This window comes from Aquarana catesbeiana, linkage group LG05 (genome assembly GCF_042186555.1).
Source record: "Aquarana catesbeiana isolate 2022-GZ linkage group LG05, ASM4218655v1, whole genome shotgun sequence".
Lineage (NCBI taxonomy): Eukaryota > Metazoa > Chordata > Amphibia > Anura > Ranidae > Aquarana > Aquarana catesbeiana.
The window spans coordinates 449777765-449849853 of record NC_133328.1 but is presented as its reverse complement, the minus strand read 5'-3'; the positions used below and the strand labels follow the sequence as shown (position 1 = coordinate 449849853).

Below are 72089 nucleotides of genomic sequence, written 5' to 3'. Positions count from 1 at the left end.
ACTTTACTACTCCTTCTCCCTTTTCTTTCGGTCGGTCGGCTCGCACGGGCTCCTTTTCGCCTGATATGGTCCCCCCTTACACCCATCAATGGCCCCATTAAATATACTAACTTTAAATGTTAAAGGACTGAACTCACCCAATAAGCGAGTGAAAGCATTCCAAACGTTTACATCCCTAAGAGCTAGTGTAGTAGCCCTCCAGGAAACACATTTTTCCAAACGTCATACCCCGGCCTTCTTTAGCTCTAAATACCCACAGGTATTCACCGCTTCAGCGGAAACTAAACATAGAGGAGTTCTGCTTGCTTTTCACCACACCACCCCATTCACACTACAATCCGAAATAAAAGACCCGGAGGGTCGATATATAATACTGGTGGGATTACTACAGGATACAACGGCAACTTTTGTTTCCTATTATGCCCCTAATTCCAACCCTAACCCTTTCTTCTCACACCTTTTACAGAAAGTAAAAACACACAGTAAGGGAACCCTGTTCCTGTGTGGCGACTCCAATTCGGTCCTACAACCACACTTAGACAAGTCACCCTATACTACTGAGCATTATACCCCCTCAGTGCAATTTCGCAAACAAATACTAAAGGCTTCTCTTCTGGACACCTGGAGGGAATGCAACCCCAACAAGAAAAATTTTACATTTTACTCCCACCCCCATAAATCCTTCTCCAGGATTGATCATATCTTCATTTCCATAGCATCTGCACCAATTCTACTTCAATCCCACATCCAGCCAATCACATGGACGGATCACTGTGCCTTAATAACCGCAGTATCTTCCCTGATACCACAACCCACAAACAGAACATGGTGCATGAATGATGCACTCTTAACCAACTAATCATATTGTCTAGATATCCAAATTGCCCTCAAAGACTATTTACTACACAACACCACCCCAGATATCTCCCCCACGCTCCTTTGGGAGGCGCACAAACCAGTGATCAGAGGCACATGTATCTCAGTTGCATCACACCTCAAGAAAGATAGAATCCACAAACAACAACAGCTCGAGGCAGACTATCACCAGAGTTTCCTGCAATTTCAATCTTCCCTTACTGAAGCTCATAAACAAATTCTTGACAAAATCAAATTAGAACTTGACATCCTACTAGCTGAGTCGGCTGATAAGGCTATACGCAGGTCAAATCACACACTCTATACCAAAGCCAATAAACCAGATACCTTTTTAGCCTTGCGTCTTCGCAGACCAGACCGTGCTCGTGTCCCCATCAGACTCAGATTGACCAAGGATATTGTTACTAGTAACCCGATTAAGGTACTCTCAGAGTTCCGTAAGCAATTGTCGAAACTTTATGAAGCAAAAGCTACTTTTCCCTTACGTCAAGCGGAAAAGCTTTTCCATAATCTGCCAATCCCTACACTATCTAACGATGGTCGCGAGTCTATGGAGAGCACGATCACGGTCGAGGAAGTCTTAGCTGCCATTAAGACACTTAAACCCCATAAACGCCCGGGCCCAGACGGCCTCCCCAGCCTCTACTATAAAAAATTTTCAGCTGAACTCGCCCCTCTCCTTGCTAACTCATTCAACACTTTACTCAGACAACATTCCTTTGGTCGTGACACATTGACGGCACTTATCTCTATGATCCCGAAACCAAACACATACAATACAGTGTGGTCTAATTTTAGACCAATCTCTCTGTTAAACGTTGATATCAAGATCCTGGCCAAAATCTTAGCCTTACGTCTTAACCCGATTATTGGTAGTCTAATACACAAAGACCAAGTCGGTTTTATACCCAAGCGGCAAGCTAGTGATCATGTCAGACGTGTAATCCTTCTGCAACATTTAGCCCGATCACGTAAAATACCGATGCACCTCCTTTCCCTAGATATAAGAAAAGCTTTCGATACAGTTTCCTGGCCCTATCTTCTTTATATCCTCCAACGCTGGGGCTTCGGCCCACATTTTCTTGGTTGGATCAATGCCCTATATAACCACCCGCAAGCATATGTACAATACTCAGGATTCCGCTCAGATCCTTTTCCCATCTCTCGTGGAACCAGACAGGGCTGCCCCCTATCTCCCTTGTTATTCGCTCTTGTAATAGAACCCCTGGCAGCCTTGATCAGAGCAAACCCTGATATTCGAGGTCTGGAGATAGCTTCTACCACACACAAATTATGTCTTTTCGCAGATGATGCATTATTGTTTGTCACGTCACCACACACAACCCTACCAAACCTCATGCTTATCTTAGATAAGTTTGCTCTAGTCTCCGGGTTAGAAGTCAACCAAACGAAATCCAAGGCCCTCAACGTGTCACTACCACAAACCGATCTCGAGCTACTTCGCCAGAACTACTCTTTTAATTGGTCCACAACTTCCATACCTTATCTGGGAATTAAACTGACCAGTGACCCACTGAACTTATTCCATTCCAATTACCTCCCAATGCTAACTCAACTCTCTTCTTTACTTAATTCCTGGCAGCCCCTATGTGTTTCCTGGCTTGGACGCGTAGCAGCTGTGAAGATGTCCTTACTACCAAAATTACTGTATCTATATAGGGTACTCCCGATAGCAATCCCCCCTTACTATCATAGGACTATACAAAACCGAGTTTTTAAATACATTTGGGGCCCCACTAAACCTAGAGTGGCTAGGCCAGTACTACTCCACCATAAGCTTAACGGAGGTCTTGGTATACAGAACTTCTTACATTATTATCATGCAGCCCGATTGGCCCAGTCTATATTATAACACTCTAAAACTGAAACCTCGATTTGGGTCAGCCTTGAGGTCATAGATCTCCATCCAATTACAGTATCCAATTTGCTTTGGCTCCCCCCAGCAGCACGTTGCGCTATAACCAACCCAATTACACAAAGCACTCTCAAACTTTGGGATAGATTGCGAATCTCCTTCAAGTTGATTTCTCCGCACTCCCCACTCTTATCCTTTTTAGGCCACCCACTGTTCTACCCAGCATACACTGAACCAACTTCGTTCCAAACCTGGGCCCAGGCGGGTCTGACTCGTATATGTGACTTACTCAGTGGTAACTCTATAAAATCTTTCCCAGATATACAAACGCAAGCACAACTTTCACCTAGAGAGTGCTTTCGTTACCTCCAAATTGTTCATTTTGTCAAAACAAATGTAAAATCAACTTCTGGGCTGGATACCCTTACTGAGTTCGAGAATATGTGCGCTACAGACCCGTACGCACCAGGTATCATCTCTCGCCTTTACACTCACCTTACTACACCACCCACAAGTCTCCCCACCTACGCACAACAATGATCTAAAGACTTAAACATCGATCTAGAAGCAGAAGACTGGTCCTCCATATGGACTAATACGAAAAACTCATCTCAAAATGTTGTTGCCTCAGAAGCAAACTACAAAGTGCTCATGCGATGGTACCTGGTCCCATTCAGAATCGCCAAATTCCTACCTGATTATCCCCAGACCTGCTTCAGGGGTTGCAAAGAAAAAGGAACTCATGTCCACATCTGGTGGACATGCCCATTAGTGCAATGTTTCTGGGCAACGACATTCCAGATGGCTTCTACTCTCCACCAAGTTACCCTAGAACCTAACCCAGCTACAGCTCTACTTAACCTTATACCTCAAGACTACACCAGCGCCCAGCGCCGCCTCCTCCTCCATCTATTTACAGCAGCCAAGCAAGCGATAGCCAAAGCTTGGAAGACACCAACACTTAGTATAATTGAAATGAAAAACAGGATTACCCAGGCAATGATACACAGTAAAATTGAAGCAACAATACTAGATAAAATCCCACAGCACTTCAGAATTTGGCAACCGTGGATAGAACACTTCTTGCCCCCAGATATCGACAAGAATCTACTGGAACCCTAAATTAGTTCTAATAACCAATTATGTTTTTTTTTTTTTTTTTTTTGTTTTTTTTGGGAACTACATCAGTGCCCATGCGTCCCGGCCGCCCCGCCACCTCTTCCCAGCTTTCCCTTTCTTTTTCCTTTCAGTTCTCCTTCTCTCTATGCTCCTCACTCCCTCTTCACTTCCCACCTTACTTACTCCTGATAATATTGGGTACTATACTCTGTCGCTATTTTTTCTTCTTTATTAAGTTGGTCTCGGCTGTTTTTTCAAGACCGACCTCATGCTTATTATCACCAATGTTATAATGTGACTAAACTAGGGAGTTTGATCTCTTCTAATGTTAGCATGTTCAGTTTTACTAGATCTTGAGCTACTTGACAGAGTATATAATGTTTGTAAGCTCTTATCCTTCTTATGTCATCGTTATTCCAATTTGTTTAAGATGCATACTGCTTTATATGTACACAATACCTTGTACTGAAAAGCTTGTAACTGATGCTTGTTAACTACCAATAAAAACTATTTGAACGGAAAAAAAATCGCAATAAGCGTATATTGATTGGTTTGCGAAAAAGTTATAGCATCTACAGAATAGGGGATAGATTTATATCATTTTTATTATTATTTTATTTTTTACTAGTAATGGCGGCGACCTGAGATTTTTATCGGGACTGCGGACAAATTGGACACTTTTGACACATTTTTGGGACCATTGGTATTTATACGGCGATCAGTGCTATAAAAATGTACTGATTACTGTATAAATGTCACTGGCAGGGAAGGGGTTAACACTAGGGGGCGATCAAGGGGTTAACTGTGTTCCCCCACTGTGTTCTAACTGAAGGGGGGATGGGACTGTCTAGGGGAGATGACAGATCGCTGTTAATACTTTGTATGAACACGCGATCAGTCTCTTCTCCCCTGAAAGAACTGGAATCTGTGCGTTTACACACACAGATCCTGGTTCTCGCTCTGTCATGAGCGATCGCAGGTCATTGAGCCCGCCGGGCACTCGTATTAGCTCCGGCAGTGAGCCATGGGCACGCGCGTGTGCTTCCGGCAGCGCACGCGCCCCCTAGTTGCCACAATGGGAAGCGACATAAGGTAATGTCGATTTGCCCAGCCGAGCCAACCTGCCGCAGTAAAACTGCGGCGGCTGGTCAGCAAGTGGTAATAGTATAACTTAAGGTAATACTTTTTTTTTAGTTTTGGATAGAGTACAGATGGATTAGATCCCCTGTCAGTTTTTATGGAGATTCACCCTCTCTGTTTGTCTTGTTTACCATTAACATTCAAGGTGAAAGTAAAAGAAAATCCCACATTTTGGGTTGTCCCCAGAAAAGTAATAAAGGGGAATTCTTCTAATAGGGAAACTAGTTCTGGGGACCTGGGGAGCCCCCAAGGAATTCCCTTAATTTGCAGCGATTTCCTTTCACTTCCTGTTTGGCTATGGGACAGGAAGTGAAGGTAAATATCCGCAACGGGACACAGATGGCGAAGAAAAAAAATCTGACAGGGGGTATAACCCTTCCTTGATCTATCCAAAATGAAAAAAAAAGTTTTGCCTATAGTTCTACATTAATCTGGCATGTGTTTAATTTACAGTGATTAAATGACCACCGGATAATGTTTGTTAAAAGTCAAATTCACTACTTTATACTTTGGTATTGTCAACTTCTAGAACTCTTGAATTTTGTGACACATGTTTGAGCTCTCCTAGACCCACACCTAAAACCCAAGGCTGCCAAAACACCTTTCACATGCAGTATTCCCATGCACAGTTGCAAACTCAAATCCATAATTATTATGGATAATCTTCTTCTTCTCCTCCTCCTCCTCCTCCTCCTCCTGATATAATGTGGCATCTGATCAACTATAAAATGAAAAATAAGCAATAAATACTCATGTCTAAAGGTATACATAGCAACCATATTAAATTAGTTTAGTATACATCAATTCAATATATAAAAGAATAACAATGCATTTGAAAATAATAATATGCATACACAAAAAAAAAAACAAAAAAAAAAAAAACACCTTACCAGTGTTGTAAAGACTGGAAATGTCTGCATAATCTTGAGTTTCAAATCTATATCTACAGAGTGCACGATGCCTTCCAGCCCTGACTCCCTAGCAGAGTATGCAGAGAGGGGCAAAAAAGTCTCTATGTGTACAGTAGATGAGTCTCTCTATATAAAAAGAAAGAATCAAATGTAATGGTTTCAACTCATAGAATCAAAGGATGAGTATTGCAATAAATTATAGTAAACCACCCAAGGACAGCGGCAATTGAAAATACCTCACTAGGTAAATAGAATCAATGATGTTTCAAAATCGCATCCTGTGGATGGTTAAAAGTAAAAAGCCTCTTAGTGAAGGGTTCCTTAAGAAGAAACAGGAAGTAACGCTGCTCAGCAAGATGATAAGATGACCCCAAGCCAATCCTGCGGGTCAAACAGCATGAACGAGCGCTTTGTTTCCCATAACTGGGAACCTATAAACTCAAAAAAATTGGTAATCAAAAAATGGTGGTACTAAATTGGGACAGATAGAGATCTAATCTCAAATCCATGGCTTAGGCAGGGTTAAAGACTTACTTGAAAACAAGTGGCAGGAAGAGACACCGAGGTGGTCTGCCAGAGGGACCGCAGCATTGCCTGCCTCACGTCAGAGGGGAATGACAGAGGGTGGCAGGGAAAACCCCGCTTTATACCCTCTCCAGTGTGACAGCGTCTGACTCGCCATCACGCCGCGGACAGAGACAGAGGACCGCGCATGCGCACGCGTCCGGGTTGCAATATGGCGGCGGCGCTCATGACGCAAAAGTGTTCATTGAGCGGTGGTCATTTCGGAATATCTAGTGCCCACACGGGACACAAAGAAAGCATTTGGAGACACACAGGAGGTGGGAACACCTCCCGATCTCCGAAGGAAACAAGGACTGGAAAATAATGAACCCCGGACGCATGGGCCCAAGGCAGTCCCCATAAGAAGAGCACAAAGCTGTCGGAATATTGATTAAAAACCAGCAGCAGAGTGCCCCGGGTGTCCGTATATCCCAAAAACTTAAGTGGAGGAAGGGGTGGAAAGGCAAAATGTATAGATAGCAAATTAAATATAGGTAGGTATAAAAATATGTATAAATAATAACAACTAATTATGTATAAGGTGCGTGGTAGGTCCAAAAAAAAAAACAAAAAAAACAAATGAAGGGGTAAAAATATGAAAAATTAAAGAAAAGGCTTAAAACTTAAAACATCGTTTAGACCAGGGTATTTGAGGGCATTTAAATCAAAAATCCACCTGGTCTCTTGCTGCAACAAGATCCTGTCATAATCCCCCTCTTTCATTCGGGGGGACGTATTCAAGGGCGAAAAAGTGCATTTTTGTATCATCAAATTGATGACATAGACCTAAATGACAGCTAATGGGGGTCTCCATCTTTTTCTTGGTAACCAGGGAGACATGATCTCTAATTCGGTGTATATAATTTTCGGGTGATCCTTTAAGTGTTTGGAGAAGTTAGGGTCTCCCATCAGTAGGTACCAATGTCATGTACCTGCTGGTGTTGTCCGGAAAATCTAGTGATTAATCTCAGACCGGGGTCCGGTTTGGAGGTGGTTCGACCATAGATGAGATAGGAGCAGTCCTGCTTTTTGGCCCTCATGTAGGCTCTTTTGAGGCATTTGTTGCTATAGCCACGTAATCTAAGGCGGTCTCTTAATACTTTGGCCTCAAATTCAAAATGGGCATTTTCACTACAGTTTCTTCTAAGCCCTAAATATTGTCCATATGGTACATTGGTTATCATGGAACGTGGATGTGAACTGGTGGCATGCAGGAGAGAATTTCCCGCTGAGGGCTTACGAAATAGGGTGGTCCCTATGGTTCTATCAGGATTAACAAAAATTGTTATATCCAGAAAAGTTAAAGTGGACTGATCTGCTTCCATAGTGAAGGTAAGATTGTACGAGTTCAACTTGAGGCCATCAAAAAAACGGGAGAGTTCCTCCCTACTGCCCGTCCAAATTAGGAAAACATCATCAATGTAACGTCTCCAAATTGGTATGTGTTCTAGCAGCATCTGCATGTCCTCCCTGAAAAACAGGTTTCGCTCCCATGCCCCCAGGTACAGGTTCGCATAGGAGGGGGCACATTTGGTCCCCATAGCGACTCCCTGCACCTGGAGGTAATGGGAGCATGCAAACATAAAGATATTATTTGACAAAATAAACCTCAAGAGGTCCAAGATAAACCTATTGTAGGCAGAAGACACATCAGTATTTCGAGAAATGAAGCCCTCTACAACAAGCCACGCTTCCTCAGGGATAGCTAAGCCGTCAAATGTTCTAAGGAGATCACTAGTGTCCTGTAGATATGATGCCAAACCTTCAACGTGGGGTCTGAGAAAGTCATCGACTAATTGGCTAGCTCTCTCAGTCAGACACCCATTCCCAGACACTATCAGGCAGCCAGGAGGATTTTGGGAAGGGCATATAGTGTGGGAATCCTAGGGCAAGGGACATTGAGAAAGTCCCATGCCTGTTTAGTAATCAGACCTTGATAATAAGTGATCCCAATTAGTTGTCTGTAGCGAATAGTCATGTTGTTGACATGGGCTGCAGACACCTTTTTGTACCAGTCCCGATTCTGCAAGAGGCGCAGGACCATTGACTCATACTGATCGTTAGTCATCACAACAAGGTTGCCTCCCTTGGCTGAAGGTTTTACAATCAGTCATTGATCCGATTCCAATGACCTCAGGGCTGCTTTCTGTTGGCATGTCAAGTTGGACTGTAACAATCCCCTCCACTTAATCTTACAAATGTTGTCCGTAACTTGTTGGGTAAAGGCCCAAGAGTCATGTTTTTCCATGAAGATTCCTCAGGGGGTGTCATCTGAGTGGGTTGTTTGGATTTATTGTACAGAATTTGAAGCATAAGCCTGCGAGAAAATAAATTAAGGTCCTTAATTAGTTCGAACTGATCAATTTTCTGTGTCGGACAAGAGGTTAAACCTAGTTCCAAGACAGAAACTTGATCAGTGCTAAGGGGAACAGAGAATAAATTAATTACTTCAAATTTTTCGGCTGTTTCTGAGGTAACGGCTCTGCATTGGTCGTCTTTTTTAGATCGTGCACCGGTTGTGTAAAAATCAGAGCCGGACGAATATCCGTAGTGAGTGATGATGTCATTGACATTACTTACTTGTGGTGCTGATGTTTGAAGTGGTAAATTAGTGATGTTGGTGTTGGGAATTGTGTCCTGGTGACCCGGTGCGTGAGAAGCAGTGTTAATTTTGGCTGTGGTGGCCCTTGTGTGAATTGGTGCCCGATTTGTATTCTGGTGACGTTTTGTTGGCCCAGTGGGCATGTTACATAGTTACATATACATAGTAGGTGAGGTTGAAAAAAGACACAAGTCCATCAAGTCCAACCTATGTTGGTGTTACCGTTAGTGCGCTTGGAAAATCCAGAATCCTTTTGACCTGTAGTGCGATCAGGTGCCTGTGAGGAAAAAGAAGCGGTCTTTAATCAATATTCTGACAGCTTTGTGCCCTTCTTATGGGGGACTGCTTGGGGGCCCATGCGTCAGGGGTTCATTTTTTTCCAGTCCTTGTTTCCTTCGGAGATCGGGAGGTGTTCCCACCCCCTGTGTGTCTCCAAAGGCTTTCTTTGTGTCCCGTGTGGGCACTAGATTTTCCGAAATCGGCGCCACTCAATGAACGCTTTTACGCCATGAGCGCCGCCGCCATATTGTAGCCCGGATGCGTGCGCATGCGCGGTCCTCTGTCTCTGTCCGTGGCGTGACGGCGAGTCAGACGCCGTCACGCTGGAGAGGGTATAAAGCGGGGTTTTCCCTGCCACCCTCTGTCATTCCCCTCTGACGTGAGGCAGGCAACGCTGCGGTCCCTCTGGCGGACCACCTCGGTGTCTCTTCCTGCCACTTGTTTTCAAGTTAGTCTTTAACCCTGCCTAAGCCATGGATTTGAGATTAGATCTCTATCTGTCCCAATTTAGTACCACCATTTTTTTGATTACCGATTTTTTTGAATTTATAGGTTCCCAGTTATGGGAAGCACAGCGCTCGTTTATGCTGTTTGACCTGCAGGATTGGCTTGGGGTCATCTTATCATCTTGCTGAGCAGCGTTACTTCCTGTTTCTTCTTGAGGAACCCTTCACTAAGAGGCTTTTTGCTTTTAACCATCCACAGGATGCGATTTTGAAACATCATTGATTCTATTTACCTAGCGAGGTATTTTCAATTGCCGCTGCCCTTGGGTGGTTTACTATAATTTATTGCAATACTCATCCTTTTGATTCTATGAGTTGACACCATTACATTTGACTCTTTCTCTTTATATAGAGAGACTAATCTACTCTACACATAGAGACTTTTTTGCCCCTCTCTGCATACCCTTCTAGGGAGTCAGGGCTGGAAGGCATAGTGCACTCTGCATAATCTTGAGTTTCAAATCTATATCTACAGACATTTCCAGTCTTTACAACACTGGTAAGGTGGTTTGGTTTGTTTTTTTTTTGTTTTTTTTGTGTATGCATATTATTATTATTTTCAAATGCATTGTTATTCTTTTTGCACACACATCATGCCTTGATATTTATGCCCTGCAATTGTTTATATTAAAATATATTGAATTGATGTATACTAAACACATTTAATATGGTTGCTATGTATACCTTTAGACATGAGTATTTATTGCTTATTTTTCATTTTATAGTTGATCAGATGCCACATTATATCTCCTGAAGAAGCTTTAGAAAGTGAAACATGTTGAGAAAGTGGTATTAAGCTCTGTATCATATCTTCATTAGAATTGTTCTGTAAACATTTAATAATGTGTTGCTTCATGTCTTTTGTAAAGATTTATTAATAAAATATATATTTTTTACTTTGTAACTTTTCATTTGTCTATTGAGCACCCTTAAAGTCTCTTGACCTCAAGAGATTTCAAAAAGAAGTCTTACTGCACACAAAGACAAATATTGATACAGGCATACCTCACCTTTAAGTACACAATGGGGTTTATTTACTAAAGCTGGAAAGTGCAAAATCAGGCTCACTTCTGCATAGAAATCAATGAGCTTCTAACCCCAGCTTGTTCAATTAAGCTTTGGTAATAAAACCTGGAAGCTCATTGGTTTATATGCAGAAGTGAGCCTGATTTTGCACTTTCCAGCTTTAGTAAATGTAACCCATTGTGTACTTAAAAGTGGGGTATGCCTGTATACCACAACTACTGACTGGGAAACACCCCAAGGTCAGAAAAACACCACACTAATCTCATATAAGCAAATTATAACTGAAGACTGATCTTCAATGTAAAGCAATGCAAAACATCAATATCATCCACAGATAAACTACATAAATACTTAAATTATTAGAACCAGATTATGCTCCTAGATCCTAGAAGAACACAAAGAAAACAATAATCACAAATAAACCAAACCTAGGAAGGACCCAGGACTCATTACACAATTTTCTTGCACAACTTTCCTTTAGATTTACCAGAACCATATAATATGAGATCAAACCTAAACGCTTTCAATTTGCATGCAATCAGACAGGTCCTTCCACTACATAATTGAAGGTAAATCTAAAGAAAATTATACAATGTATGGCCAGCTTAACCACTTCCTGAACAGCTGCCACAGTTTTACTGCGGCAGGTTGGCTCCCCTGCGCAAAATCACGCTACTGTACGTGATCTCACGGGGTCCGGATAACAGTTGCGTGCGCGCCGCCAGAGGTGCGCGCGCCTGCTGCACAGTGGGGGTGTCAATGCTCATGGCTGACGGTCGCGATGACCACCGGCCACGAGTGATCGTGACCAGGAGACACAGAACAGGGATGAGTGTGTGTAAACACACACTTCCCTGTTGTGTCCTGACAGGAGTGACAGATCGTGTGTTCCTATTAGCTAGGAACTATGATCTGTCACTTCCTGTAGTTAGTCCCTCCCCCTTCAGTTAGAATCACCTCCCAGGGAACACAGTTAACCCCTTCACCGCCCCCCCACACTTTAACCCCCACCACCCCTTCACTGCCAGTAACATTTTTACACTAATCAATGCATTTTTAATCACACTGATCATTGTATTAATGCCAATGGTTACAAAAATGTGGCAAAATTGTCCAATGTGTCCGCCATAATGTCGCAGTCATGATAAAAAGCGCAGATCGCCGCCATTACTAGTAAAAAAAATAAAGAAATAAAAATGCTATAAATCTATCCCCTATTTTGTAGACGTTATAACTTTTGCGCAAACCAATCAATATACGCTTATTGCGATTTTTTTTACCAAAAATATGTAGAAGAATACATATCAGCCTAAACTGAGGAAAAAATAGCTTTTAATATATTTTTGGGGGATATTTATTATAGCAAAAAGTAAAAAATAATGCGTTTTTTTTTTCAAAATTGTCCCTCTTTTTAGTTTATAGCGCAAAAAATAAAAACTGCAGAGGTGATCAAATACCAGCAAAAGAAAGCTCTATTTGTGGGAAAAAAAGGACGTCAGTTTTGTTTGGGTACAACGTCGTACAACCGCGCAATTGTCAGTTCAAGCGACGCAGTGCCGAATCGCAAAAAGTGCTCTGGTCAGGAAGAAGGTAAATTCTTTCGGGGCTGAAGTGGTTAAGCAACTTATAACTCGGGCTGGCCATGTTTTTTTTTTTTTTTTTTAATCAAAAGAAAGTTTATTGAAATAAACCACTGATCTACAAACATTTTAAGTACATATACAACAAATTATGACAGCGTACGATAAAATGTTTGTAGGTAAAACACGTACCAGCATTTAGCAGTACATCAAGGAAAAGTAATCATAAATGTAATGATACATACACTTCGAGATTACACGTTACATTCCAGCTACATCCCACTTACAGTGGTTACTAACCATCTAATGAATGGTTGTGCACTCAATACAATGTTCAGTGTTGTCTCCCTCTTCAACTGATTCACTTTTGTTATAGCCTATCTTTCAATCACCAGTTGATGTGAGGCCAGTCCAGGAATGTCCAACCATTGTTGCCACATTAAAGGGCTGGCCATGTTAAACAGTGAACTGCTAATGCTATCTAGGAAACATTCCAGCTGTGCTAATGTTAAAGAAGTCATTCTATTTATCATAATTTGATATGATGATAATCATTACAAATTTAAGTCTGCAAGTTTCGCCGAATACATATGCAGCTTGTTGTCACATGATTCTATGCTGTTTAATTTGCTGCCTTTTCTGAGAATCAGCAAGACACAGACTATGGGCAGAGTCTGGAATACTGGCTACATATTCACATGAAGCTGGTGTTTCTGGTCTACAACATTATCACAATCTAGGAGGCTGCAAGCAGAGGATCGGTCTGGTGCACAACTGACATGTCTGGATGGAAAACATCCTAATGTGTATGCATCCCAAGAGACAACTACACTTAAAGTGGAAGTAAACCCTTCTATCGTTTTCAGTCAAGGAAAACGCCATCTTGGCCTCTAATAATCCTTCAACTGCCATAATGCTGCACATGTGATCAGTTATGATACCAGCTATTGGATGGTTTGAAAGTTCAGTTGCGAGCACAACCAATGTGAAAGTTAGCATTTCCGGCATGCCGGGAATGTAAGTGTTTTTTGAAACTGGGTTTACTCCCGCTTTAAGCCAGCCATACTTGGATCAGGATTCATGCAGATCAGCAGGGACTGGTCCAATTTTCATACATGTATGGGCAGTCTGGTTGTAGTGTTTGGATAGGGAGATTTGATTTTTTTTTTAGCCTGCTGGTTGAACAAAAATATGATGAGTGTATGAGCTGCCTTACCATGAAAAAAATGTAAGCCTACTTTTTAAACCTATCCAGCCCTGTGAATTAATCTAAGCTAGAAGCCTTTCACCCAGATGTTTACTTACCTCCCAATAAAAGCAACAGCATCTTCCTGTGTTTAGGCCCTGGACCCCAAAATCTTGTTCTGCTCAGACCTGCCTGGTAGCTCCTCATCAGTGGTGTATCATTTATGGGTACAAGGTGTTCACTGCACATGGGCCCCAAGGGTGGGGGCACTGTGCTCTGACCAACACTACACCCATCGATGATCTTCCCTGGTTGGTATCTCCTGCAGCAGGTAATTTTGACAGTCGGGGGTGATTGTGCATCGGTGGGGGCAGTTACAGGCACCGATCTCCCTGTATGGCTTTCAATGAAGCAGCTGAAAGGTGCTTCTCCTCCTCTCCCTCCTGCAGATTTCAGCTGCTTCACTGAAAGCCATACAGGGAGATTGATGCTTGTAACTGCCCCCACCGCTGCACTGATCACCCCAACTGTCCATCGGATTTCCCTTCCTTTCTGGGTTCCCCTGTGTGCTCCTCAGCCTCCCTCATCCCCCCACAGCACTGCTGGCTTCCCTCCTCTCCCGCCAGTGGGATGTGTTAGGATGGAGAGCAGAAGAAGGGGCTTGTAAACGTATCATTTACCATGCACCTTCCTTTTCCGAATGAGCAGAGTCAGTGGTCCATTTGTTACAGAAGCATCGTAAACTGTGTTACGATGCTTCAGTTTGTGAATGAACATGAGCCTCTGTCTCCTCTCCATTCATCTTCAGTGAAGCTGAAGCTGCAGAGAAAGGGACTGGGGAAGCTCTGTCCCTTTCTCTGTCTCAAATGGGAGATGGCAGGGTTTTGTTTAAACCCCTAATATCTCACCCAAGCCCCCAACAGGGTCGATAAAAAAAGAACTGTAATAAATATTAAATAGATAAAATTGTAAAAAAAAAATAGAAAATAAAATAATAAAAACAAAAATCTACTGACACTGTCCACTGTCCTACTGACACTGTTCACCACCCTAACCGTCTAACCAAAGCATGGGGAAAAAAAACATTGTAAAAACATGTAAAAAATGTAATTGAAATTTTGTTTACAAAATTAAATAGTAAAACTAAAAAACTACTGACACCATCCATTGCTCTATTGACACCTTCCACTACCACCCTCCTCCCCTAAAAAAAATCACTGTGAAGAAGATAATACAAAAAATAACAGAAAAAAATTATAAAAAAATATAAATTGTACAAAATTATAAAAAAAAGTAAAAAATTATAAAAAATAAAATAATAAAAAGTAATAAAAAATTTAATTAAAAAAAAATATAAGAAAAATTTGTAAAAAAATAAAAACAAAAAAATAAAGAACTATTGACACTGTCCATTGCCCTACTGACACTATCCTGCACATACTGCCCACTGCCATACACTCACACGTTCTCCCTGCACATACTACCCACTGCCATACACTTCGCACTCCTCTCCTGCACATACTACCCACCACCGTACACTCCACACTCCTCTCCTGCACATACAACCCACTGCCTTACACTCCACACTCCTCTCCCTGCACATACTACCCACTGCCATACACTTCACACTCCTCTCCTGCACATACTACCCACCACCATACACTCTGCGCTCTTCTCCTGCACATACCACCCACTGCCATACACTCCACACCCCTCTCCTGCACATACTACCCACCACCATACACTCCACACTCCTCTTCCTGTACATACTGCCCACTGCCATACACTCCACACTGTGCATTCACTATTTAATATGACCACATTCTGCTCTGTATAAATCATTTCTCATTTAACTGTACCCTCTTTTAAGCCACGCCTAATAGATCCAATTCCCCATCCACCATTTAAGGTGGATGGGGGAATCCTCCCTGCTGTGTCACCATCCCCACCATCAGAATACACAGATCAGTGCTGCAGTCCATAAGCTGCGGTGCTGATCAAGCAAAAAATTCCCAATACGGCAGTTAATCAGAAGTCGATCTGGTGTGCACAAGGCAAAACAATCCAAGCTAAGAAAGAACATACATCAAGAAATAATTTCCTGTATTACGGTAGAAATCTACATCGTGAAATAGTTCCCTACCGTATTAATAATAGCACCATCCGATGTATGGAAATACCCCAATGCATTTCGACCTTAAGGGTTATGGTCTTCTTCAGGGGATTCTTTTATTTAGTATTAATAATAGCACCATCCGATGTATGGAAATACCCCAATGCATTTTGACCTTAAGGGTTATGGTCTTCTTCAGGGGGTTCTTATATTTCCTTTCCATCAAATGGGTTCGCTTAACCATAGACTTCTTTAAAAACCGAAGGATTCCCTCACAGAAAATCCCAGACCCCGCTGGTGGATTGTCCACACCTGCATCCCTAGGGGCGACCACAGCCCGTGAGGCTCACAAGTGGTCACACAATGATAAAGCCCCCACAGGGGAAGCGTGTGGGCAAGAACACCCATCCATACTAGTATACGAATCACTATGTTCTCACCGGGAGTCAACATGGTGATTCACATCAGCGGAGAGCGGAGAGGACCCGCAGAGGGGAGAAGAACCGACAGAGGCAGAAGACAACAGTGGAGGAGGCAGAAGAGCCAGAGAGGGGAGAAGAAGTCGGAAGAGATGGCAGAGCTGCCTTGATATATTACTTTAACACCCTGTGTGCTGTGTTTTATTTTTGACGCTTTTTTCAGGTGAATGGGAAGGGGTACAATGTACCCCATACTCATTCACATAGGGTGGGGGTCCAAGATTTGTGGGCTTCCAGATTCCGATAAGCCCCCCGCCCGCAGACCCCGACAACCAACGGCCAGAGTTGTCGGGAAGAGGTCCTTGTCCTCATCAACATGGGGACAAGGTGCTTTGGGGTGGGGGGCGGCCCCACTGCCCCAAAGCACCCAACCCCCATGTTGAGGGCATGCAGCCTGATATGGTTCAGGAGAGGGGGCACTCGTTTGTCCCCTCCCTTTTCCTGACCTGCCAGGCTACCTGCTCGGATAAGGGTCTGGTATGGATTTTGGGGGGAACTGCACGCCATGGGGGTTCCCCTTAAAATCCATACCAGACCAAAGGGCATGCCTTTGGAGTGGGAACCCATTTTTTTTTAAATTTGGCTGGAGCTCCCCCTAAAGATTCATACCAGGCACAGTGCCTGGTATTGTGGGGGATCATAGTCGGATCCCTGTTCATTGAAGTCGGATGCATGTCGGACTTCAAGTCGCAGGGCAAAGTTGGATCCAAAGTGGTAGTGGTGTCGTACAAATGTGAACCCGGCCTTAAACTTCACAGGAATTTACAATCATGCACATTGCAGCTGAGAAACTAAAGTTGACTGTAGTTTGCTTGCTTATAAGAAATATCTGTTGAAAATTTGCTGTAGGCAACATCATATATCTGCGCTAGATGTAGCTTTTTCTGAGCTTATTCTGCTCTCTTTTCATAGGAGGTAGGTGTTTAACCATCATTACCATAGATTACTGCAAGCAGAGACAAAGTAATTTTCATGTTAGCACTTTTCTAGGGCACTAGACCAATGAAATAAAAAAAAGCAGCAGAAAAGAGCACTGAATAAAAGGACTACATTTTTCTAAATTGATGTCATTAAACTAAAATATGAATGCTTTCTATGGGGTCCTGTACATTACTTATCACATATTCGCCTCTTGGGATATGCCCATAGGAGTTTACTACGAAAGTAAGAAAAGTAATGACCATGAGGAACTTGTACAAACTAATAAAATACATTGCCAACCTTTAGAAAGCTCTTCATGTACTTTTGTATAAAGAAATTCAGGATACAAGTCAAAGTGCTGCTATCCAATTATCATGCCAGACTAGGCTATTTTAAACCTAAATTGCAGATAAGTGTTTTTTTTTTTCAGCAGGACTAAAATGACTGTTGAAGTTCATCAAAAACTATTAAAAAGTCTGTAATTTCTGAAATGCTCACACATCTTCTGTTCACTATGTGGTGTTTTGACGCATACCGTGTAAGCCCTGCATCCTAGACTCTTTAAAGCTCCTACAAGTTTATCAGGATGTTTGGAGAAGTAGAGTGAGGTTAGGCAGGAAATACTGGAATAAACTCATTGCACGAACATAAGACGGAGAAGAGATAATCAGACTCACACAGCACAACAATTTTAGAGGCAGACAACTGCACCAGGCTATGTTTAGTGCAACTGGAGGGTACCCGCCCCACTGCTAATGGGGTTATTACAATCTATGAGCAGTAGCCCTACTGTGGGCATTTGCCAAATGCAGTGATAGGGTCGTGTTCTATTGAGATCCCTTAGCACAGGGGTGTCAAACTCAATTTCATCTTGGGCCGTATCAGCGTTATGGTTGCCCTCAAATTGCCGGTTGTATCTGTAAGACTAGATGTCCACAGCACCCCACTCCCCCTTACATCAGATGTCAAGAGCCCCCACCATCTCTTACATCACAACCCCCCCTTACCTTGTGCTGCTGCCGGGAAGAAGCTGGGAGCAGAGCTGGGCAGTAGAAAGTTCAGGGTCTGGAGGAGAACCAGAGGAGGGCTGGAGTCTTCTGAATGTTGAGACAGGGGGGCGGAGATGAGGGGATGCTGCAGCTGCACAGAGAGGCGCAACTCCTGCCAATTGCTGAGATGGGGAAGGGGGCGAGGGGCTAGAGATTAGCCTCTTAAGGGCTGCAAATAGAAAAGCAGGATCTGGTGGAGAAGTTCTCTCACCTTCTCTGCTGTTGACTGCTGAGACAAGGTGGGGGCAGAGACAAGGAAGTTACCGCAACTGCAGGAGAGGAGCGAGGGCCACATGAAATGGCCTGGAGGGCCAGATTTGGCCCATGGGTCTTCTGTTTGACACATGTGCCTTAGCACTTCAAAAGCAAAATTTGCAAGAGACATGCCCATCTACACCTGCCTTAATACTGGCCACACACTGCCCCATTACTGGCTAGTAAAAACTTTATTCAGAGAACAAGTGCTGCCATTCATTGCATCTGGATCCCCCATCTCCGATGCATTCCACTCTTCTGTGCATTTTTTCTGTCAGCGATGTCATCAGAGTGCAGCCCCCTTGTATACTTGTATGGAGATACACTGATCCTGCAGCAGTACAATGCCTGGATAGAGGGATATATGTGAGTTTGCGGTGGTGACATTCGTTTGCTTTCCTACACGCTTCAATGTGTTTGGAAAAAGGATGACTGTTTCTGTAAGTTCATATCGGGTACTAAAGCGTGGAATATTTCAGTTTGGGAAAAAAAAATATAAGATTTATTCTAGTAAAGATCTGGCTGCTCAATATGTTGGTGAAGTAACCAGATTATCTTGTGTATGGACACCATAAACACTATTTGTGGAAAGATTAAAGCTAATCTATCATGAGTATTGATACCTGTGTAATGAGCATTGATGGGTCCCTGACAGCAAGGAACACTCCCTAAAGTGTTACTAAATCCAGGATCCTAGATTCACTATATCTGGTCTCTCACAGTACACAGAACATGGAAATGCAATAGTTTTATTAAATATAAACTGCTAAATACCCTTTCTCATGAGCAGTTAGAGCAGTCTTGTGACTTCTATCAGTGTCTGGTTAAAGCTTGTAGGAGGAGTTTTCATACTGCTCTCACTGTCCTATAAGAATGTAGGACCCTTGACTCTGTTTGAATAGTGCTGATTGGCCCTGTGCTGATCACATGCACCCTCCTCCCCAAAAAAAGAAAAACATTCTAGCAATACACACCAAACTGAGCATGTGCAGCTTGTCTTCTTCCCTCAATAATATCATTTAACACAATGTGGAGGATTAACCCCTTCCACAGGGAGCATAACAAGCATGCTTTACTGCATATACAGACTGATTTTACTGTTGTGGCTTTAGTAACACTTTAGGTTCCATAGAAAATCATGTAATTTCTAAGAATGTGAACCATGTTCTTTGTCACGGAAATACAATGAAGAGAATCACTGCTGTCATCCCAGCTTTGGGACTAAACACAGGTATTAAAACTCATAACAGATTCCTATCAGATATTTTGTTGGTAAAATGTATAAATGGGCAAAACATATTTTTCATTTTACCTTTAGATAGAGTAGGAAAGGGTAAAACCCCATCAGAGCACCTTGACCTTATGTTAAATGTGGTAGGCAAAGGAATCTGGCAGCCCTCTTTAAAATAAAAGGCCCCCCAATTACTGGCTTCCCCATGTAATTGAGTAAGGACTACATAATATAGTACTACAAGACACACACTTTTTGACAATTCTGTTTAAAAAAAAAGAGGTCCCATCATCACTCATGTCTTTCAGCTATGCAGATCATCTTTAATCATGATAAATTATGCCAGTCGATTCACCAAAAGGAAAATCCCCAAAAATTACAGCTCCCAGATCCATTATTTAATGTATACAAAAGATCAGGGTTGCCCAGGTGACATCATTGACCAAATATGGGCATGACTATCTTTGATCAATGATGTCACAGAAAAATGACCTGTGATGCCCCTGACTATATATATATGTCCAAGTTTGGCAATATCGCCCAGAGTGAGATCCTGCCCCTTTGTTTACATTTTGCTATGGGAACCAGGAGCTGTCATTCACTGCAAGTGAGTGAGGAGATTAAATGTTTCAGCGGGTTGGCATTTTTTTTTCTGTTGACAAATTTGCAGGCATCCGTTATGGAGATTGATGAGAATCTGCATTGCTGGACAACATCACAAAAAAATTGCTTGTTAAAAATGTGTGTCTTTATTTCCATTTTTTTTCTGAATGAGTAGGATTACTATGTACCCCTTACTTATTTACATGGAGGCATGATATGTGGAGCTGTTTTATTTTTAAAGGTGGCTTCCAGATTCTGATAATCTCTTGTACCCACAGTCCCCCACAACCAATAGGCCAGGATTGTGGGGAGGAGGCCTTTATCCTCATTAACAAGGGGACAAGGTGCTTTTCCAGGGGGTCCCTCATGGCTAGCTAGGCCTTGTCACGTTGAGGACATGTGGCCTGTTCAGGAGGGTGCCAGGCTGCAAACTTGAATGAGGATCTGGTATGAATGTTGGGGGGGGGGGATTTTGTTTTTGTTTTTCTGCATGGGGTTCCCCTCGACGTCCATACCAGACTCTAATCAAGAATAAGTGTCTGGTGTATATTTTTAAGGGGAATCCCATGCTGTTTAGTTATTTTTTTTGTGGGGTTTCTCATTAACATCTATACCAGGTCAGACTTGTAAATTTGTAAATGTCAGTTTTGCTGTAGTAGAGTGTATACCGCATACATATGCACTACTTCACTACTTCATCCTCCAAGCATTGGTTTTAAAGGAATTTTTGTAATATTGCCCTTTAAACTTTAAAACGATCAAACTGAACTTTTAATTTTTTTTTTGCATTAGTAACCAGTTCTAAAGGGGCACAGCTCAGCCCCCCAATCCCTTGCCTAAAATGACCTAGCAATTAGGTGGTCATTGGCTTCCTAATAACAACCAGGAGCCATGAGCAGGTAGCTTTCACATTTATCAGTGGTGGTTATACCTTTGCTAATTGTTTAACTTCCCCCTGCAGCCAGAGGTCCAGCTCAACCAACCTCCAATATAGTTTGGCTGTTCCCCAAACCTCTGAACAAGCAAAATCCGGTCCAAACATGGGTTCCTACCCAACTAGAAGCTCATTCCCTACTTCCCTCTTAGGCAGCTGCCAGAAGAACAGGTGTCCCCATTGGAAAAAAAATCACATGTTTTGGTGCAAACTATGCCATCTTGGATTTCCCATCACTTTGTGTCCTAATGACGGTGGTCACCAGTGCAAATAGAGAAGGTGAATGTACCTAGCAGAGGTAAAGACAGCAATAAAAGCCTGCCATTGGTTCTAATCCTTCCCTACTTCTTTCAGAACTAAAAAAAATATTTGACCATGCACACATTTCATTTTATTGAGCTCATTCAAAACATATATACCCTTCATACATTGGCACAAGGGCTGTCATATTACAAAGGTTTTCATTTATTCTAAGCGTTTATTAGAACAGCACAAGCTTAGATTTTCTTCCAGTTATTGAAGCTATATAGGGCGGTCATTAAATGTCCATTTCAAAATGCACAGTTTGCAGCAAGTTAATGGCATCCTACTTGAACATCATTTCTTGTTGAACATTTATCTAAAGTGACAGTCAAGGCTGTGAAAACAAGATGTAAGCTGTTTGCCTTGATGTATTTTTCCACTACTCTTATGCAATTATTGTGTATGGTGTCCATTTTCTACTAACAAGGATACTTTCTTTCAGGAAGTTAGCACTATCTCTTTAGTGTGGTGACGGTTCATTGCTTAAGGTAAGATAGAATCTACATTGTAATCCTACTCTAAACTTCAGTTTTACTAAATATACTTCAGTGTTTGCCCATAATTATGAACAATAGAAGAAAGAGAAAAGTAAAAAGCAATTGAAAAGAATCTAATGATTTATTTTCTGGGATATTTAATTTGTCTAAAGAAAATAAATGACTCTGCAAATCAACTTTAAAGTCATTTGCATAGGATCTTCATCTTACCCTTGTTAAAAACAATGCTATGTCTTTCTATTTGTTTCAATAGATGCTTCTGTTCCACATACGTATAGGGTGACATTGTGTTTATTATTAATGCTTTACCAAGGTGGTTGCTGTACTGCTTTTTTGTGTTTTAGCCATACATTTCCATGGTTCTAAAATTGCCCATCTTACCACAACACATTTTTGTAAAGTTAGTTACCAAAATGTTATTGATGAGAAGACACGATAAGGTCCCCGCTGAAAATAATTTTGCTATGCCTCACAAATTAAACACTGTAGGTCTAATAACCACTAGTGTATACTAACAAGATAACAAAGAGCCACTAAATCCATTATCACAGTTTGATATGCATGGAATCTCAGAGAGCTGAAGGAGGTTATCTAGTGGCTAGGGGAAATTGCCCAGAAAATTTTAAACTGATAGTTCATGATGGAGTTGGTATTAACATACACATAAAATAGCATCCAGAGGCGATACTGTAATACTGTAACTGTTTTGCTAAAACCTAAAACTTCCAACACATTTTTGTTATATCTTGTGTACATTTGGATACATGTGTATACATGCTTGTGTTGAGACTCAAGAAACCACCATGTGCCAGTTGAAGTGCGTTCCCATTGTTGATGCAGAGCTTTCCCCCAATATTTAAAAAAAAAAAAATAATGTTTAATCAGCTTTATTGAGTTTCCATAGGAAAAAATAAAAATATAGATGTTGATGATAACTATCTTAACCCCCATATAGGTGGGCACTCCTGGTGTCATTGAAATATGTAAATATCTGAAGAATAACAACATAGTAACTATATTAAACCGAGTATATTAAGAGCATCTACCAGTATCATAGGTGGGATGAGTAACAACATCAACATCAATGCAGATGGTAACCATTAAGCCAGTATATAGAAATCTGTAAGGCAACCATCAGTCAAGTAGCATATATACAGAAGAGAGAAGAGATGTACATTATAAAGTAAAGTGGAGAGGAGGAGGAGGAGTTTTTTTTAGATTCCCTATGTTTTTCTTATCATCTTCCAAGCCTACCAAATTGGGCATTTAAAAGGATATAATTATAAAGCATTGAATATGCCTTTCACCGTAAAGAATTTAATATGATATTCACCGTACATTCACTAAAGTAAAGTAAATCTTCCTGGTGCATGTGCGATAAATTGCGATTTATATATAAGCGATTGCTTCGTCACATTTACTGCTTTATAAATATGCCCCAACATGTATGGGAACCTTAAATCAATGTGCAGTATGTTAAGCATCATGCCTCATTGTACACAGTTTTCATAAGCAAATTGTTTTTGCAATGTACTGCAAATGTTTTACCTGGAGATCCTGCTTCACTGTACACAATTTCCTGGAGCAAATATTTATTAATCTATTGTGGATCCTGCCAGTAACAACACTTCCTGTTGCAAGCTGAAAACACAAAGCCAACGCCTTGCAATTGTCAGGCTTCTGTGCAAGGTCCTGTAGTTGGTCATTGGGTTACCTATCCAATAGCCCTCGGATAGGTAACCCAATGACCAACTACAGGACCTTGTGTAGGGTGATGTTGGTGTGTAGGGTAATGTTGGTGTGAAATAGTACATTATGGTATAGTATGAATATGGTTCATAAAAGCACTATATAAAAATGCTTGATTGACTTTTGCTTTATAAACATTCCCATTTCTATTTCCACATCCCTCTGAGGTAGTAACAACCCTAATATACTTTAGAAAATACTGCTATCAATTTGAAATTACACATTCAGTCACCACATAGTTTATCTCTCTGACTTGCCTGTTTCATACATATATTTCATAGACAAAACTCAATCAAACTATAAACTATAAAATGTTATTGCCTCAGAGATTTATTTTTAATAATAATGAAAATCCCTCAAGATAAATAATATTGAGGAAGACAACACTGAGTCAACAGTATAGATTTTTGGAATAAATGTTTTTGCTTATTAAATGTATCATGTACCATATTTTAATAATTGCTATGGAAGTTTGAAATACTGTTTGACTCTGTCAGCTAAATTAAATATTTTGTTTTAATTAGATTACCTAATGATCACATAAATGTTCTCATTTCATTACACTAAAAATACATATCATAAAAGGAGGACAAATTGTTATTTTTTTTTTTATTTCTCAAGTGTTTAAAGTAGAAGAGTAAACTTATCTTCTTAATTCTCCTTGGCAAAATTTGATTTCGATTCCTGAATGGTTACCTGGATAGCAAGTGAATAGAATCTCCTCAGTGGGGATACAAGCAGTACCTCTTCCACAGTTGTTTTTCTGTCAAAGGAAAGATTGCCTTCTGTCCAGTCATTGGACAGGAAAGGAATGAAGATTAACCCACAAGGGACAGCAAATAAAACATTAGAGAGGTTCTAACCCTTTCCACTATAACCCCTGTAGAGAGTCAGCCTGGGGCAGGGTTAAGAAGGGGTTATTGGAAGAGGACAGGTACTTCCCATTCAGACCTGCTTATTGCCAGCTGGGCTGTAAAGTGTCAGAGGGGGGGCTGTTTGACTAGGAGTGAGAGACACAGCAGCGCGCTGTGCGAAAAGATTCTTTGCTGGATTATGTACCTGCTGGGGTGAGCAAAACCTTACCAGAAACTGTAGCTCTGGCTAGAGGTGTGTACTTTATCTATATATCAGCCTGTTGGCTGCAGAGACTTAACTTTAACCTCATATGCATCTGTGTTACAAGACAATCCTGTTGTTTCTTTTGCTTGGCTTACCTATTGCTGAATAAAGCTACTTTTATTTTTATCGCACTGTCTCTGAGCCAGTTGTACACCCCTCTGATCCCTTACACCCCCAAATCGATGGAACACTAATATAAAGAGATGTATTTACTGTGTTGAGAAAATGGTAGGAAATGAATTGTCATCTACATGGCCCCGATGCCTCTGATTCAGTATTTGTATGCCCTAATAAGCAGAGCCAGTATAAAGTGGAATTACACTGCATCTGAGCACCAAAATATGCTATTTCATGTTTAGTATTCAAACCAAATTAGCCCATCCATCCATATCTCCATGCTTTATTTTGCTGAGAAATCACTTAAAAAGCACCTTTTTTTTCTTGCATTTCTAACCTTGGCCATCTTGAGTAAGGGCAGATGATTCATGTAGCATTTACTTCATGGAATCCATCTGCCCTTAGCTCAGGCATGCAGGCAGGGGGGGTGCTTAGCTGAGAAAACACTTCCTCCCCTCCTGCCCTCCTGGAGACTGCTGGGATGTAGGACATTCATTGCCTAGGCTTGGAAACCAGGAAGTAACTAAAAAAAAAAGGTTGAAACAAGTAAATATGATATACCTTCCTCTCTATTTACTAATGCTAGCAGCATATGGATTTAAAATAGTCAAAGATCTCTCTCCTCTTAACACCGCTCAATCCCTTCATGTCTGAAACCTCTATAAACATAAACATTGCCTGGTCTCCTCAGTCTCTCCCTTGATTTCCTTTTTAAGAGAACTTAGGTTTACTTCTGCCTTTCCTTTGTCTGGTAGCGTCTTTTGATGGAATAAACTACCCTTTCTGTCCTTCAAGATAATACCATGTAACATATGCTTGCCTTCAAACCCTTAAAGTGGTTGTAAAGGTAAAAGTTTTTTTACCTTAATGCATTCTCTCCATTAACTTAAAAACCTTTTAATGGTAGAACACCCCCCAGCCCCCTCCTAAATACTCACCTGAATCTGATCTTGATCCAGCACTGTGCACCCGCTGCAGTCAGTCAAAACCTGTAAGCAGGGAGTTGGAGCGCGGGCTGAGCAGACTGTGTGTCTGAATAGACGCAAACAACCCGGCTCAGGAGCGAGGCTACTTGAGTGCCCTCATAGAAAGGGGCATCCTTTGGTGGCCACTTGGTGGGAGGTAGGAGCGCCGGCAGGGGACCCCAGAAAAGGAAGCTCGAGGCTGCTCTGGACCGAGGCTGTCCATTGCACAGAGCCAGTAAGTGTGATATGTTTGTCATTTTTAAAACATAAGGGGATTCCACATGAAGAAATGCTCCAATATATTCAAATCAGACACTTTTTTGATTCTCACTACTTTTCCCCACCAGTAAACCTACCACTTATGGAAAAAAAATATGTCAGGCCCCCCGCCACTAAATATTTCCAGAGGTTTCACGTGCCTGTTTTCATTGTTGTGCTTCTCTTGGCTCTTGGCTCTATGGTATCCTACATATTGTGTTTTGGGGCTGTGAGAGAGTGGGACCTATATGTCATAAGATTTTAAAAATCTCCTCTCAAATGGTGGACACTTCATTACACTCACTATACCTATGTGCATGTTGTATGCTCCAATACCTGATGTTTCCTATCCCCAAGAAAAATGAATCCATATTATATGTGCAGCCACACATTGGGCAATAGCTTTAAACTGGATGTCTCCCACCATTATTCTCTCACAAAGTATTGACAGAATAGATGCTATAATGTTAATGGAGAGATTTTTTACACTCTTTTTCAATACAATGGCCTAGGGATGAGCCGAACACCCCCCCCCGGTTCAGTTCGCACCAGAACCTGCGAACGGACCGAAAATTTGCACGAACGTTAGAACCCCATTAACGTCTATGGGACTCGAACGTTCGAAATCAAAAGTGCTCATTTTAAAGGCTAATTTGCATGGTATTGTCCTAAAAAGTGTGTGGGGACCCGGATCCTACCCCAGGGGACATGTATCAATGCAAAAAAAACTTTTAAAAACGGCCGTTTTTTCGGGAGCAGTGATTTTAATGATGCTTAAAGTAGAAAAAAAAAAAAAGTGAAATATTCCTTTAAATATCGTACCTGGGGTGTGTCTATAGTATGCCTGTAAAGTGGCGCATGTTTCCCGTGTTTAGAACAGTCCCTGCACAAAATGTCATTTTTAAAGGAAAAAATCTCATTTAAAACTGCTTGCAGGTTTAATGTAATGTCGGGTCCTGGCAATATGGATGAAAATCAGTGAGACAAACGGCATGGGTACCCCCCAGTCCATTACCAGGCCCTTTGGGTCTTGTATGGATATTAAGGGGAACCCCGCACCCAAATTAAAATAAGGAAAGGTGTGGGGCCACCAGGCCCTATATACTCTGAACAGCAGTATACAGGCGGTGCAAACAAGACAGGGACTGTAGGTTTGTTGTTAAGTAGAATCTGTTTGTAATTTTTAACGGGTACATTTTTAACATGTTTAGCTCCAGCCAAAAAATCTTTTTTAAGCTTTTTGGAAAACATAGGGAAGGGTTATCACCCCTGTGACATTTGTTTTGCTGTCTTTCCTCCTCTTTAGAAGATTTCACCTCACTTTTTGTCCCAATGACAAATGTTTTTTGAAAATGTGGGTTTTTTTGTGGAACAAGGATTGGAAAGCACCAGTGGAAAGGAGAAATGTTTTTCCCATATTAACTCTTACAGGAGAGAATTTCCCTACCTAGGGGTAGATTTCATCTCACTTCCTGTTGTCTCCTTCCGTTTGCAAGTAGGAGTCGTTTGTAAGTTAGATGTTTGAAAGTAGGGGCCTGCCCTATATACTCAGCAGAAATTTGGGCCTTAGGTGTTGTTGTGGCCACAACACTGTAAGCCCTCACAGGGCCCTGCTGTGAAATATTAGATCAAGAATTGTAATTACATGCCCCTGTTGAACAAGGGCAGAAAAATTGGACCTTTGGTGGTGGTGGTGGTGGTGGTGGTGCCACAACACTGTAAGTCCTCACTCGCTCTTGGTGGGTGCAGAAATGGGCCCTGCTGTGAAATATTAAATCAAGAATTGTAATTACATGCCCCTGTTGAACAAGGGCAGAAAAATTGGGCCTTTGGTGGTGGTGGTGGTGGTGCCACAACACTGTAAGTCCTCACTTGCTCTTGGTGGGTGCAGAAATGGGCCCTGCTGTGAAATATTAGATCAAGAATTGTAATTACATGCCCCTGTTGAACAAGGGCTGAAAAATTGTGCCTTTGGTGGTGGTGGTGGTGCCACAACACTGTAAGTCCTCACTCGCTCTTGGTGGGTGCAGAAATGGGCCCTGCTGTGAAATATTAGATCAAGAATTGTAATTGCATGCCCCTGTTGAACAAGGGCAGAAAAATTGGGCCTTTGGTGGTGGTGGTGCTGGTGCCACAACACTGTAAGTCCTCACTCGCTCTTGGTGGGTGCCGAAATGGACCCTGCTGTGAAATATTAGATCAAGAATTGTAATTACATGCCCCTGTTGAACAGGGGCTGAAAAATTAGGCCTTAGGCACTGGTGCTGGTGCCACAACACTGCAACCCCTCACAGATACTCTAGTTGGAACGCAGAAATGAGCCCTGCTGCAAAGTATTGCATCAAAAATTGTAATAACACGCCCCTGTTAAACAGGGGCTGAAAAATTAGGCCTTAGGCACTGGTGCTGGTGCCACAACACTGCAACCCCTCACAGATACTCTAGTTGGAACGCAGAAATGAGCCCTGCTGCAAAGTATTGCATCTAAAATTGTAATTACAGGCCCCTGTTAAACAGGGGCTGAAAAATTAGGCCTTAGGCACTTGTGCTGGTGCCACAACACTGCAACCCCTCACAGATACTCTAGTTGGAACGCAGAAATGAGCCCTGCTGCAAAGTATTGTATCCAAAATTGTAATTACAGGCCCCTGTTAAACAGGGGCTGAAAAATTGGGCCTTAGGCACTGGTGCTGATTACACAACACTGCAACCTTTCACAGATACTCTAGTTGGAACGCAGAAATGAGCCCTGCTGCAAAGTATTGCATCAAAAATTGTAATTACATGCCCCTGTTAAACAGGGGCTGAAAAATTGGGCCTTAGGCACTGGTGCTGGTGCCACAACAGTGCAACCCTTCACAGATACTCTAGTTGTAATGCAGAAACGAGCCCTGCTGCAAAGTATTGCATAAAAAATTGTAATTACACGCCCCTGTTAAACAGGGGCTGAAAAATTGGGCCTTAGGCACTGGTGGTGGCGCCCAGAACCAAAAATGTTCTTACAAGCTATCAGCGTGATGATTGAGGAGGAAGAGGATAATTACTCAGGGATAGTCACTCAGCATCAGCATAGGCAGTCTTTGAAGGGATCTGAGATTTCAAAAAAAATTATTTGGTTACATCAGCATCAGGTACTTGGTAGCTGGTGGTGATCCAAGACTGATTCATTTTTATGAAGGTCAGTCGATCGACCGAGTCGGTGGACAGACGCACCCTGTGATTGGTTACAAAGCCTCCAGCAGCACTGAATGTGCGTTCCGAAAGAACGCTGGATGCAGGACAGGCCAGTAGCTCAATTGCATACTGTGCAAGCTCTGGCCAGTGATCCATCCTCAAGACCCAGTAACCCAGAGGATTTTCGGTGGGAAAGGTGTCCAAGTCAGATCTTGCCCCTAGGTATTCCTGCACCATGTAAAACAGACGCTGGCGATAGTTGCTGGAACCGATCATACCTTGGGGCTGCGGACCAAAAAAATTGTCTGAACACATCAGTCAGACGGTCACCTTCTCCACCGCTCCTTCTTTGACTGACCGAAGCCTCAGCAACACTTTGTCCAGAAACAGGAGTTTGTAACCTCCCAGTCTCTGGGAACGCGTTGCACAGACCTTTCTGCAAGGCCTCCCAAAGATGTTTCATCCTCTGCTCCCTCTGCGATGGCAAGATAAGGTCCGCAACCTTACCCTTGTAACGTGGATCAAGGAGGGTTGCCAGCCAGTATTGGTCCTTCTCCTTGATACCACGAATACGAGGATCCTTACGCAGGCTTTGCAGGATCAGGGAGGCCATGCAGCGTAGGTTTGCTGAGGCATTCGGTCCGGAGTCCTCTGGGTCACTAAGGACGACATGGTCCGCAGCCACCTCCTCCCAGCCACGTACAAGTCCATGTGTTTCTTGGGACTGATCCCTTAAAGACTGCTGCTGATGCTGTGTGCCAGACTCCACCTCCATACTGACACAATCTTCCTCCTCCTCCTCCTCTTCCTGTGTGATCGGCGGGCACGCAGGAACACTGTCTGGATAAAGGGGGCCTTGAGAGCTAGGGAAGTCCTCCTCTTCCTGCCTCTGTTCTGCCTCAAGTGCCCTGTCCATTATTCTACGCAGCGTGTGCTCCAACAGGTGGACAAGGGGGACAGTGTCACTGATGCATGCACTGTCACTGCTCATCATCCTCGTGGCCTCCTCAAATGGTGACAGGACAGTGCATGCATCCCTGATTATGGCCCACTGGCGTGGGGAAAAAAAACCAAGCTCCCCTGACCCTGTCCTGGTGCCATAGTCGCACAGGTACTCATTGATGGCCCTCTGCTGCGTGTGCAGCTGCTGCAGCATGGCCAACATTGAGTTCCACCTGGTGGGCATGTCACAGATTAGGCGGTTCTTGGGCAGGTTAAACTCCTTTTGGAGGTCCGTCAGCCGAGCACTGGCATTATATGATGGGCAGAAATGCACACAAACTTTCCTGGCCTGCCTCAGGACATCCTGTAAGCCCGGGTACCTGCCCAAGAACCGCTGCACCACCAAGTTAAGGACGTGAGCCAAACAGGGCACATGGGTCATTTGTCCCTGTTGGAGGGCAGAGAGGAGTTTGGTGCCATTGTCGCAAACCACCATTCCTACCTTAAGTTGGCGTGGCATCAACCACCTCTGAACCTGCCCCTGCAGAGCTGACAGAACCTCTGCCCCAGTGTGGCTCCTGTCCCCCAAGCACACCAGCTCAAGCACCGCATGGCATCTTTTGGCCTGCGTACTTGCGTAGCCCCTTGAACGGCTATGGAGCACCGCTGGTTCCGAGGACAAAGCACAGGAAGAGGCCATGGAGGAAGAAGAAGAGGAGGGGTGGAGGAGAGAGGTGTGTCACAATCATTAGCATTTTGGAGGCGTGGTGGCGGAACAACCTCTAACACTACTGCACCTTGTCCTGCATCCTTCCCAGCTGCCAGCAGAGTCACCCAATGCGCCGTGAAACTTAGGTAAGGTCCCTGTCCATGCCTGCTGGACCATGAGTCAGCGGTAATATGCACCTTACCGCTGACCGCCCTGTCCAGCGAGGCATGGACATTGCCTTCCACATGCCGGTAGAGAGCCGGAATCGCCTTCCATGAGAAAAAGTGGCGTTTGGGTACCTGCCACTGAGGAACCGCACATTCCACAAACTCACGGAAGGGGGCAGAGTCTACCAACTGAAAAGGCAGCAGTTGAAGTGCTAGCAATTTTGCCAAGCTAGCATTCAACCGCTGGGCATGTGGATGGCTGGGAGCAAACTTCTTTCGGCGGTGCAGCAGCTGGGGCAGGGAAATTTGCCTGGTACAATCTGACGTCGGTGTACCAAAAGCAGATTGCCCACAAGTACTTGGCTGTGACACACCTAATTCTACACCTTCATTCCTCTCAGTGCAGGTCTCAGAGAGGACTGAAGGTATAGTGGGGTTGGAGATCTCAGCTGATGAGGAGCAAGGAGAGGTCCTCTTTGTTCTTTGGTGTGGGTCTTTTAGATACGCTTGCCAATGAACTGCATGGCAGGTCAACATATATCTAGTCAAGCATGTGGTACCCAAGCGGGAGATGTTTTGACCACGCGAGATACGCTTGAGACATATGTTGCAAATAGCAGCGGTGCGATCTGATGCACTCGTCTCAAAAAAGGCCCACACCAAAGAACTTTTTGAATAACGCGCAGAGACTGCAGCGCCCTGCACATGTGGAGCTTTGGGGTGTGATGCAGTCAAGGTGCTGCCCTTAGGCTGGCCCCTGGAGGGCATCCTGCCTCATTGGTGATGTGCCACCTCCTCCTCCTCCTCTCTCCTATCAGGCACCCACGTTGAGTCAGTGACCTCATCATCCCCTCCCTCCTCATCACTGGAGCAAACCTGGCAGTATGCTGCAGCAGGGGGAGCATGACTGCCAGATTGCTGTCCTTCTTGGGCACCCCCTCTGTCCGTGCTCACGTTACTGCCTTCATCGAGCTCAGTATCATCATCAGAGCCTTCCAAACGCTGGACATCCTCCTGGAGCATGTACCCAACACTGTGGTCAAACAGTTCGAGGGACTCCTCAGGAGGACATAGTGGGGCTAGGGAAGGAGTCACTGATGACATTGATCCAAGGGAAGAGGCCGCTGCTTTGCCAGACAAAGTACCCTGGGCATGGGTGAAAGAGGATGAGGAGGATGAGGACGGCTTGGTCATCCACTCGACCAAGTCTTCCGCATGTTGTGGCTCAACACGGCCAGCTGCCGAAAAAAAAGCCCAAGCGTGTCCCACGGCCACATGCTGATGAGGATGCACCGTCTCCATGACCAGCACTAGACACAGAGCCTGCTTGCCCTCTCTTATTGGCTTGTGACTGTCTGCCTCTCCTTCTTGGCCTTCCAGACATACTAATGGCCTGTAGCTGCACTAAGCTGGGATATATATATATATATATATATATATATATATATATATATATATATATATATATATGTGTATATATATATATATGTACTGATACTGCAGCTAGCAAAATCAACTGCCTGCCTGTAGTATGAGAACACCACCAACCTTCTACAGGTAGCTTTAGCTGAACACTGTGCAGAGCTCGCAAAAAACTAACTTGTAGCTTTTTTAGCTGCCTGCGGTAGTGATAGGATCAGGAAAACACCACCAACCTTCTACAGGTAGCTTTAGGTGAACAATGTGCAGAGCTCACAAAAAAATAACTTGTAGGTTTAGCTGAACACTGTGAGGAGGACGCACCACACTAACTTGTAGTTTTAGCTGAACACTGTGAGCAGGACGCACCGCACTAACTTGTAGGTTTAGCTGAACACTGTGAGGTGGACGCACCACACTAACTTGTAGGTTTAGATGAACACTGTCAGTAGGACGCACCCCACTAACTTGTAGTTTTAGCTGAACACTGTGAGCAGGACGCACTGCACTAACTGTAAATAGACTAGCTGCCTGACTGTGGTACTAATAGAATCAAAAGAACACCAGCAATTTTCTTCAGGTAGCTGTAAAAACTGTAACAAGACAAGCCTGCCTGTCAGTAAGAAGATAACAGGAACGGATCTAGCTGAACACTGTGAGCAGGACGCACTGCACTAACTTGTAGCTTTAGATGAACACTGTGCAGAGGTCTCACTACACTAACTTGTAGGTTTAGCTGAACACTGTGAGGTGGATGCACCGCACTAACTTGTAGTTTTAGCTGAACACTGTGAGCAAGACGCACCGCACTAACTTGTAGGTTTAGCTGAACACTGTGAGGTGGACGCACCACACTAACTTGTAGTTTTAGCTGAACACTGTAAGCAGGACACACCGCACTAACTTCTAGGTTTAGCTGAACACTGTGAGCAGGACGCACTGCACCAACTGTAGCTTTAGATGAACACTGTGCAGAGGTCTCACTACACTAACTTGTAGGTTTAGCTGAACACTGTGAGCAGGATGCACAGCACTAACTTGTAGTTTTAGCTGAACACTGTGAGCAGGATGCACCGCACTAACTTCTAGGTTTAGCTGAACACTGTGAGGTGGACGCACCACACTAACTTGTAGTTTTAGGTGAACACTGTGAGCAGGACGCACTGCACTAACTTGTAGGTTTAGCTGAACACTGTGGGGTGGACGCACCACACTAACTTGTAGTTTTAGCTGAACACTGTGAGCAGGATGCACTGCACTAACTTGTAGCTTTAGATGAACACTGTGCAGAGGTCTCACTACACTAACTTGTAGGTTTAGCTGAACACTGTGAGCAGGACGCACCGCACTAACTTCTAGGTTTAGCTGAACACTGTGAGGTGGACGCACCGCACTAACTTGTAGTTTTAGCTGAACACTGTGAGCAGAACGCACCGCACTAATTTGTAGGTTTAGCTGAACACTGTGAGGTGGACGCACCACACTAACTTGTAGGTTTAGCTGAACACTGTGAGCAGGACGCACCCCACTAACTTGTAGGTTTAGCTGAACACTGTGAGCAGGATGCACCCCACTAACTTGTAGTTTTAGCTGAACACTGTGAGCAGGACGCACTGCACTAGATGTAAATAGTCTAGCTGCCTGACTGTGGTACTAATGGGATCAAAAGAACACCAGCAATTTTCTTCAGGTAGCTGTAAATACTGTAACAAGAAAAGCCTGCCTGTCAGTAAGAAGATAACAGGAACAGATCTAGCTGAACTGTGAGCAGGACGCACTGCACTAACTTATAGCTTTAGATGAACACTGTGCAGAGGTCTCACTACACTAACTTGTAGGTTTAGCTGAACACTGTGAGCAGGACGCACAGCGCTAACTTGTAGTTTTAGCTGAACACTGTGAGCAGGACGCACCGCACTAACTTCTAGGTTTAGCTGAACACTGTGAGGTGGACGCACCGCACTAACTTGTAGTTTTAGCTGAACACTGTGAGCAGGACGCACCGCACTAATTTGTAGGTTTAGCTGAACACTGTGAGGTGGATGCACCACACTAACTTGTAGGTTTAGCTGAACACTGTGAGCAGGACGCACCCCACTAACTTGTAGGTTTAGCTGAACACTGTGAGCAGGACGCACCCCACTAACTTGTAGTTTTAGCTGAACACTGTGAGCAGGACGCACTGCACTAACTGTAAATAGTCTAGCTGTCTGACTGTGGTACTAATAGGATCAAAAGAACACCAGCAATTTTCTTCAGGTAGCTGTAAATAGTGTAACAAGACAAGCCTGCCTGTCAGTAAGAAGATAACAGGAACAGATCTAGCTAAACTGAATACAGTGTATATATATATATATATATATATATATATATATATATATATATATATATATATATATGCAACACCTGGGATGCATATATATACACAATACAAGTGCAGCTAACTGACTGACTGTTCTGCCTAATCTATCTAACTCAAATCAAATGACACTGTCTGTCTCTCTCTCTCTCTATCTATGAATGCCGGAACACACACTACACAGGGCCGCCATGCAGGCGGCCTTATATAGTGTGGGGCGTGTACTAAATCCCCTGAGCCATAATTGGCCAAAGCCTCCTTGGCTTTGGCCAATTACAGCTCTCTGTTCAGACGGCGCTGTGATTGGCCAAGCATGCGGGTCATAGTGCATGCTTGGCCAATCATCAGCCAGCAATGCACTGCGATGCCGCAGTGAATTATGGGCCGTGACGCGCCACACGAATTTGGCGCGAACGGCCCATATCATTCGCAATTCGGTGAACGGGCGAACAGACGATGTTCGAGTCGAACATGGGTTCGACGCGAACATGAAGCTCATCCCTACAATGGCCCTTTTCTCTGATAAATGGGATATATGGACTGATTCAATGTACAACCCCATATAAAGATTTACTACTCATTTTGAGATATGTTTATTTAATTTATTTTTATTTTGTTTGTTCTCTCTTTTTGACGTTGGTATCTGTCATGAATCTGCAGTAATGATTCATGCCCTGTCTGCTTACCTCTCTGCTTGTGTTCAGCTTAGAGACCATGCGCTTCTCACCTGTGTGTTTAGGTAATCTTCCCTCAGCAGGGCTCTACCCCAGCCTCTTGGCTTGTTCTCTTGACTATCCCTGTCTGCTTGATACCCCGACCTTTGGCGTGTTCTCCTGTCTATCCCTGTCTGATCATTGCCCAGACCCTTGGCTTGTCCTCCTGACTATCCCTTGTTGTCCTTGACTGCTGCTTCCTCTCTATCCACCAGTAGTCAACCGTGAGCATAAGCTGGGAGACCCTGGGGGGCCGCAATCTGGAGTCAGCTGCAGCAAATGCCTTCCTCCCCATCAGAGGCCCTGGTGAAAATCTGATGGCTCTTAGACTCTGCGCCCTGGGGAATCTCATGCTCTAGCTCCCAGTGTGATCCGTGTCGGTGTTCTAGTGGACCTGCTTTCCTGAATCACCCAGCGCTCCATCCGCAGCAGTCAGCCGAAGGGTCCATAACCTTAGCAGTGCGTTCCTGACCCTGACAGTGTGCATCTGTCATCTGGCCTCAGGTGACCTGACAGTTTGATCGTGCATGGACCCAGCTGATGCGCCGCTACCCACAGATGATCCATTGCAGGGCATAGTTCGCAGACTCAAAACCCAGGAATCTAATCAGACCCAGGTGATGCGATTCCTCCAGGATTTGGCTTCCCGTTTTGAACAGCTTCAGGCCTCCTTACGACCCCTCGGTTTGACACCCTCAACCGCAATCTGCTGCTGTATCTGTTCCAGTCACAGTTGCAGCTACAAACCCTTTGCATTAACCAGCTCCGTCCCATTACTCTGGGGACTCCAAGGCCTGCAGGGGGGTTCCTTAGCCGGTTTACTATTAATTTCGAACTCCAACCCCAAAACTTCCCGTCTGATTGGACAAAGGTAGCCTATATTATTCCCTCCTGTCTGGCGAGGCTTTAACCTGGGCTGCCCCTCTGTGGGAAAAGAATGATCTAGTGGTTTCTACTCTGTCTAGTTTCTTGAAACTCTTTTGAAACATCTTCAAGGAACCAGGTAGTGTTTCTTCAGTGGCCAGCGCCCTTTTACACCTCCATCAAGAGTCTGCTTCTGTGGGACAGTATGCTCTTCATTTTCGTATACTAACTGCTTAGCTGAGCTGGAACAATGAGGCTTTAGTTGCAACCTTTCTACATGGCTTCTCTGACATAATGCAGGATGAGTTAGGGGGAAGAACCATATCCGCTGATCTGGACGATGTGATCTCCCTGTGTAACCAGATCAATATTCGCTTTCTGGAAAGGACCCTAGAAAAAAGACACCAGCACTCCTTGGTCCTTAGTCAGTCTGAGCTTCCCTCTCTTCGACCCATGGAGCATCCCCTGCCAGATGAGGAACCAATGCAGCTGCGCCGGACCAGGCTATCTCCAGAGAAACATGCTAGGAACAGAACTCTGGGCCTGTGTCTCTATTGTGGGGGCAAAGGTCGTTTTCGTGATACAAGCTCACTTCATCCAGGAAACCCTCAGGTCTAATACATCTGGAAGGTGGAGTATTGGACCCGGAAGTATCACCTTCTCATCTCTAGACATGTGCGGTTCATTTCGTTCCGAATTGAAATTAGGACAAATTTTTGTTTTTTGGAAATTCGGATGTATCCAAATTTCCGAATTGCAATAGTACCGAATTTAAACAGATCTGAAGTAACGAAAAAAAGATTTGGACGGAATTCGAATTCGAATAATTTTCGAATACTTTTCGAATTCAAATAGTTTTTAAATTCGAAAAGTTTTGGAATACGAATAGTTTTCCAATTTCCAAGGACAATAAAATAGAATAGAAGATAAAGGAATAGAATAGAAAAAATAGAATAGAAAATAATATAACAGAAAATAAAAGAATAAAATGATGATAGAGTAAAACAGAAGAGAATAGAATATAAAATAAAAGAACAGAATAGACTATAAAATAATAGAAACAAATAGAATAGATTAACATAGACAATAACCATCTTCTGAAATTTGAATTTCAAATAGAATACATTTGAATTTGAATACATAGGAAAATAATAGAATAGAAAAGAATAAAATAGAAAAAAAGAATAGAATAGACTATAATAGAATAGAAAAGAATAGAATTTAAAAAACAATAGAATTAAATAGAAAGAATATAACCATTTCCCAAAATTCAAATAGAATCAATTCAAATTTGAATAGAATAGAAAAGAACAAAATAGAAAATAACAGAATAGTATAGAAAAAAACAACAGAATAGTATAGAAAGAATATAACCATCTTCTGAAATTTAAATTTTGAATAGAATAAATTTTAATTTAAATAAAAAATAATAGAATAGAAAAGAATAGAATAGAAAAGAAAAAAAATAGAAAAATAATATAATTAAAAAAACAATAGCATAGAATGGAATATAACCATTCCCCAAAATTCAAATAGAATCAATTTGAATTTGAATAGAATAGAAAAAAATAGATTAGAATAGAAAGATGGTTATAGTAATTCTATTCTATTCTGTTGTTTTGTTCTATACTATTGTATTATTTTCTATTCTATTCTACTCTATTCTTTTTTATTCTATTCAAATTCGAATTGATTCAATTCGAATACGAATAAACTAAACAAATTCCGAAAACAAATTAAATGGTTTAAACAAATTTAACTATTAGAATTTATGTAAATAACAAATCGAAACAAATCAAAACAAATGTTTTCATTCTGCAAATGTCTACTCATCTCCTTCTTTCGGTGTTCCTTCATGTTGGCGCTTCCTATTATTCGGTCTTGGCCTATCTGGATTCCAGAGCCCCTGGCAATTTTATGGACTGGAGAACTGCATCTTCCATGAAACTTACCCTTTCCCCCTCATCACTCCATTGGTGGTTTCAGCAATTTATGGAACTGTTCTCCCAGGAGGCCCTATCTGCTTCCAGACCATCCTTGTTAAGATGTCAGTAGGGATACTCCACCAGGAGTGGATATCCTTCATTATCTTACCTAAGGTCTCAACTCCTACCTCGTCTTGCCTACTCAAGGTTGCCCCAAAAAAGAGACTTCCTGTTGCCACCACTTCAGTATCTTCTGCTCTTCCCGCTGCATATAGCGATTTCCGGGATGTGTTCTGCAAAAAGTCAGCTGAGGTGCTTCCTCTTCACAGGTGCTTTGACTGTGCTATTGACTTTGTTCCCAGAGCAACTCTGACGGTCATCCCTACCCCCTGTCCATCCCAGAGACCCAGGCCATATCCGAGTATGTCGCTGAAAATCTAAAAAAACAGGTTCATCCAGAAGTCCTCATTGCCTACGGGAGCAGGGTTATTTTTCGTTGCCAAAAAAGATGGTACTTTAAGACCCTATATTGACTATCGAGGCTTAAACACGATGACTATCAAAAATTGATACCCCTTACCCTTAATATCTGAGCTATTCGACAGCTTGAAAGGTGCCTCTATTTTTACTAAGTTAAATCTCAGGGCTGCATACAATCTGATCCAGGTAAGGAAGGCGATGAATGGAAAACCGCGTTTAACACTAGAGATGGACATTATGAATACTTGCTTATGTCCTTTGGTCTGTGTAATGCCCCAGCTGTGTGCCAAAACTTCATCAACAAAGTCTTTAAGGATCTACTTTATCAATTTGTTGTCATCTATCTGGATGACATTCTCATCTTTTTGGAAAATCTGCATGTCCACAGAAACCATGTCTGGATTGTACTTCAGCGCCTTAGAGAAAATAATCTGTATGCCAAGCTGGAGAAATGTTCTTTTGAATGTCCTGAGGTCTTATTTCTGGGATGCTTTGTCTCTAGTTTAGGTCTTCGTATAGAACCTGGAAAGGTCTCGGCCATTACCATCTGACCTTTTCCTGCCAGCCACAAGGCCACACATTTTCTTGGGTTCACTAATTATTATAGGCAGTTCATTAGGAATTACTCATCCATTGTTTTGCCTATTATTGCCTTGACCAAGAAGGGTGAGAAAGCTTCAGGGGGCCACTCCTTGGCAGTCTCTGCGTTTCATGATTTGAAACAGGCCTTTGTTTCTGGACCTCTCTCTGGAGGAGACCTAATCCTAGGGATTCATTCTTTATTGAAGTTGACACTTCTTCGACTGGGGTCGGAGCTGTGCTTCTTCAATCTTGTGAGAAAAAACGTCAACCATGTGCGTTGTTCTCCAAAAAATGTTCTCAGGCAGTTACGCTATTGGTGATTGGGAGCTTCTTACAATTAAATTGGCATTAAAGGAGTGGCATCATCTCTTGGAGGGTTCCCCTCACTCCAAAACAATTTTCACTGATCATAAAAATTTGCAGTATTTACAGAATGCCAAATGACTGAATCCCAGACAGGCCAGGTGAAGTCTTTTCTTTTCCTGTTTTAATTTCACCATTACGTACAAACCTGATTCCTGCTAGACATGTGCAATTCGTTTCATTCCGAATTAGTTTCTTTAAAGAATTTTGACAAATTCATTCATCATGTCGGAAATATCCAAATTAACGAAAACCCGTTTACCAAATTTTTCCAAATATTCGTAAATTCGAAAATTTGTAAATTAGGAAACCCGAAAATGTGAAAATCTGAAATAATAATTAACTAATAATAACTTAACTATTACTAACTATTAAATTATAGGCATTGGAATTTCCTTTCAAATTTGGCTGTTAGTGAACCTAACGAATACGAATTAATACAAAGTTACAAATTTTTCGACGAATGTCTTATCTAAACGAATGGAACATAACAAATTAATAATAATAAATAACAATTATAATAATAAAAACTTTTTATTATTATTATTTATTATTAATTTGTTCCATTTGTTTAAATGCGGCATTTGTTATTTTGGATAATTCGTGACTTCAGATAAATTCATATTCGTTACGTTCACTAACAGCCAAATTTAAAAGGAAATTCCAATACCTATAATTTAATAGTTAGTTTTTTTTTATCTATTATTTAGGATTTTTGGATTTTCGAATTTCCGAATTTTACAAAGTTATTAATTTACGATTTGCAAACATAACTAATAACCCGGAAAATGAAAAAAAAAACCCCAAAAAAGGAATGAAATGAAAACGAACAAATTTAGTGCACATGTCTAGTTCCTGCAACAGTCGGGCTGATGCACTCTCTAGGTCATTTGACACTCTGGGTGAGGATCCCACCTCTGAACCTGAGCTGATCATTCTGAACTTATGCATTCTTGCCCATTCTACCACCCTGGAGTCAAATATTCCTCTGTGGTGGAATATTTAGGGCAAGACCTTCATCCCCACTGAGTTAAAAGCTAACATCCTTCATTGGGGACATGATTCCAAGGTGGCAGGTCATGCTGTGTTCCTCCGATCCTTCCTGCTCATCAGTCGCCACTACTGGTGGCCTGCTCTTCGCCCAGATTTCAAAGACTAAGATTAAGGCCTGTCATGTCTGTGCCCAGTCTAAATCCTCCACACAAGCTCCTGCTGGTCTTCTCATGCCCTTGCCTAATCCTAAGGAGTCCAGGTGTCACATTGCCATGGACTTTATCACCGATCTTTCACCATCTGAGAATAATACGGTCATTTGGGTGGTAAGCAATCGGTTCTCTAAGATGGCTCATTTTGTTCCTCTTCTGGGTCTCCCGTCTGCTCCTGCTTTGGTTCCCATTTTTGTTCGAGAAATCTTCCTCCTCCATGAGGTTCCTTCCCATATTGTTTCTAACAGGGGTGTTCAATTTACATCTCGCTTTTGGAGAGCCTTTTGCAAATCCCTCAATATTGTCCTGTATTTTTCCTCTTCTTACCATCCTCAATCCAATGGACAGACTGAGAGTGTTATTCAGGATTTAGAAGTCTTTCCCTGCAATTTAGTCTCTGCTCATCATGATGATTGGTCCTCTCTACTCCAGTGGGCAGAATTATCTCACAATGATCATGTTAACATCAGTTCTCAGAGTTTATGGAAGACACCCTCAGCTCCCTCTTCCTATGACCCGTTCTCTGGACATTCCAGCTTTGGCTATGGTTCAAAAATCGTTCGACTCTATTTGGGGTGACGTTCATGATTCCCTCCAGGCAGCTGCCGACAAATTCAAAGCTTTTGCCGACCATTGCAGGCGTAAGCCACATTTTCTACAGCCTGGAGACAAAGTCTGGATTTCCACCAGGAACATCAAGTGCCGGGTTCCTTCTCTGAAATTTGCCCCAAGATTCATTGGCCCGTACACTATAATTTCTAAGTTAAATCTGGTTTGTTTTCAACTTCAGATGCCTAAAAGCCTCAAGATTTCAAACTCCTTTCATGTTTCCCTTCTGAAGCCTTTAGTCCTCAATAAGTTCTATGATCCTCTCCCCACCGTGGTTTCACTGAAGATAGTCAGGACTACAAGGTTAGTCAAATTCCCAGCTCTGTAAAGACATTCTTCAGTACCTCGGAAAGGGTTTGGTCCTGAGGAGAGGTCTTGTATCCCTGCATCTGATGTCTTTGCATCTCATCTTTTGAGGAGGTTTCATTTGAGCTTTCCCTCCAAGCCTGGGCCCAAGAGGGGGAGGCCTCGTAAGAGGGGGGGGTACTGTCATGAATCTGCAGTAATGATTCATGCCCTGTCTGTCTTCTTACCTCTCTGCTTGTGTTCAGCTTAGAGACTGTGCGCTTCTCACCCGTGTGCTTAAGTATAAATAAAAAGGGGGATTGGGAAAATTGGGACTTTAAATGAGGTTAATATGGCTGGGTAAAGCCATGTGCCTCCGTCCCTGTCATCTGTAGTGAAATATACACTAAAGCGGCCAAAGCAACAAAGTGTATCAAAAATGGTGGGACTTTCATTTAACCTTGTGCACTGCATGCCAAGCCTCGATGATCAATATTAGTGTGTTAGGCTTCCTGTGTGGTGCTTGCTGGGAGACCCTGAGGGCTGCGACCCAGAGTCAGCTACAGCGAAAGCTCTAAACTGGACGTCTCCCACCATTCTTCTCTCACAAATTATTAACAAAATAGATGTTATATTGTTAATGGAGAGAGTTTTTTTACACTCTTTTTCAATACAATGCACCTCTTCTCTGATAAATGGGATATATGGACATTTATTTTTAGACTGATTCTATGTACGACCCCCTATAAAGATTTACTACTCTGGTCATTTAGAGATATCTTTCTTTTATTTATTTTTATTTTTGTTTTGTTTGTTCTCTCTTTTTGACTTTGGTATCTGTCATGAATCTGCAGTAATGATTCATGCCCTGTCTGCTTCCCTGTCTGCTTGTGTTCAGCTTAGAAACCATGCGCTTCTCACTTGTGTGCTTAAGTAATCTTCCCTCAGCAGGGCTCCACCCCAGCCTCTAACAGAAAACACTATTTAACCTTGTGCACTGCAAGCCAAGCCTTGACGATCAATATTAGTGTGTTAGGCTTCCTGTGTGGTTCTTGTCGTGTGCTCTACATCTGTTTCCATATACCGAGCTTGGCTTGTTCTCTTGACATAGTCCGCAGACTCGACCTGACAGTAATAATGCATGGTATAGTTGAACATGGTCTTCTCTTGTGAAAAAAAAATAGTTGAACATGGTCTATTACATACACTTTCTGATCATGTTTTGCTTTACTATTTCTATTGGAAAGGGTATGTCCATGATACCATTTTATAATACCTTTTTATATATGTATATCGTATACCTTTTGTATGCTGCTGCCTAAATAAATAGTTTGTAAAAAAATAAAGATAAAAATACTCAATGTTGAATGAGGAGGTGAAGATCTGTGTTAAGATAAAACCAAGCCTGAGGCAGGTTAACAGTTATGCTTCCCCTTTCACAAGCCACCTTCACTAAACACCTGCTGTACCCTTTTCACATAGTTCAATGATATTAAAGCAATATCACACATTCAAATTCATCTAAGCTAAATACCCCCCTTCACCCTAATATACTTTAGGCTTTTCCATCCTGTTCTTGTTTCTTATCTAACACCCTAAAAATCTGCTTGCTGCATCTTTGGTTCATTTTCTAGTGCGGTAAAATTTTTACTGCAATAAAATTTACAGCATTAAAACACTTCTGCATAAATAATGCAAACATTTGAATGAAGAATTATAGATTGTAAATTCCTTCATCTTCTTTATTCCTTCCTTGTACTCCAATGTTCCATAAGCTCTTTCAGCTTCCATGTATTTTTCGGGATACCCTAAAAGACTGTAAAGCTATCCCACCTTCTGTATTTTTCATTATACCCTAATAGACTATAATTTTTTCCATCTCCTGTATCTTTACCTTATAGCCTAATATGACTCTTCCACCTTTTGTATCCTACCTTATACACTCTTCCACCTTCTGTATCCTCCCTTATACACTCTTCCTCCTTCTGCATGCTCCCTTATACACTCTTCCTCCTTCTGTATCCTCCCTTATACACTCTTCCTCCTTCTGTATCCCTCTGTATCCCTCTGTAATATCCTAATATGTCTCTTCCTCCTTCTGTAGGCACCTTCTATCCTTATAGACTGCAAGCTCTTTCACGTTCCTTTCCACTTTTTTCGAGCAGACTGTAAGCTCTTCCTCCTTCTGTACCCTGCTTTATACCCTAATAAACTGTAAACTTTTGCACCTGCTATATCCCTGTTTTTTACCCAAATATGGCTCTTTCACCTACTGTATCCTCCCATATACCACAATAGACTATAAGCGCTTCCACCTTCCTTTCCTCCTTTGTACCCAGACTGTAAGTTCATCCTGCTTTAAAAGCTAATAGATTGTAAACTACTGCACCTTATGTATACCTTCTTTTAACCTAATATAGCTCTACTGTATCCTCCGATATACCACAATAAACTGGAAGCTTTTCCATTTTCTTATCCTTCTAAACTTGCTATCTGAATCCTTCCATATACTCTAGAATGTTGTAATTTATTATACTTTCCGTATCCTCTTATATTCCAGTGGGTTGAGTGAATCCTTTCTTATCCCTTAAAGCTTAACTCCAGGATTTCAGCCACTTTCTAAAATGTGCTGGATTACTATGGGTTAAAAAACGAACCTTTAGAATCACTGGGGGTAGTAAAACTCAGCACAACTGTGTGTTTATATCCCCCCAACAGCAAGTGTAAACATTGACTTTGAAAAGCTGTTCCCTTTTTAATGGTATTTTTGGTTGAAATTGAGAGAATTAATTTTCAAAATTCACATCCTAATGACCTCAAAGGGGTTTACATTAAAGTTCGAAATTTGCTGATTTTTGGATGCATTCCCCAAATGAAGCCTGTGAATCGAACCCAATGAAATTCACCATCCCAACTTAAATATAAAAAAAAAAAACCTAACTTTCAAATTTTTTCTAGATGAATTGTTCTTAAAATATACTATTATATGTAAAAAGAGTTTATTTGAATGGACCATAGCTCTCTTTCTCTGTATCAATGTCAGTAATAAAGAAGAGACAACTCTATATACAATCACCCAATATTTGTGTTTTTGTTAAATAAATGTCATTAATTAAGTACACTTAAGATTTAAGTACACTCAATTTAACCAAAGAAAAACCTCAATATGAACCTGTGCAACTGTTTCAGCTTTTCCTAGAAGATGTTCCGTCAAAAGAATCTCTAAGAAATCAGTAGATGCTCAAATAGAAATGGAACCAATGAAGAGGGTGTTTGTACACACTCTTTGAATTATAAAACAACAATAACATTAATTTTTCAGCTAACAAACATAGCGACAGGACAAAAAGACCAAGAGGAACATTGACATCGATGGTCATTTAATTTCCTAGAACAGAGTCAGAACATTACTTCATACAAGCTAAAAGCAACAACAGTGTGCAACAAATACGATAAAAGGCAAATTAGCTAGAAAATTCAGAATTTGCTAAATCTTATATGTCCCACAGCACCCTAATTATAATCATACAATGCCCCCCCCCCTTTTTTTTTAACTTTAGGTGTTTTAGATATTGTGCTCAAACTGGTATAATGAGCAGCATATATAAAGAGACAGTACACAATATTTTATTTTTTTTTGTTTATTTATGTTAGGACAGCAATAAACACCAATAAATGCATGTAAAGGAAAAAAAATACGTAATGTCTCTTTAGGTTTTTTAAGTTGTTATTTGGACTTGTGTGGACATTACCTCTGTCTAACAAAACAACATTTTACACAATGAAAAAAAAAAACACACAAAAACCTTTTAAATCCCACAACAGCTTTAAAGAGCTAAAACTATTTCAGACCATCATATTGTCACCTTCCCAATTGACTCCAATGCATTTTACCATTTTGCAAAAAAGCAGTACATTTTTCCAAAAGCTAATATTACTCATGCCTGGTTTAGAATAATAGCAGACCATTTACACTTCAAGAAATGTTGACCATTTGACCTAAATTTGACAGCTCACAGCTAAATTTTACAGCTCCCTTGTTGATTGCTAAACACTGGCAGCCGACTATGTTATAGCAATCAATGTCTCATCCCAGGTCCCTTTCAGCTGCGGGCTGGGGGATCATTGTCCCGCAGCTGAATGTAAACAAAGGAGCCAGGGATGTTGGCTGAAGTCATTGACCAAATTTGGCCATGGCTTGTCATTTAACCACTTTAATGCAAGGCACTTTCACCCCCTTCCTGCCCAGGCCAATTTTTAGCTTTGAGTGCTGTCACACTTTGAATATCAATTAAATTTTATTTCTTTAGATTCTGTTATAAAATTTTGCAAATACGTGATTTTTCTTCTTCACTGATGGGCACTGATAGGCTGCACTGATGGGCACTGATGATGCTGCACTAATGGGCACTAACGATGCTGCCATGATGGGCACTGATGAGGCTGTACTTATGGGCACTGATGTGGCTGCAATTTTAGGCACTGATGATGCTACACTGATGTGCACTGATGGACACTGTTGAGGCTGCACTGACAGACAGCACTGATAGGTGACACTGGTGGGCACTAAAAGGCGGCATTGATGGGTACTGATAGGCAGCACTGATGAGCACTGATAAGCTGCACGGATGGGCACTAAAAAGCTGCAATGATGGGCATTGATTTGCACAAATGGGGCTGCCCTGATTATCAGTGTAAAGAATGTACTAAGAGCCTTGCCAGTTAACGCCTCTCCTTTCCTCACACAGACACAGCGCATGAGAAAAAGGACTGCCAATAATGGCCAAGTCTATTTACATGTGATCAGTTGTGATTGGACACAGCTGATCACATGGGAAAAGGCCACTTTGATTGGCCCTTTACTACGATCTGTGATCAGCTGTATCCAAAGGATATAGCAGTCACAGAGCACGTCTGATGCACGTCCCAGGGGGTGGGGTTCTGGGAGGACATATATGGACTCCCTCCCAGAACTAGAGAGCCACACTGTAGCCATCTTTCTACTATAGCGCGGTACTAAAGTGATTAAGACAAGAATCTGTTAAAAGATCATTGGAGTAAGTCATTGTTTTTAATGATATCACAGAATGGTTCTTCTAGTCGATTTTTATCCATAGGTAACTTGTTATTTATCTACAGTTGTCTATGTATAAAGAGATCCCTTTAAGAAATACATGTAAATCTGTATACTTGTTTGTCTTATCACCTGCTCTTAAAAAGACCCTATCACCAGGCTTAACATTTCAACAACATTTTTCTCATAAGATCAGTGTACAAGCTAAATAAGTTTGCTAGCAGACAAGCACAAAGCTTTTATTTCAGAAGAGATATAGAGGTTGATTTAATAAAGGCAAACCGGCTGTTCACTGTGCAAGGGAATCTTCAATTTGTGAAGGGAATTTTCCCTTAGCTTAGTGAATGTGGTGAAATTTACTTTGCAAAGAATACCTAAAATGGTTCTAAAGGCCGAAGATATTTTTTATCTTAATGCATTTTATGCATTAAGATTAAAAAACTTCAATGTGCAGCAGCCCTACTCAGCCCCCCAATACTTACCTGAGACCAATCTCGATCCAACAATGTTGCACGAGAGCCTCGGCTGTCCTGGAATTTCCCTCCTGATTGGCTGAGGCAGCAGCAGGTGCCATTGGCTCCAGCTGCTGTCAATAAAAGTCAGTGAGCCAATGAAGAGAGAGGGGGTGGGACCGAGCCATGGTTCAGTGTCTGAATGGACACACAGAGCAGCGTCTTGGCTCGGGTGCCTTATAGCAAGCTGGAGGGAGGGGCCAGGAGCACCGGAACTGGACCTGAGAAAAGAAGGATCTGGGCTGCTCTGTGCAAAACCACTGCACAGAGCAGGTAAGTATGGCATGTTTGTTATTTTTAAACAAGAAAAAGCCTTTAAAGTGATTGTTTTTTTTTTTTTTTTTTAATAACAAAACGGAAAATTGTATACTCACCTTTCCATAATTTTCCTTTCCTGTCGCATCTTCATGGCAGCATACACGTTGGGTTGTGACTCCGCCTCCACAACCTGATAGGACCACATAGCTATAAATTAGAGAGTAGACACCTGCCCCAGTATTCTCTGTAACTATATACACATGTCACCTCAGAGGGTGGGTGATTGTATGCTGCCATGAAGATGCGACAGGAAAGGAAAATTACGGAAAGGTGAGTATACAATTTTCCGTTTTCCTGTCGCATCATGGCAGCATACACGTTGGGGAGTAACTCGCCAAACTGGGTTTGAGAGCAAAAAAAATCAAATTTATTGACAAGGAACAGAAGAATTGGCCTGTATGACGGCCCTCCCAAATTCAACTGCTGCTAAGCGTGCAGCGTCTATTTTATAATGGGAAATGAAGGTGTTTCTTGAAGACCAAGTGGCCGCTCTACAAATGGTTTCCGCTGAAACTTTACAGTAAGCTGCCCATGAAGTAGCCATTGCCCTGGTGGAATGCGCTCTAAGGTCTTCCGGGATTTGCAAGGTGCTTAAGGAGTAGGTATTTTTGATAGCTTTCACGAGCCATGAGGCGATGGTACGAGCAGAAGCTGCCTGGCCCTTCCTGAACCCATGTGGGATGACTAAAAGGTTCTCGCATCTCCTGAAAGACTTGGTCACCGAGAGGTAATGCAGAATGTTGCCCCTAACATCCAGGGGATGAGGAACGCCCTGATCTGTGCTCAAAGCCGGGAGGTCAATCTCCTGGTTAAAGTGGAATGCAGAGGAAACCTTTGGGATAAATTTGTCTGAAGGTTTCAGGGTTAGCCTGTCTTGGTAAACCATCAGGTATGGTTCCTTGATCAGTAAAGCTTGCATTTCTGAGACCCTTTTCGCTGAAGTGATGGCAATTAGGAATGATACTTTTAGAGTCAGGTCCCAAAGGGAGGTATCTTCAAGAGGGAAAAATGGTTCACCGGATAGAATTTCTAGGACAGTTGATAGGTCCCATGTTGGGAATGAAGGCTTCCTGGGAGGCTATATCTTCAGGCATGCTTTCTGGAATTGAACTACAAGAGGGTTAGGTGCCCATCTAACCCCTGTCAGAGCAGAGATGGCAGAGACTTGGACTTTCAGGGTGCTAGATCTAAGGCCTTTGTCTAGGCCTGACTGTAGAAACTCAAGCACTTGTATTGCTGATGGGGAAGACGGGTCCCAACCTTGTTCCTGAGCAAAGGAAGAGAACTTCCCCCAGACTCTCTCGTAGGTGTTATTCGTGGAAGATTTCCTGGCTAAAAGCAGGGTTTCGACTACCTTATGCGAACAGCCTTGATCTAGGAACCTAGACCTTTCAGTCTCCAGGCCGCTAGGTGCAATCTCTCTGGATTCGGATGTAGTAGCTGGCCCTGGGTTAGTAGATCCGTTGTCACCGGAAGAGGAATTGGATCCGCTGTGCTCAGTTGCAGGAGGGTGGTGAACCAAGGCCTCCGTGGCCAGAAGGGAATCACGGCCAGGACTAGAGCTGCTGAGTGTTTGAGCCTCAGAAGGAACTTGGCTATCAGTGGGGTTGGTGGAAAAATGTAACCTAGGCAAAAGTTCCAGGTATGCTGGAGACAATCCGTTCCCTCCGCTGAGGGGAAGGGGTTCCTCGACAGAAACCTTTGACATTTCCTGTTCTCTGGTGTTGCTGCGAGGTCTATGTCTGGATGACCCCATGTCTGGCATATGAGGGCGAAGGCCTGCGGGCTTAGACACCACTCGTTGTTGGAAACGAATGTCCTGCTGAGAGAGTCCGCCAGTTTGTTCTGAATTCCCGGAATATAGGCCGCCTTCAGGTCCTGCAGGTTCAGTTGAGCCCATCGCATCACCGGACCAACTTCCCGCATCATGGAGATGCTCTTGGTACCCCCCTGCCTGTTGATGTAGGCCACAGCCACTCGGTTGTCCATTTGGATGAGGACCTGTTTCCCTCTCAGAAGAGAGCTGAATGCCAAGAGGGCTTGGAAGGCTGCTTTCATCTCTAGGACGTTTGACACAACATCCCTGGTTTTGAAGTGCCAGCGGCCCTGAGCTGCATAATGTAGGTAGTATGCCCCCCCATCCTTCCAGACTGGCGTCCCAAGTTACTACCTCCTGATGGAGAATGACTATCTGTTTGCATCTGCTGAGGTTGCCGGGGTGAGTCCACCACCGTAGAGATAATCTGGCTTCTTCTGAGATGCGAATCGATTGGGACATGGACCATCCGTCCCACTGGCACAGGAAGGAGGCTTGCAGAGGTCTGGTATTCCATTGCGCCCATCTGACCATTGGAATGGTTGCTGATAAGGACCCCAGCAGGCTGAGGTATGCTCTGGCCGGTAAGTATGATGCTGGAACCACATCTTTCACTTTCTGAATTAGTAGGGACAACTTCTCCCTTGGCAGTTCTACCGTGTTGGCCCGGGTGTCTAGCTCGGCTCCCAGGAAGACCATCCTCTGGGTAAGCTGGATGTTGCTCTTCTGCCAGTTGATTATCCAGCCCAGACTTGTTAGGGTGCAAAACTAAGATCTCGCGATGTTGCACGAGTGATTCCTGGCTGTTTGAGAGGAGAAGACTGTCGTCCAGGTAATGATGGACCCTTAGACCTTTCTCCCTCTGGAAGCAGGACCTTTGTAAATGTTCTGGGTGCCGTAGAGATCCCGAAAGGGAGGCTTCGAAATTGAAAATGTTCCTGGCCCACCGAGAACCGCAGGAACTTTTGGAATGCCACGTGAATTGGTATGTGTAGGTAGGCATCCTGGAGATCTACGGAGAGCATCCAGTCTCCCAAGTTTATGGCCTGGAGGATAGACTGCAGGCTTTCCATCCTGAACGACTCCACTTTGATGTATCTGTTGAGTTTCTTCAGGTCTAGAACCGGCCGAAAGTTCCCTGACTTCTTTTTGACGAGGAATAGTGGGGAATAGAATCCTCTGCCTCGTTGTGTTGGTGGAACCTCTGCTACCGCTCGTTTTTGAAGCAGCTCTAGGACATAAGTTAGAAGGGATAACCTTTTCTCCCCGGGAGGAGGAATACGGGTTGGGCAGAAATGATCTCTTGGGGGTCGATTTTTGAAGGCCCATCTGTGGCCGAAACTGACGGTGGCCAGGGTCCAGGTATCGTGTATGGTTTCCGTCCAGACCAGCCTGAAACTGGAAAGCCTTGCTCCTACTGCTGCTGGCCGGACGGGCGCACCTTCAAAAAGGCTTCTGGTCACTGGGAGCGGAAGTCTTAGGCTTTTGGAATTTCATAAAAGAAGTTTGAGGGTTCTTCCAGTTCCTTCGGTACTCCTTCCCTGGTCTGTACGCTTTCGCGTCTCTATACCTTTCTGGGAGATTCTGCTTAAAAGGAGGGGCTCTCTGTTTGGGCCTCCTATCTGAGGGAATGAGCCCGGATTTTCCACCAGTTACCTTGGAGATGGCCGTATCCAACTTTGTTCCGAAAAGGTGCTCACCGTCAAACGGAATACGGCACCAATTAGACTTGGATGCCGGATCCGCCGTCCAGGGCTTCAGCCACAAAGCTCTTCTGGCCATCACTGAGGCCAACATAGACTTTGAGGCAGACCTGATAGTGTCAACTGAGGCCTCAGCCACGAAATCACCAGCCAAGCTTAACTTTTGTAATGCCTTCACAATTTTCTCTTGGTCTGCCCCCTCTAATACCAGCTTTTCCGTGTTTGACGACCAACTCGAGATGGCCCTTCCTACTGCCGCGAGTGCTATCGCAGGCCTGCATGCACCTCCGGCCGAAAGGTAAGCCCGCTTGAGATCCGTGTCGATTTTTCGGTCAAGAACGTCTCTAAACATAACCGCATCTTCTAGCGGGAGGGTAACATGCCTGGCGAGGCGCATTAAAGATGCGTCCACTACCGGAGGGTTCACTTTAGGCTCCTTGAGTGGGTACAGCTTCTGGAGTCTGTTGTTCAGACTAGATTTCCTCTCTGGTCTCTGCCACTCTTCTTTGATTAAATCTTCCAGCTCATCGATGAACGGAAAGGTTTCTGGTTCCTTTTTAAGCTTAGGAAAATATTTTCTCTGCTTTGGCTGGGCTCCCCGGTTGTTCCTCCCATCCTATTGCCTCCTTGACTGATTTAACAAACGGTTCTATAAGGCCAAAGTCGAATCCGGCCGACACCTCCAGGCCTTCATTATCAGATAGGGAGTCTTGCTCCTTTGATGTGCTGGCCCGGGCTGGAGAGGTAATGGTGGAGAGATCCACATCTGGTATTGAGGCCTGAGGGGCTGAGTCCCCGACTTCTGAGGCTCTCTCTCTTGTGGCCTCTTCTAGGCATCTCTGACAAACCAGCTTATCCGGAAGAGCCGCTGTACCACAGATCCAGCATGCGTTCCTGGCGGGACGGGAATGGCGTGCAGGGGAGCGGTGCCTACGTGAGGACGACCTTCTGTGGCGGGATCGACCATGCCGAGAACGTGATCTGGAGCGGCTTCTTCTGCGGCTTCCTCTTGAGCGACTTCTCCTATGGTAGGAGCGGCTCCGTCTATGTCTGGAGCGACTTCTCCTGCGTGAGGACTCTCTATGTCTTGACGCAGACGTTCCTGAGGACCTGGTAGGGCTGACCAATTTAGGTAGCGTTAGAAGTGCTCTCTTTTTCAATCTTCGCTACTTACCCACTTCTTCCCCCCCTTACCTAATAGGCTGGCGGTGATCTGCTGGGGCAGCGGTCTCCATGGTGAGTAGGTTGTAAACCTGCAAGGAAAAAACAAGCAGCAATGTAGAAACTGACCCAGCCTGGACAGGAGGGGGGGGGAGAGGGGGGGGAGAACCCACCTTTGTAGAGCGTTTTCCTTTGCTATGGATCGCAGAGCAGGCGTCTGTAGCGTGCAGCAACCATCAGCAGCCTCCACAGCAATGCTGTGGCTTTTAAATCTGCCGCCATTGGCGTCGGACGCCCGCGCATGCGCAGTAGCGCCGCAAGGCGCCCGGCACCATCTTGGAGACTGGCAAATAGCTTAGAAGCGCCCAAAGAGCCGTACTGCACATGCGCGAGGACGCCGAGAACGCTCGGCGGTCCCCCATAGCACTGCATGGACCACAGAGCCCAGCAGAACACCCACGGTATGTCAGAGAGGGGGGAGGGGAGAGGGGGTGGGAGAATGGAGATCGCTGCACACAATGAAGCCTGTTTAAGGCTTACTTTCTTAAGGCCATACAGATGGTTCCCTGGCCAATCCTCCAGCAAGCCTGTTTAAGGCTTTTGCGGGCTGTTGCACTTGAAGCCTGTTTAAGGCTTGTCTTCTGGCAAACAGTTTTAAGTTGAGATGAGTGCCCCTGAGACCACCAGAGTGGGGCTCCTTCCATTTAGCTCGTTTAGAGGCTGTACAAGAAGGACTTCCACCCAGGAGAGGCTAGAACCTGGCTGGGGCGAAGCGGTAAGGGGGTGCTGATCCGTGCGTCCTGACAGGTGAGGAAAAATAAGAGAATACTGGGGCAGGTGTCTACTCTCTAATTTATAGCTATGTGGTCCTATCAGGTTGTGGAGGCGGAGTCACAACCCAACGTGTATGCTGCCATGATGCGACAGGAAACATGTTATACTTACCTACTCTGTGCAGTTAGTTTTGCACAGAGCAGCCTGGATCCTCCTCTTCTCGGGACCCTCTTTGCTGCTCCTGGGCCCTCCCTCCTGTCAAGTGCCTCCACAGCAAGCAGCTTGCTACAGGGGGCACCTGAGCGAGTCACAGCTCCGTGTGTCCATTCAGACCTGGCCCTCTCTCCCCTGATTGGCTAACTGACTTTGATTGACAGCCGTAAGAGCCAATGGCGCCGCTGCTGTGTCCCAGTCAATCAGGAGGAGAGTCCCGAACGGCTAAAACACTTGTGGATATCGCTGGAGAGAGATGGGTCTCAGGTAAGTAATTAGGGGGTGCTTGAATGCATTAAGATAAAAAAACCTTCTGCCTGTACAACTCCTTTAATCGCTTCAGCCCCGGAAGATCTTACCCCCTTTCTGACCAGAGCACTTTTTGCGATTCGGCACTGTGTCGCTTTAACTGACAATTGCACAGCCGTGCGACGTTACACCAAAACAAAATTGATGTCCTTTTTTCCCACCAATAGAGCTTTCTTTTGGTGGTATTTGATCACCTCTGCCATTTTTATTTTTTGCGCTATAAACAAAAAAAGAGGGACAATTTTGAAAAAAACAATATTTTTTACTTTTTGCTATAATAAAAATTTCCCCAAAAATATATATAAAAAAAAATTTTTTTCCTCAATTTAGGCCGATATGTATTCTTCTACATATTTTTGGTAAACAAAATCGCAATAAGTGTATATTGTTCAGTTTGCGCAAAAGTTATAGCGGCTACAAAATAGGGGATAGTTTTATTGCATTTTTATTATTAATTGTTTTTATTAGTAATGGCGTCGATTTGCGATTTTTATCGTGACTGCGGTATTATGGCGGACACATCGGACACTTTTGACACTGTTTTGGGACCATTGTCATTTATATAGCGATCAGTGTTATAAAAATGCACTGATTACTGTGTAAATGACACTGGCCGGGAAGGGGTTAAACACTAGGGGGAGATCCAGTAGTTAAGTGTGTCCTAGGGAGTAATTCTAACTGTGGGGGGGATGGGCTACCTAGGACATGACCGAGATCACAGATGACAGGGAGCAGTATATCTCTGTCATGTCACTAGACAGAATGGGAAAATACCTTGTTTACATAGGCATCTCCCTGTTCTTCCGATCGGTGACGCGATCGCAGGACACCAGAGGACATCGAGTCCGCGAAACCCGCGGGCGCGGTCATGCTGTACACGGCGGGTGCGCCCGCTAGTCCCGCCAATTAAAGGGGACCTACAGGTAGGCCCATTTGCCCACCGCTGCCATTGTGCTGATGTTTATCGGCATGCAGTGGTCGGCAAGTGGTTAATATCACTTTAACCACCTGCAAGGAAAATAATAAAAACTGTATTTTTGCATGCACATGATTGTATGACGCAAGTTAGTAGAGCTTTATCCCATTCACTAAGCAAAGTGAACAGTCTATTTGCCATTAGTAGATCAACCACATAGTGTGCCTGCAGTAAAAAGCCTTCCTGCTAGCAATTTTTATTTTTTATATAAGGTTCCACTTAAATTAAAATATAGCTTCTCCAAGATCTTTACTGTATGATTTGCCCAGTGTCACACATCCTCAGTCTATAAATCTTCTGATTCCTGCTATCTGCATGTACAAGCTGCATCCTCTAGTTACCACAATGAAAAGTTAGCCTACCAACCTGTCAGTCCGTAGAAGGGGCTTTTCTTTGAAGTGAGCAGAAAATGTGCCATGCATGTATGGGTAGAATCACACTGCATAGGTATCATGTGTTATGATGTAAAAAAAAAAATCACAAGATTTCAAGACAGAAGCTGCGTGACACCAATGGTGTCTTCTCTAACTGAGGTGGTGGATAAGTATGAACTAGTATTAAAGTTCAGGAGGAAGAGAGGAGGGCAGAAGCATCAAACATTCTATAAGCCTTAGTCACCCCAGCTAAACACTTTGAAAAGCACAAAAGCAGCTTTTCCTCTGGGGAGTAACTACATCTACTTTTCAATATTCTCTTATGACTTTTCAACAGCAGCATATCTTTGACCATCCACTGACCTAGAATTACAGATACTTGTGTGGGAGCTGTTTTACCTGCCATAAAATTTGTAATTCTGTTTAACCAGTTTTCTTATTCAGACACTCCTGCCAGACACTAGACAACACTCTGAATATTTACTTTTCGCCACTGCAGTTAAAGCATCACTGCTTGGTCAAGGCAAATAAGGTCATCTTTAGGGATGAGCCCAATGCGGTGTTCGCGGCAAATTCAAAAGCCACGAAACACCATTAAAGTCTGAGACATTAACATGAAAAAACTAAAGTGCTCATTCTAATGGCTTATATGCAATTTATTGCCCTAAAAATGTTTGGGGACCTGGGTCCTGCCGCAGGGGACATGTATCAATGCAAAAAAAAGTTTTCAAAATGGCAGTTTTTTCAGGAGCAGTGATTTTAATAATGTATGTCATTGAAATATGAAATATTCCTTTAAATATCGTGCCTGGGGGGTGTCTATAATATGCCTGTAAAGTGGCACAGTTTTCCCGTGTTTAGTACCACAGCAAAATGACATTTTTAAAAGAAAAAAAGTAATTTAAAACTGCTTGCGGCTGTAATGAATTGTCAGGTCTCGGCAATATAGATAACACTCATTGAAAAAAATGGCATGGCCCCCCCACCAGTCCATTACAAGGCCCTTTGGGTCTGGTATGAATATTAAGGGGAACCCCAAACCAAAAATTAAAAAAAAATGCGTGGGGGTCCCCCAAAATCCATACCAGGCCCTTCAGGTCTGGTATGGATATTAAGGGGAACCCTGCGCCAAATTAAAAAAAAAATGGGGTAGGGGTCCCCTGAAAATCCATACCAGACCCTTATCTGAGCACGCAACCTGGCAGGGCGCAGGAAAATAGGGGGGACGAGAGAGCACACCCCCTCCTGAACCATACTAGGCCACATGTCCTCATCATGGGGAGGGTGCTTTGGAGTAGCCCCCCAAAGCACCTTGTCCCCATGTTGATGGGGACAAGAGCCTCATCCCCACAACTCTTGCCCGGTGGTTGTGGGGGTCTGCGGGCGGGGAGCTTATCAGAATCTGGAAGCTCCCTTTAACAAGGGGACCTCCAGATCCCGGCCTCCCCCCTATGTGAATTGGTAACGGGTACATTGTACCCCTACCATTTCACAAAAAAAGTGTCAAAAATAGTAAAAAAGTTAGGAGACACTTTGGGACAAGTCCTTTTTAAAAAAATAAAAAAATCAAAATGTCCCAAGATGTAGATCCATCTCACACCACTGACGAAGAAAAGAAAAAAGCCGCAACAGCTCCGCCTCCATGGGAGGCTCCCGCCAAGTGACGTTTCTTCTAGGTGACAGTTGTTATATAGTTGAGGGCGGGGCCACCCAGTGATGTAAACGGGTGACCCTTTCCCCCCTCTGATGCCACGTGACGTCAGAGGAAGGCAGGGTTGCCCATTTACGTCACCGAGTGGTCCCACCCTCAGCTATATAACAGCTATTATGCTGCGAGGCGCTTTTAACCCCCACTAGCAGACGAATAAAGGGTTAAAAGCACATGTGTTTTGGTGCTGTCGAAGCACTTTGCAGGCGCTTTGGCAGCTCTGCCCATTCATTCCAATGGGCAGGGGTGGTGGAGGAGCGGTGTATTCACTGCTCTTGCACCGCCTCAAAGATGCTGCTTGCAGGACTTTTTTCCCATCCTGCAAGCGCACTGCCCCAGTGTGAGAGCACTCGGACTTTCACACTGCAGTGGCATGAGAGGCGCTTTACAGGTGCTATTTCTAGCGCAAAAATGCCTGTAAAGCACCTCAGTGTGAAAGGGGTCTTACAGTTTTGTTTTAAATATAACGAATATACATGTACTTTATATTTAACATAAAGGTAGAAGTTTATACACTGTTGTGTTCTTAAGTGAATAGGCATAAGTAAACATGAAAAAAAAAATAATAATAATTGTAACTCTATTTTAACCCTTTTTTTTTCAAAGTGACAAGGCTACGTTGTCAAGAATAAATATTATCAAAGCTAACAAAAAATCAAGGCAAAATGAAGATGGAGACAGCCACAGAAATTGCAAAACAAAGCATAGGTCATCCAAATATGACATCCCTCACTTCTAATTATACGAAGTGTATGAATATCAATATTCCTGAAGAAATTTTCTTTACTATCTCAGCAGTTGGAATTCTAGAAAATGTTCTTGTCCTCGTTGCTGTGATTAAAAACAAAAACCTTCACTTACCCATGTATTTTTTTATTTGTAGTTTAGCTGTTTCCGATATCCTAGCAAGTCTGAATAAAATTCTAGAGAGCATCATGATGATTCTAGTCAGAGTTGGTCATCTACAAAAAAAAGGTCTATTCGAGCAAAAGATGGATGATGTTATGGACTGGTTTTTTGTATTGTCACTACTTGGATCAATATTCAGTCTATCTGCTATTGCAGTAGATCGATACATAACTATCTTTTACTCCCTTCGTTACCACAATATAATGACTCTTAGAAGAGCTTGGATCATCTTGGCCACAATCTGGACATTTTGTGGTGGATGTGGAATAGGTATACTTATCAATTTCCATGATACAGTAACAATATTGCTTTTTACTGTAATGTTTGTTCTGTTGTTAGTGTTTATGGTATGTCTTTATATCCATATGTTCCTTTTAGCTCAGTCGCATGCCAAAAAAATTGCTTCCCTCTCTGGTCAATGGAATTCAGTGCAACAAAGGACAAACATGAAAGGAGCAATTACACTGACCATTTTACTGGGTGTATTCATTTGCTGTTGGTCTCCATTTTTTGTTCACCTTCTTTTATTCTCATTTTGCCCTAACAATCCTTATTGCGCTTGTTACATGTCAACTGTGTATATAAATTGCACCCTTATTTTGTGCAATTCTGTCATTGACCCATTAATTTATGCATTTCGGAGTCCAGAGTTGCAAAGCACATTCAAGAAAATGCTGTGTCGTTGAGTGTTTTGAAGACTGGAAAGATGTCAACAGGGAAGATAGAACTTAAAGGAATTGGAACACCTGGAACAGTATAATTAACTTACACATGTCAAGAGATATAATTATTATGCAGTTTATAAATGTCACTGTAACATTACCTAGATATGTACAAGTAAAACAAGCAAACTAAATGTCAATTTATGAAAAACATTTCACAAATATATATTTAATGGAATGCTGCATAAACAAAGAGCATCTAGACATGTTTTATTCTTCTCTAATTTAGCTAGGTTTTGTCAGTTATTTTGCCTATTTTTGCACAATTGTTTTCATCATTGGTTAAATCCTGTGCCAGATGTTTATTGCTTTCTGTGTCCCCGTTGGAAAGATTTACCATGCTTTCTGTCACAGTGACCATCGCTTTATGGATGTAAGTTAAACTTCTTTTTCACCTTTCTAGACAATGCAGATGAAAACAGGAACAGGTGATTGACATCTCAGGTCAACCATATAAGGATAGTTTAAAGTGATTATAAAGGCTGAAGGTTATTTTACCTTTATGCAATCTATTATGGTAAACCTTCTGCATGCAGTCCACCCCCCACCCCTCTTATACTTACCTGAGCCTCATTCCAGCACTGTGCACAAGAGCAAAGGCTCTCTCCCTCCTTATTGGCTCAGAGACAGTTATGGGAGCTATTGGCTCCTGTTGCTGTCAATCATAGCCAGTAGCAAAGGAGTGGGGGCAGGGCCAAGCCACACTCTTTGTGTCTATGGTCAGCTTGGAGATCATCTACACTAGTGCCCCCATTGCAAGCGGCTTTCTATGGTGGCTATTCAGTGGGGGTGAGGAGCCGGGAGCCCCATTGGATGGGTGAGTATAACATGTTAGTTATTGAAAAAAATAAATTTGATCCTTAGTTCCTCTTTTGTAATCACAAAAAAATTAAAAATCTATTAACCGCTTGCCGACCACAGAATGGCTCCCCTGCGCAAATCGCCGTACAGCAGCTTTAAGGGGTATAGGGGGCGCGCAAGTGCCCGCCGTGGTACTGAGGAGCCGATGCGCATGCCCGGCAGCCACGATGTCTGCCGGGCACATGCGATCGCTCCTGACAGAGCCAGAACTTGGATCTGTGTGTGTAAACACACAAATTTACATTCTGACAGGGGAGAGGAGACAGATCGTGTGTTCCTAGTATATAGGAACACCGATCAGTCTCCTCCCCCAGGCAGTCCCACCCCTCCACAGTTAGAACACACTGAGGGAACACATTTAACCCCTTGATCGCTCCCCAGTGTTAACCCCTTCCCTGCCAGTGACATTTATACAATAATCAGTGTCTATTTAGAGCTCTGATCGCTGTATAAATGTCAGTAGTCCCAAAAAAGTATCAAAAGTGTCTGATCTGTCCACCGCAATGTCGCAGTCCTGAAAAAAATTGCAGATTGTCGCCATTGCTAGTAAAAAAATAAAATAATAAAAATGCCATAAATCTATCCCCTATTTTGTAGACGTTATAACTTTTGTGCAAACCAATCAATATATGCTTATTGCAATTTTTATTACCAAAAATAAGTATAAGATTGCATATTGGCCTAAACTGAGGACATTTTTTTTTTTTTAATTTGGGGATATTTATTATAGCAAAAAGTAAAAAAAAATATTGTGTTTTCTTCAAAATTGGCACTCTTTTTCATTTATAGCGCAATGAATAAAAGTCACAGAGGTGATCAAATACCACCAAAAGAAAGTTCTATTTGTGGGGAAAAAAGGACATCAATTTTGTTAGCATGCATGAAAGTAAAACGCCTTCAGCCTTTACAACCACTTTAAGTTATTACCCTTTCTCACGTATTACCCTTTATCAAAATAAGAAAAACAATTTGAACTCAGCAAGAAGATGTTGAGTTTTTAATGTTGCCTCATTAAAAGTAAGTTGAAAAGATGTACCTGTTTATCCAACATAATCATATTTTCATAAAATGTTATTTATTTTTCAGTGCTTTACTTTGACTTTTAAAATGAATTCTACCCTAAAGCCATTTTTGATTTTCATTAGTGTACACTTTAAGGCACAATCCATTATATAGTATTAGCCATGTTTATCAATACACAATAGCATTGCTTAGAATTTAAAAGTGGTCAATGTAATGTGTAGGTTGATGTAATATAGATGAATGATGCTGGAAGTTTCCAATAAATATTTGAACCTCGATGTGTTTGTTGCTTATGCAAACTAATGAAAAAGATATATAAGTATATGCACACAAGTCATGAACTAACAGTGTTAAATACAGTGATTTACGTAAAAAAATATATAGCTAAAGATATTATAAAATGTATTTTTTTTTTATATATCTATAGGCAAAGTGTGTACATTACTTGTTGGTAGACAAATAAAAGAAACAACTAATGTGGAAGTGTAGACGGAGCAACAGTTGTGTCTGTTAAAAGTGAAATGTTGGTGTCATTTCATATTTTTATTAGAATAGACTGGGATAAAGTTTTAATCCCTGTCAAGTTCTTATTGAAGTGGAGTGTGGGTGCATGGATTTATGGTGGTGCCGTACAAAATCTATCAATGAAGAGAAAACCAGCACACTGAGAAGTCGATTCTAAAACATATGATCAAAATAGTGACACTAATGTTTCAAGGGCACGGTGGTCCTCTTCTTCAAAGTAACGGACATGGGAAAAGTATGTAAAAACAATGCATATCATTAATCACAAGGAGAAACAACTGGTTACAGATCAATGCTATTGATATGACTAAAGCAGGGACAGAATGCACATACCATGAATTGGATAGCTAGCTACCTGGCATAATTACAGGGCCTTGAAAAAGTATTCATACTTTGAAATTTTCCACATTTTGTCATGTTACAACGAAAAACCTAAATGTATTTTATTGGGATTTTATGTGATAGACCAACACAAAGTGGCACATAATTGTATAATTGTGAAGTGGAAGGAAAATGATAAATGGTTTTCAAATTTATTTTACAAATAAATATCTGAAAAGTGCGGCGTGCATTTGTATTCAGCCCCCTTTACTCTGATACCCCTAACGAAAATCTAGTGGAACCAATTGCCTTCGGGAGTCACCTAATTAGTAAATAGAGTCCACCTGTGTATAATTTAATCTCAGTATAAATGCAGCTGTTCTTTGAAGCCCTCAGAGGTTTGTTAGAGAATCTCAGTGAAAAAACAGCATCATGAAGGCCAAGGAACACACTAGACAGGTCAAGAATAAAGTTGTGGAGAAGTTTAAAGCAGGGTTAGGTTATAAAAAAAAATCCCAAGTTTTGAACATCTCACAGAGGACTGTTCAAACCATAATCTAAAAATGGAAAGAGTATGGCACAACTGCAGACCTACCAAGACATGGCTGTCCACCTAAACTGACAGACCGGACAAAGAGAGCATTAATCAGAGAAGCAGCCAAGAGGCCCATGGTAACTCCGGAGGAGCTGCAGAGATTCACAGCTCAGGTAGGAGAATCTGTCCACAGGACAACTATTAGTCATGCACTCCACAAATCTGGCCTTGAAGAAAGCCAATGTTGAAAGAAAGCCATAAGAAGTCCCATTTGTAGTTTGCGAGAAGCCATGTGGGGGACACAGCAAACATGTGGAAGAAGGTGCGCTAAAACATTAATAAGTGTGTGAGTGCATGAAAATCAATTAATGCATAACAAAGTTCATAAGGTAGGAGATCCAAGAAATCTTCCATAAAAGTAAGGAAAGTCCCAAGGCATATTCTCTCAATAATTCACAGTGAAAGCTTGTGTAGAAAGCTTGAGATAAACACCACTCATAGTGATCCACCACCACGTGAAATTTACGCTTACCAGAAAGCAAGCTAATTAAGCTTGTATGTGAACCAAGATCCAAAATGACCAACTAATGATGCAGCTTCACAGTGTTCAGCGTGGCTAGGGAAGTGCGAGGGATCATGGCTCTTAAACCAACCCGAACTCAGAATCATGAGGACAAAAGAGAGGTGGCCATAGTGTAAATCCGATACACAGAGGTTTATTATAAAAAGTATAACACTTACAAAAAAGGAGTAGTTAAAAGAGCAGAACTGGGCAATCTTAGAAGAAACTGATTAGAGACTGTTAGAATCTACAAAAGACTTGAGGCTGAGGCGGAGGTTCACCTTCCATCAGGACAACGACCCTAAACATACAGCCAGAGCTACAATGGAATGTTTAGAATGGTTTAAGTCCAGACCTAAATCCAATTGAGAATCTGTGGTAAGACTTGAAATTTGCTTTTCACATATGTTCTCCATCCAATCTGACAAAGCTAGAGCAATTTTGCAAAAAAGAATGGGCAAAAATGTCACTCTCTAGATGAGCAAATCTGGTAGAGCCATACCAAAAAAGAATTGCAGTTGTAATTGCAGCGAAAGGTGATTCTACAAAGTATTGACTCAGGGGGGCTAAATACAAATGCACGCCACACTTTTCACATATTTATTTGTAAAAAAAAATGAAAACTATCATTTTCCTTCCACTTCACAATTATGTGCCACTTTGTGTTGGTCTATCACATAAAATCCCAATATAATAAATTTACGTTTTTGGTTGTAACATAACAAAATGTTTAAAATTTCAAGGGGTATGAATACTTTTTCAAGGCACTGTATGTGGTCTAAAATTAGAAAACTAACCTGTATTTCCTGTGAATGCTTGTTCCACAAGGATCACTGAGATACAGTAACAGGTCTGGTAAGTGCAGAGGCTGCAATATGGAAAGCAAATGGCGATGGCCCAAAAGGCTGGAAAGCATGAAACACAATGACAAATTAGGGAAAATGGAGCAAAACCAGAAAAGAAAAAAAAGTGGGGGGATGACCAAAACAGCAAAATAATGGTAACAGAATAATACAAATTACAAGCAAAACGAGTGAGAAAAACATGAATGAGAACAAAATAAAATAATAAAGAAAAAATTGGTATGCAAGCTCAGGGGGTAATAGCAAAAAATTCACCACTTGACCACAGGGCACTTAAACCCCCTTCCTAACCAGACCAATTTTCAGCTTTCGGTGCTCTCACATTTTGAATGACAATTACTCAGTCATACAACACTGTACCCATATGAAATTTTTGACCTTTTTTTCACACAAATAGAGCATTCTTTTGGTGGTATTTAATCACTGCTGAGTTTTTTATTTTTGTGCGCTATAAAAGAAAAAAGACTGAAAATTCTGTAAAAAATGAATTTTTCTTTGTTTCTGTTATAAAATTTAGCAAATTAGTCATTTTTCTTCATACATTTTGGCCAAAATTTATACTGCTACATATCTTTAGTAAAAATAAGTACAAAATGGTGTATATTATTTGGTCTTTGTGAAAGTTAAAGAGTCTACAAGCTATGGTGCCAATATCTGAAAATTGATCACACCTGAAGTACTGACGGCCTGTCTAATTTCTTGAGACCCTAACATGCCAGAAAAGTACAAATACCCCCCAAATGACCCTTTTTTGGAAAGAAGACATTCCAAGGTATTTAAAAAGATGCATGGTGAGTTTTTTGAAGTTCTTGAAGTTTCTTTTTTTTTTCACATAATTGTCATATTAGCAGGTTATTTCTCACACACAGCATATGCATGCCACAAATTACACCCCAAAACACATTCTGCTGTTACTCCCGAGTATGGCGATACCACATGTGTGAGACTTTTACACAGCGTGGCCACATACAGAGGCCCAACATGCACAGAGCACCTTCAGGCGTTCTGGAGCACCCAGGCCAATTCTGACATTTCTCTCCTACATGTAAAAAATCATCATTTATTTGCTAGAAAATTACATAGAACCCCAAAACATTATATGTGTTTTTTTAGCAAAGACCGTAGAGAATACAATAGCGGTCGTTGCAACTTTTTATCTCGCACGGTATTTGCGCAGCAATTTTTTGAACGCGTTTTTTTTTTTGAAAAAAAAAACAGTTTTGTGCTTTAAAAAAAAACAAAACAGTAAAGTTATCCCAATCTTTTTACATAATGTGAAAGATGAAGTTACGCCGAGTAAAAAGATACCTAACATTGCACACTTCAAAATCGCACATGCTTGTGGAATGGCGTCAAACTTTGCTACTTAAAAATCCCCATAGGCTATAAAATTTTTTACTGGTTACATGTTTTGAGTTACAGAGGTGATCTAGGGCCAAAATTATTGCTCTCGCTCTAACGTTCGCATTGATATCTCACATGTGTGGTTTGAACACCATTTTCATATGTGGGCGGGACTTATATATGCTTTCGCTTCTGCATGTGAGCACATGGGGACAGGGGCGCTTTAATTTTTTTTTTTTCATTTCATTTTACTTTATTTATTTTAGTTTGACACTTTTCTCCAAAAAAAAAATTTTTTGATCACTTTTATTCCTATTACAAGGAATGTAAACATCACTTGTAATAGAAATATGGCATGACAGGTCCTCTTTACAGTGAGATATGGGTTTAATAAGACCCTACATCTCACCTCTAGGCTGGGAAGCCTGAAATAAATAAAAAAAATGATCCTGGCTTCGATAGTAGTGAGTCGGTAGAAGCACCAGAGGGCAGCGAGAGGGGGTATGTCCTCTCTCGCCTCCTGTAAGAGCAATCAGGCAGTGAAATAGCCGCTATGATCATTCTTATGGTGTAGGGAATTGCAGGCTGAAAAAGCTGATATCTGAATGATGCCTGTAGCTGCAGGCATCATTCAGATATCCCCACACAAAGTCAAGGACGTCATATGACGGAGGGCGGAAAGTGGTTAAAACGCATTTTTTTTAACACAAAGTTGTCCGTTTATACAATATGTCTAACACAATGCATGTACATACCAAAAACGACACCCCAAAATAGATTCTCCTACTCCTCCTGAGTAGGGATGAGCTGCATGTTCAAGTCGAACCCATGTTCGACTCAAACATCGTCTGTTCGGACGTTCGCCGAATTGTGAACGATATGGGCCATTCATGCCAAATTTGAGTGGTGCGTCACGGCCCATAATTCACTGCGGCATCGCAGTGCATTGCTGGCTGATGATTGGCCAAGCATGCACTATGACCCGCATGCTTGGCCAATCACAGCGCCGTCTGTACAGAGAGCTGTAATTGACCAAAGCCAGGGTGGCTTTGGCCAATTATGGCTCAGGAGGTTTAGTACACACCCCAAACTATATAAGGCCGCCTGCACGTCGGCCCTGTGTAGTGTGTTCCGGCGTTGAGAGACAGAGACAGAGAGACAGTGTCATTTGATTTAAGTTAGATAGATTAGGCAGGACAATCAGTCAGTTAGCTGCACTTACAGTGTATTGTGTATATATATGCATCCCAGGTGTTGTATATATATATATATATATATATATATATATATATATATATATATACACTCTATTCAGTTTAGCTGGATCTGTTCTTGTTATTCTCTTCCTACCGACAGGCAGGTGTTGTTACAGTATTTACAGCTACCTGAAGAAAATTGCTGGTGTTCTTCTTATCCTTTTAGTACCACAGTCAGGCAGCTACAATATTTACATTTAGTGTAGTGCGACCTCTGCACAGTGTTCAGCTAAAGCTACAAGTTACAGGTTAGTGTAGTGCAACCTATGCACAGTGTTCAGCTAAAGCTACAAGTTAGTGTGGTGCATCCTCTGCACAGTGTTCAGCTAAAGCTACAAGTTAGTGTAGTGCGACCTCTGCACAGTGTTCAGCTAAAGCTACAATTTAGTGTAGTTCGACCTCTGCACAGTGTTCAGCTAAAGCTATAAGTTAGTGTAGTGCGACCTCTGCACAGTGTTCAAGCTAAAGCTACCTGTAGAAGATTGGTGGTGTTTTCCTGATCCTATCACTACCGCAGGTAGCTACATTATTTAAACGTTAGTGTAGTGCGTCCTCTGCACAGTGTTCAGCTAAAGCTACGAGTTAGTGTAGTGCGACCTCTGCACAGTGTTCAGCTAAAGCTACAAATTAGTATAGTGCGACCTCTGCACAGTGTTCAGCTAAAGCTACAAGTTAGTGTAGTGTGACCTCTGCACAGTGTTCAGCTAAAGCTACCTGTAGAAAATTGGTGGTGTTTTTCTGATCCTATCACTACCGCAGGTAGCTACATTATTTACACGTTAGTGTAGTGCGACCTCTGCACAGTGTTCAGCTAAAGCTACCTGTAGAAGGTTGAACAAAATAAGTGTAGCGCTAAAACAACCCTAGATGTCCAAAAAATGGAAATGGTATAGTCCAGGAACCAATATATCTCTAGATATAAATTGGACAAAAGTATCCATATAGTTCATATAGAGTATGGTCCATAGATATTGCATGACTTCATATATGGAATATATCAATAAATGCGTGACATCTGGCATGAGGGGAACACCACCACCGACAATAAAAAGGCTTACCAGATCGATTGGACCCAAAAAACAGGCTTGGGTGGTGAACCACTGTAGGAGATCCGGAAAAGATGAACAGGTGGGGGTCTTTAGGATGAAACCCTGGACTGGTGTATCCCAGATCGATTGGACCCGAAAAAAGACATACATCTGGTCGGGTCAAACAGGCTTGGGTGGTGAACCACTGTAGGAGATCCGGAAAAGATGAACAGGTGGGGGTCTTTAGGATGAAACCCTGGACTGGTGTATCCTTTCTCTCCGATAGATGTGCTATGAAGATGCTGGGGGTGTGGCACTATATACAGTACTCTGATCTTTAAAGTGGCAGCTTTTGATTAGGTTATATTTATCTCAGCCTGAGGCGCAGTGGTGGTAAGAGAGTCAGAAGGGAGGCATTAGTACTCACATTACCAATAGCTGAAAGCTACAAGTTAGTGTAGTGCGACCTCTGCACAGTGTTCAGCTAAAGCTACAAGTTATTGTAGTGCGACCTCTGCACAGTGTTCAGCTAAAGCTACCTGTAGAAGATTGGTGGTGTTTTTCTGATCCTATCACTACCGCAGGCAGCTACATTATTTACAAGTTAGTGTAGTGTGTCCTCTGCACAGTGTTCAGCTAAAGCTACAAGTTAGTGTAGTGTGACCTCTGCACAGTGTTCAGCTAAAGCTACAAGTTAGTGTAGTGCGACCTCTGCACAGTGTTCAGCTAAAGCTACAAGTTAGTGTAGTGCGACCTCTGTACAGTGTTCAGCTAAAGCTACCTGTAGAAGGTTGGTGGTGTTTTCCTGATCCTATCACTACTGCAGGCAGCTACATTATTTAAACGTTAGTGTAGTGTGTCCTCTGCACAGTGTTTAGCTAAAGCTACAAGTTAGTGTAGTGCGACCTCTGCACAGTTTTCAGCTAAAACTACCTGTAGAAGATTGGTGGTGTTTTTCTGATCCTATCACTACCGCAGGCAGCTACATTATTTACAAGTTAGTGTAGTGTGTCCTCTGCACAATGTTCAGCTAAAGCTACAAGTTAGTGTAGTGTGACCTCTGCACGGTGTTCAGCTAAAGCTACAAGTTAGTGTAGTGCGACCTCTGCACAGTGTTCAGCTAAAGCTACAAGTTAGTGTAGTGTGACCTCTGCACAGTGTTCAAGCTAAAGCTACCTGTAGAAGGTTGGTGGTGTTTACCTGATCCTATCACTACCGCATGCAGCTACATTATTTAAACGTTAGTGTAGTGCGTCCTCTGCGCAGTGTTCAGCTAAAGCTACGAGTTAGTGTAGTGCGACCTCTGCGCAGTGTTCAGCTAAAGCTACAAGTTAGTGTAGTGTGACCTCTGCACAGTGTTCAGCTAAAGCTACAAGTTGGTGTAGTGCGACCTCTGCACAGTGTTCAGCTAAAGCTACCTGTAGAAGGTTGGTGGTGTTTTCCTGATCCCATCACTACCTCAGGCAGCTACATTATTTACAAGTTAGTGTAGTGCGTCCTCTGCACAGTGTTCAGCTAAAGCTACCTGTAGAAGGTTGGTGGTGTTTTCCTGATCCTATCACTACCACAGGCAGCTACATTATTTAAACGTTAGTGTAGTAAATTCTCTGCATAGTGTTCAGCTAAAGCTATGAGTTAGTGTAGTTCGACCTCTGCACAGTGTTCAGCTAAAGCTACAAGTTAGTGTAGTGCGACCTCTGCACAGTGTTCAGCTAAAGCTACAAGTTAGTGTAGTGCGACCTCTGCACAGTATTCAAGCTAAAGCTACCTGTAGAAGGTTGGTGGTGTCTACCTGATCCTATCACTACGGCATGCAGCTACATTATTTAAACGTTAGTGTAGTGCGTCCTCTGCACAGTGTTCAGCTAAAGCTACGAGTTAGTGTTTTGTGACCTCTGCGCAGTGTTCAGCTAAAGCTACAAGTTAGTGTAGTGCGACCTCTGCACAGTGTTCAGCTAAAGCTACAAGTTAGTGTAGTGCGACCTCTACACAGTGTTCAAGCTAAAGCTATCTGTAGAAGTTGGTGGTGTTTTCCTGATCCTATCACTACTGCAGGCAGCTACATTGTTTAAACGTTAGTGTAGTGCGTCCTCTGCACAGTGTTCAGCTAAAGCTACGAGTTAGTGTAGTGCGACCTCTGCGCAGTGTTAAGCTAAAGCTACAAGTTAGTGTAGTGTGACCTCTGCACAGTGTTCAGCAAAAGCTACAAGTTAGTGTAGTGCGACCTCTGCACAGTGTTCAGCTAAAGCTACCTGTGGAAGGTTGGTGGTGTTTTCCTGATCCCATCACTACCGCAGGCAGCTACATTATTTACAAGTTAGTGTAGTGCGTCCTCTGCACAGTGTTCAGCTAAAGCTACCTGTAGAAGGTTGGTGGTGTTTTCCTGATCCTATCACTACCACAGGCAGCTACATTATTTAAACGTTAGTGTAGTAAATTCTCTGCACAGTATTCAGCTAAAGCTACGAGTTAGTGTAGTGTGTCCTCTGCACAGTGTTCAGCTAAAGCTACAAGTTATTGTAGTGTGACCTCTGCACAGTGTTCAGCTAAAGCTACAAGTTAGTGTAGTGCGACCTCTGCACAGTGTTCAGCTAAAGCTACAAGTTAGTGTAGTGCGACCTCTTTACAGTGTTCAGCTAAAGCTACAAGTTAGTGTAGTGCGACCTCTGCACAGTGTTCAGCTAAAGTTACCTGTAGAAGGTTGGTGGTGCTTTCCTGATCCTATCACTACCGCAGGCAGCTACATTATTTACACGTTAGTGTAGTGCGTCCTCTGCACAGTGTTCAGCTAAAGCTACCTGTAGAAGGTTGGTGGTGTTTTCCTGACCCTATCACTACCGCAGGCAGATACATTATTTAAATGTTAGTGTAGTGCGTCCTCTGCACAGTGTTCAGCTAAAGCTACCTGTAGAAGGTTGGTGGTGTTTTCCTGATCCTATTACTACCGCAGGCAGCAACATTATTTAAACGTTAGTGTAGTGCATCCTCTGCACAGTATTCAGCTAAAGCTACAAGTTAGTGTAGTGCGACCTCTGCACAGTGTTCAGCTAAAGCTACCTGTAGAAGATTGGTGGTGTTTTTCTGATCCTATCACTACTGCAGGCAGCTACATTATTTACAAGTTAGTGTAGTGTGTCCTCTGCACTTGACGGGACTTCCCTGTGACATCACGGGGAATGCCACAGGGAAGTCCCATCATGTCCCGTGCGTCAGAGGGGGGAGGGGTCACCGGGTGGCCCCGCCCCCCATTATTTAAGAACCGTCAGAAGAGGAGATGCGTCACACAGCAAGAGCCTCCCACCATGCCAGCATGGATGCGGAGCGGCCCGTAGAAGAAGATGAAGAAGAGAAGAAGAGAAGAAGAGAAGAAGATGAAGAAGAGAAGAAGATTAAGAGAAGAGCGGGAGCCTCCCCCCATGCCATGGGTGCGGAGCGGCCTGAGGAGAAGAAGATAGAAGACGCCGCGGAGGAGATGCTGGACGAGAACACCGGAGGAAGAACCAGAAGAGCCAGAAGAACCAGAAGAAGAAGATGAAGGAAGATAGAAGAAAGAAGAAAGAAGAAGCATTTAAATAAAGGAATTGTCAAAAACTGTCTCTTGTTATTTTTTACATTTTTGACAGTTTTTTAGTGAAATGGTAATGTACTTTTGTACCCCCTTACCATTTCACACAGGGGGGGCCAGGATCTGGGGGTCCCCTTGTTAAAGGGGGCTTCCAGATTCCGATAAACCCCCCGCCCACAGACCCCCACAACCACCAGCCAGGGTTGTGGGGAGGAGGCCCTTGTCCTCATCAACATGGGGACAAGGTGTTTTGGGGGGTTACCCCAAAGCACCCTCCCAATGTTGAGGGCATGTGGCCTGGTATGGTTCAGGAGGGGGGGCGCTCTCTCGCCCCCCCTCTTTTCCTGCGGCCTGCCAGGTTGCGTGCTCAGATAAGGGTCTGATATGGATTTTTGGGGGGACCCCACGCCGTTTTTTTTTTAAATTTTGGCGCAGGGTTCCCCTTAAAATCCATACCAGGCCTGAAGGGTCTGGTATGGAATTTAGGGGGACCCCCACATCATTTTTTTTTTTTTGGCCGGGGGTTCCCCTTAATATCCATACCAGACCTGAAGGGCCTGGTATGGAATTTGGGGGGACCCCCATGTCATTTTTTTTTAAATGTTGGTTCGGGGTTCCCCTGTGGGGAATTCCCATGCCGTTTTTATCAATGAACTTTTATGTGTATTGTCGGACCGGCAATGCAATAGCCACAAGTAGTTTTAAATGACTTTTTTCCTTTGAAATGTCATTTTGCTGTCAGACAGTTCTAAACATGGGAAACATGCACCCCTTACAGGCATAATATAGACACCCCCCAACTATAAAATTTAAAGGGATATTACACTTTTATTGTTTGACTTTAAGCATTATTAAAATCACTGCTCCTGAAAAAACGGCCATTTTTAAAACTTTTTTTTTGCATTGATCCATGTCCCCTGGGGCAGGACCCAGGTCCCCAAACACTTTTTATGACAATAACTTGCATATAAGCCTTTAAAATTAGCACTTTTGATTTCTCCCATAGACTTTTAAAGGGTGTTCCGCGGCATTCGAATTTGCCGCGAACACCCCAAATTGTTCGCTGTTCGGCGAACTTGCAAATAGCCGATGTTCGAGTCGAACATGAGTTCGACTCGAACTCGAAGCTCATCCCTAATGCTGGGTACTTTAGAAATATTTAGGTATATTGTCTCTATTGACATTCTCGCCAGAGGCATGTCAGACCACTCTCCTCTACTGGCTACTCTTGGGGGTATTTCAACGGGACCAAGTCGGGCCCTGTGGAAACCTAACTCGTTTTGGCTTCAGATAATGTATACCCATTGGGGACAAGGTGTTTTGGGGGGTTACCCCAAAGCACCCTCCCAATGTTGAGGGCATGTGGCCTGGTACGGTTCAGGAGGGGGGGCGCTCTCTCGCCCCCCCCCTCTTTTCCTGCGGCCTGCCAGGTTGCGTGCTCAAATAAGGGTCTGGTATGGATTTTTGGGGGGACCCCACGCCGTTTTTTTTTAATTTTGGCGCGGGGTTCCCCTTAAAATCCATACCAGACCTGAAGGGTCTGGTATGGAATTTAGGGGGACCCCCACATCATTTTTTTTTTT

At 42.7% G+C, this 72089-nt stretch overlaps 1 protein-coding gene across 1 annotated transcript; it reads left to right on the top strand.

The window, feature by feature from the left end:
• Window positions 1-21974: 21974 nt before the first annotated feature.
• Window positions 21975-60598, top strand: MC2R (melanocortin 2 receptor). The gene is made up of 2 exons (XM_073632721.1): window positions 21975-22041; window positions 57599-60598. The coding sequence occupies exon 2, from the start codon at window positions 57658-57660 to the stop codon at window positions 58585-58587; it is 930 nt and encodes a 309-aa protein (XP_073488822.1). The 5' UTR covers window positions 21975-22041; window positions 57599-57657; the 3' UTR covers window positions 58588-60598.
• The last annotated feature ends 11491 nt before the right edge of the window (window positions 60599-72089 follow it).

What these genes read in the sequence shown, in the direction of transcription:
- MC2R (XM_073632721.1), top strand. Translation starts at nt 57,658, where the DNA reads ATGAAGATGGAGACAGCCACAGAAATTGCAAAACAAAGCATAGGTCAT.